The sequence below is a fragment of the Littorina saxatilis genome, linkage group LG1 (assembly GCF_037325665.1).
Source record: "Littorina saxatilis isolate snail1 linkage group LG1, US_GU_Lsax_2.0, whole genome shotgun sequence".
Taxonomy (NCBI): Eukaryota; Metazoa; Mollusca; class Gastropoda; order Littorinimorpha; family Littorinidae; genus Littorina; species Littorina saxatilis.
Window position 1 is genome coordinate 52,256,331 of NC_090245.1, and position 72,089 is coordinate 52,328,419.

The following is a 72,089-nucleotide window of genomic DNA, read 5'->3' on the forward strand; positions in this document are numbered from 1 at the left end:
CGAAATTCGGTCAGATTTAGGTGCGTTGTTTTTAACACACGGCAGATCAAGAGCCTTAACGATTTTGATTATTAATGATTTGCTGTGTCTTCGGAGTTATGTCGGACACACAGTGTTCCTCTCTTAAACATGTTGGTATTGTTTTGTGTTTATATCTGAATCATGGAATAACTCAGATACAGAACAATACACAAACTATCAACACAATAGACAAGATACTTTTTACCTCAAAAACGTTATTTTTCTACCAAATCGCCTCATTTTTGCGACCATATTTTTGTGATCATGCTTCGAAAAAGTCAATGTACTTTACGGGTTTTCACAGCTTATGTGTCCGAAACAATGTACTGCTGATTTCAAAGCTACATGGCACAGATTATAAACACGATAGGCAACTTTTTAGATCTAGTGGACCACTTGCGCCTTCTTGTTATATTTGATTGATAATTCAATCTTTTCTTAGTGGTCCTGTCAGAAACATTATTCTTCCTTTACCATGATCTAAGTGTCATGGGTGAGAAAAATCGCTCAATGTCTAACTTTAAGAAGTTGGGGAGGGTAAATGCTGTAAGCTAGTGAAATCCGATGCTAAATTTGCCTGCTTGGTTCGCCCAGTCAAGTCTTCCGGATACATAAGCTTAGTATCACCAGGCAGTTTGAAGGGACTGCTCCTTTTTTTACTTAATGCCCACTAACAAGGAAATCAGCTTCACAGACACAGGATTTCTTTCTCTCTATTTCGCAACAGCATTTAATCTGATTTTCTTCGATATATCGTTTTCCGAGAAAAAAACACCTAGTCGATCAAGTGTGTTCAAATTTTGATGAAAACTCAACGGTTTTTTTACCTTAACTATTACAACTGGAACAGGACTAGACTACAAAGAATAGCCTAAGACTTGACAAAGAGACACCGAGCACGTATATCACAAAATAAAACATTAAAATGTCGAACTTTAAAAAAAATATTAACTTTAAGAGCGAAGAGTCGCGAAAGGTTGCCTACGTAACATTCGTCCCTCGTTGGTAACGACTCATAAAACGCTACACGCCTGCTCCGTTCAAAAAGTTAATGGGATTTTTTTTATGGAAAAACCTTTCAGCGATGTTGAAGAACATTGCATGCAAAAGAAACACCAAGTTTGATGCGTTGCTAAGTGACAAATATCATTTTTAACGATCCAGCGTAACCAGAAAAAATATAAACGAAGCTTAGTGGCGACACGCGAAAGGCAAAATCACATTCAAATCAGATCAAATTGACAAGGCGCACATTCTAACACGTTCACTACACATCAGTAATGCCTGATAATACACACAGTCGCATATTCGTACGTACAGAAGTTATAGACACGTTCACGTAGTTCGCGGTTGGTTTTATAAACCAAATGTTGCGTAGGCAACCGTTATTTTTGAACGATCCAAATGCACACTGTAAACATGCGTAAGGGCAAACAGCTAAGTGCATAATGTAACACTAGCACAAAACACAATGAAGATGTATGTTGGGGGTTTCATGGTCGCATTTCATTGGCAGCCACACGGATACTTAAAAACAAGATGTAAGCAATGTCACAATAAAAACGCCATTTTGACGTCATTTTCTGTGTTTGCTTTCATACAAAACATTAACCAACCTAACGATCTTCTTGATTTTATTATCGTTATCTCTTTGGTAAATTTACAGTCTGCTGATATTCTTATATCATTCGAGAAGCAAGAAAAACATTCCGAAATCTCACTCTGAAGTCATGATCCTCTAGTGGTACACAACTTTGTAGAACGACCCACATACACACACACGCACAAACATACACACACATAAACACATCCTTTTCATCTCAACGATTGCAGCTTTGTTCCGTTTAGTGGGCAGGTTCCTTGGAAACATCTGTGCTAAGAAGTAATGTTGCCCTAGAAGAAAAACAGTCTAAGTTTAACTGCACATACTGTACCATGTCTCACAATTGCCAAGCCCAGGGCACTAGATTCAAGTGTCTCCATGTACAGTGGCTCATAGGGACATTTTTAGCAGGTACCAAGGGTGTCCTGTGTAATTTAGATCATAATACATGTACTGTGATAACAGAGATGTTTCCTTCTCAGGTCTTCTATGTAGTTTTTCTCTCATAAGTTTTTCTAACCTACTACTACTACTTTGTTTTTCAGCTGATCCTTGAAACAGAGAAGGAAGAAGCCAAGGAAAAAGAAAAAGAGGAGAAGCATCAAAAAGAACAAGAGACGAAACAGATGGAAATGGAAGAGGAAAAGCAGTCTCTGTTTGGACCTTCAGGTAACTTGCTGTATTTATTAACTTCATTCCTTCAAATCTGTGTTTATCAGCTATTGCTGTTCTTTATTTTCTTGTGGTATTTGTGTTACACAGCTGAATTTCCGAAAGGGAAAGGATTAGTGGAATAGAGAAAAGAGTATATGAAGAAGACTTCGCAAAAATGACAGAAATGGGCAGCAGACAAGGCTCTTTGACATGCATATAATGTTGTCCAGATTCTGTTTCAAGGGGAAAAGTGGTGACACAAGTGCGTTCTATTCTTCCCAATTAGTCATCCAATTTAAACATTCCTTTTGCATTGTAAAGTTAAAATTCAGACTACAAAAAAATCCACATCATTCTTGTTTTGGCTCCTCTGTAAGACTTTTACGTTCATTTTCTTCATCAAAGATGACTGCCTAGGTTGGGTATATTTTGAGAGGGTACAATAAGCTTTCTCTGTTACAGTTGCTCTTTATCCAGGACACCCAATGCAACCATTTGTCAACTATTATGAACAAGCCCGGTACAGTCTTCAGTCCTTGCAAAGCATCAGGTATTGGATCTTGTTTACACCAACATCACAGACTGTTTTTGTGAACAGCACAAGTAACTTACACTTACCCTTTATCAAACAAACTGGGTGGCCGAGTGGTAACGCACTTGCGCTCGGAAGCGAGAGGTTGCGAGTTCGACCCTGGGTCAGGGCGTTAGCAATTTTCTCCCCCCCTTTCCTAACCTAGGTGGTGGGGTTCAAGTGCTAGTCTTTCGGATGAGACGAAAAACCGAGGTCCCTTCGTGTACACTACATTGGGGTGTGCACGTTAAAGATCCCACGATTGACAAAAGGGTCTTTCCTGGCAAAATTGTATAGGCATAGATAAAAATGTCCACCAAAATACCCGTGTGACTTGGAATAATAGGCCGTGAAAAGTAGGATATGCGCTGAAATGGCTGCGATCTGCTGGCCGATGTGAATGCGTGATGTATTGTGTAAAAAAAATTCCATCTCACACGGCATAAATAAATCCCTGTGCCTTGAATATGTGCGCGATATAAATTGCATAAAAAAATTTAATAAAAATTAAAAATAAATATCCCTGCGCTTAGAACTGTACCCACGTAGTGTCTTTACACTGGAGGAAGAAAAAAAGAAAGAGAACGTTTTATCAATCAATCAATCAATATGAGGCTTATATCGCGCGTATTCCGTGGGTACAGTTATAAGCGCATTTTTTTAAAATTTAAAAAAATTTTTTATGCAATTTATATCGCACACATATTCAAGGCGCAGGGATTTATTTATGCCGTGTAAGATGGAATTTTTGTACACAATACATCACGCATTCACATCAGCCAGCAGATCGCAGCCATTTCGGCGTATATCCTACTTTTCACGGCCTATTATTCCAAGTCACACGGGTATTTTGGTAGACATTTTTTATCTATGCCTATGCAATTTTGCCAGGAAAGACCCTTTTGTCAATCGTGGGATCTTTAACGTGCACACCCCAATGTACTGTACAGTTTTAGAGAAAGGGCAGGTTGTTTTCAACAGAATTATTACACCCCCGGTATAGGGGTGTGTATAGGTTTCGGTCGATGTGTTTGTTTGTTTGTTTGTGTGTTTGTGTTCGCATATAGATCTCAAGAATGAACGGACCGATCGTCACCAAACTTGGTGAACAGGTTCTATACATTCCTGAGACGGTCCTTACAAAAATTGGGACCGGTTAGGGAGTTATTGGTGGATTAAGATTCTACAAGGACTTAGAGAGAAACATATTCATGGTCAAAGGGAAATAACCATTCTCACTGCACCCATTCTCACTGCCACCAACTGAGGGGGTGTTTTTCCTACCTCGAAGGAATTTCTTGTTAATGTTCCTTTTGCGGTGTATTTGCAGACAAGACTGGGACCAGTTCTTGGTACCAGAGAACACCCCCATGGCAAGTCGCATCCCTGACAGCTGGGTCATTCCGGAATCTCCCTCTTCTGCTGTTTGGGCTACTGTTCTACGCCAGCAGTCCACTTCACCACAACCATAACAACTAGACATGGCATTTTGCTCGACAATGATTGGAATTTCAAGACAGAACTTTTGGCAGAGGCTGTTTCTGCTGTTGAAAAGATCAAATTCAGTTCTACTTTAGCGCACTTCCCTCTCTCACCCCTACTTTTCACACTGCACTCCATTATTGAAATTTGCCTGAGTAACTGTGTGACTGATTTGTGCTGTTGTAGGAACATTGTAAAACTGATACTGTTCATCTTGCTATGAAGTTATACATACAGTGTCAAGTCTGTTCTTGAGAGGACAACTCAAAGGACATGTTAAGTTTTCTCTGTGTGTACAATGATGACTGCTTTAAGACCTCCTAAAAACTGAGGAATGTAATTATTAATAGAAGTTTAATTAAATTACATATCTTACCCAACTCACATATCGCAATTAACCCTAGTTCAGTGCTGGTAATGCTGTATGCGTCTCCTTGGTAACAAGGGAGACAACTCTAAAAAAAAGAGTGACCAATACCCATACTGGTATCAAGGCCAGACCAATACTGAGTCTGTCTTCCGTATGCGTGCGCATATGCCGCCATGTTTTCATTCCTACCTCAGCGCTCAGTCAAGTTGGTCGCTATTTTGTACGCTCTGGCTGTTTTGCAGCCGTTGTCACTTAGTCTTTTGACTTTGTTTCATTCCTCTTGGTTTTCTACTCTTCGTTTTGACTTCGCTACTATGAGGGCCCCAAAGGGGGGGTATCATCACGATCACGGGAAGGGACATTTTAGCTTTCACGATCACAGTTACCTTGATTTTTTTTTCACGATCACGAACACCAGTGGCAAATCACGGTCACGGTAAAAGTTGCAGGTACAGAAAGCACGTGTCAAAGTAAACACAACCACACAGTTAATCGCTCCTCTGGATCTATTGTTTATTTAACACAAAGTGACAACTGTTGCACTTTTTAATTATTTTTTTTAATTCTCTTTCATTCACACATAGGAATACATATCATGATTTGTAATCAGTTACAGTCGAGACCGGATGTAAGAAAGTCGTCGGGACCCACTTTTTGTCTTTCATACATCCGGTCTTTACTAAATCCGGTTAACCGGATGTATGAAAATATTGTGGATTGACTTTCATACATCCGGCCACGCGTCTGTTACTTGATAAAAGTAGGGTTTTTTCATATCATTTTTGTATTTATTTGTTTTTTTTATGTTTAAATATTTTGATACATATCCTTGTTAGAAGAAAAGGGTTGTGAATAACAAGTGGAAAAGTACATGTACTTACATACACTGACACAGTCAGGACAACCGATAGAAAGAGCAACTGTTTGTGTACGGAACTGTTCTGCTTTGCATCAGGCCGTGCAAAGCAGAACAGTTCCTTACACAAACAGTTGCAAGAACAACAACATAAAAAAAACACTGAGTCACACCCACGACCAATGCCCCTGGTTCTAATTGTACAAAACAATGCCTTCCTGGGCTATTATGGCTCTTCAGTCATGACAAATTAAAACAGGCTAAAATGACTGAATAGACAAACAAAACAGATTATTAATGGAGTTAAACATAAAATCAGTTTAATGGATAAAATCAACAACAACAACAACAAGAACATAAAAACAACAAGAACATAAAAACAACAACATAAAATACAACAAAATAAAATACAACAACATAAAAAAAACAAGTCGCGTAAGGCGAAAATACAACATTTAGTCAAGTAGCTGTCGAACTCACAGAATGAAACTGAACGCAATGCAACGCAGCAAGACCGTATACTCGTAACATCGTCAGTCCACCGCTCACGGCAAAGGCAGTGAAATTGACAAGAAGAGCGGGGGAGTAGTTGCGCTGAGAAGGATAGCACGCTCTTCTGTACCTCTCTTCGTTTTAACTTTCTGAGCGTGTTTTTAATCCAAACATATTATATCTATATGTTTTTGGAATCAGGAGCCGACAAGGAATAAGATGAAAGTGTTTTTAAATTGATTTCAAAAATTTAATTTTGATAATAATTTTTATATATTTAATTTTCAGAGCTTGTTTTTAATCCAAATATAACATATTTATATGTTTTTGGAATCAGCAAATGATGGAGAATAAGATGAACGTAAATTTGGATCGTTTTATAAAATAAAATATTTTTTTTACAATTTTCAGATTTTTATTGACCAAAGTCATTAATTAATTTTTAAGCCACCAAGCTGAAATGCAATACCGAAGTCCGGGCTTCGTCGAAGATTACTTGACCAAAATTTCAACCAATTTGGTTGAAAAATGAGGGCGTGACAGTGCCGCCTCAACTTTCACGAAAAGCCGGATATGACGTCATCAAAGACATTTATCAAAAAAATGAAAAAAATGGGGATTTCATACCCAGGAACTCTCATGTCAAATTTCATAAAGATCGGTCCAGTAGTTTAGTCTGAATCGCTCTACACACACACACAGACAGACAGACACACACACACACACACACACGCACGCACATACACCACGACCCTCGTCTCGATTCCCCCCTCTACGTTAAAACATTTAGTCAAAACTTGACTAAATGTAAAAACATAAAAAGATAACAACTGATTCACATCCATGACCAATGTCTCTGGTTATAAATGTAACAAAAATGCCTTCTGGGCTTTTATGGGTCTTCGTGACGAATTTGTAACAGGTTAAAAACAAGTCGCGTAAAGGCGAAAATACAACATTTAGTCAAGTAGCTGTCGAACTCACAGAATGAAACTGAACGCAATGCAATTTTTCAGCAAGACCGTATGTACTCGTAGCATCGTCAGTCCACCGCTCATGCTCATGGCAAAGGCAGTGAAATTGACAAGAAGAGCGGTTTAGTAGTTGCGCTAAGAAGGATAGCACGCTTTTCTGTACCTCTCTTCGTTTTAACTTTCTGAGCGTGTTTTTAATCCAAACATATCATATCTATATGTTTTTGGAATCAGGAACCGACAAGGAATAAGATGAAAGTGTTTTTAAATTGATTTCGAAAATCTAATTTTGATAATAATGTTTATATTTTTAATTTTCAGAGCTTGTTTTTAATCCAAATATAACATATTTATATGTTTTTGGAATCAGAAAATGATGGAGAATAAGATAAACGTAAATTTGGATCGTTTTATAATTTTTTTATTTTTTTTTTTACAATTTTCAGATTTTTAATGACCAAGGTCATTAATTAATTTTTAAGCCACCACGCTGAAATTCAATACCGAAGTCCGGGCTTTGTCGAAGACTACTTGACCAAAATTTCAACCAATTTGGTTGAAAAATGAGAGCGTGACAGTGCCGCCTCAACTTTCACGAAAAGCCGGATATGACGTCATCAAAGACATTTATCGAAAAAAAGAAAAAAACGTTCGGGGATATCAATCCCAGGAACTCTCATGTAAAATTTCATAAAGATCGGTCCAGTAGTTTGGTCTGAATCGCTCTACACGCACGCACGAACGCACACACACACATACACACACACACACATACACCACGACCCTCGTTTCGATTCCCCCTCTATGTTAAAACATTTAGTCAAAACTTGACTAAATGTAAAAATGATTGAATGGAGAAACAAATTAAACAAAACAACTCGTTGACAGCTATAGAATCTGGATAAAAAATCAGTTGGTGGGGAAGTTTTCAGGGCATCCTCATTTACTGATTTAGACTACCTTTGTGGACACCACCCGCTCAAAATGGCCACAGAGATTTCGGAGGTAAATGTTCTCCTCGGACCTGTCTACCCCATTTATCGGGAAAAGGGGTGAAGGGAAATTACTCTTACCACACTTTGGTGACTTGGGTCTACTTTCGTTTTCTTACAACCGGTCTTGCAACAACGCATTTGTGCTGCTCGGGACCAGAGATTTGCTTTCATACAACCGGACTTTTATACATCCGATTTTCATACAACCGGAAAATTCTAAGTAATAACAAAGAGTAGCTTCTGCCGGGACCCTGCCTACCCCTTTCATACATCCAGACTTTCATACATCCGGTGTTTTATACATCCGGTCTATACTGTACAAGAATGTTGTTTTCATTGTTTTTTCTCTCGCTCTCTCTCTCATACAAACACTCACAGGAATATACACTCCAGGGCAGTTAAGCCAGAGGCGGGGGGGGGGGGGGGGGGGGGGGGGCTACAACCTGGGGTCCAGGGGTAGACCTTGTGGGGTACATGGGCAAGGCCCCCCAGAAGCTGAAGAGTTTTAGCTATTTTACGAACAATTTATGGCTTATCCTTGATTTTAAACATGAACAACTGGTGTCAGCAGCCACTCATTATTTCTTTTAAAGTTAGCATTATTTTTTGACTCACATGCGAAGCAAAAGTGAGTCTATGTACTCACCCGAGTCGTCCGTCCGTCCGTCCGGCCGGCCGGCCGGCCGGAAAACTTTAACGTTGGATATTTCTTGGACACTATTCAGTCTATCAGTACCAAATTTGGCAAGATGGTGTATGATGACAAGGCCCCAAAAAACATACATAGCATCTTGACCTTGCTTCAAGGTCAAGGTCGCAGGGGCCATAAATGTTGTCTAAAAAACAGCTATTTTTCCCATTTTTCCCATTTTCTCTGAAGTTTTTGAGATTGAATACCTCACCTATATATGATATATAGGGCAAAGTAAGCCCCACCTTTTGATACCAGTTTGGTTTACCTTGCTTCAAGGTCAAGGTCACAGGAGCTCTTCAAAGTTGGATTGTATACATATTTTGAAGTGACCTTGACCCTGAACTATGGAAGATAACTGTTTCACACTTAAAAATTATGTGGGGCACATGTTATGCTTTCATCATGAGACACTTGTGGTCACATATGATCAAGGTCAAGGTCACTTTGATCCTTATGAAATGTGACCAAAATAAGGTAGTGAACCACTAAAAGTGACCATATCTCATGGTAGAAAGAGCCAATAAGCACCATTGTCCTTCCTGTCTTGAATTAACAGCTTTGTGTTGCATGACCTTCGATGACCTTGACCTTGGGTCAAGGTCACATGTATTTTGGTAGGAAAAATGTGTAAAGCAGTTCTTAGTGTGTCATTGCTAGGTTTAGTTATGTAGCATGTGAGTCGTATGGGCTTTGCCCTTCTTGTTTTTTTTGACAGCCGGGGGGGGGGGGGGTTCCGGAACCCCTGTAACTCCCCCCCCTAATCCGCCCCTGCACTCATACACATTCAACTCCCACACCCTCACTCACACACATGAATATATATACTTGCACAATTTCACATTTCCAGAGCTAAATCTTTTAAACCCATTTTCTCAAAAACTATTGGGTGGATTGAAATTAAAGTACATGTATGTGTGATGGTAGAGTCTATAATCCTGACTAAAGGTCAGTCTAGGAATCATGAAGGTGGGTGAAGGAATATACACTCATACACATTCAACTCCCACACCCTCACTCACACACATGAATATATATACTTGCACAATTTCACATTTTCAGAGCTAAATCTTTTAAACCCATTTTCTCAAAAACTATTGGGTGGATTGAAATTAAAGTACATGTATGTGTGATGGTAGAGTCTATAATAACAAAATCCCCAACGAACATGACTTTGATCGACTTTGACATGAGGATCAAGTGACCCAAACTGGCACGTCTTTCCGCCATAGTTCCTGAATTTAACCCATTGTTGATAAGTTTACAGGCGCTAAAATAAATCCAAGCTTAATGCAAAGAAGCGACAATTAGAATCTATGCCAAGCGTGTCTACGTTGCTGGGATGAAAAACACATTTCTAGTTTCGGTTTTGGCTACACGCAGACTCGATCAGACTCGAGCCAGTCGAGGTCACACTGAGCGAGTGACAGCCGGACGTGGCAATGTCGACAATGTCAATGATCTCAATCAAACTCAAAGATCTTGAACAAATTTCAAGATCTTTAATTGCCTACATTCAGAACAGTTATAGAGCAACATAGACAGGGCCGGACTAGGGGGGGGGGGGGGTTACAGGGGTTGCGCAACCCCCCCCCCCTCCTCCCTGGCTTTAACATGTACCTCCCAAACGCTTTTTTTTTGGGGGGGGAGGGAGGGGGTGGGGGGTTGCATCTGGATCATCATAAAATCCGAGGAGAAATCGCACCTCTCACCCCCTTTCGAAAGACATTTTTCTTCAACGATTTTTGTGATGAAAAGTATGAGTCCTTACATTACAATCTCAATTCTTCTTCATTGCCTATACAGCTTGCTGTCGAATTTACCTTTTTCGTTCAAGGAGAGGCTTCCTTTCCCTCCAGAAACATCCAAAAACGTTCAGCTTGAAGGGGGCTTCCGCCCCCTTGCAACCCCCACCAAGGGGCTTTGCCCCCTGGACCCCCATCTGTAACCCCCCCCCCCCCCCCCCCCCTAGTACAAACCTAGTCCGGCCCTGAATAGATCAACATACCTTGACATTTCGTCTTCGGATCGGAAAGACGGACCCGTAGCCTGACCTTTCCATCAAGGAAGGCATTCTCGCCGCCTGCTTTGGTCTGGTTTGAATCCACAAAATATAACAGAAGTTCGATGACAGTACCGCTGCACGCCATTTTTGATCTTCGAATTCGAATTTGACTGAATGCACTCAAAAGGCTTTAGCACGAAGCCCTTCCATTGGATGAAGTTTGGCAGACTTTTGCAATTCGCCTTCTGATTGGATCTCCTTTTTTGTGTGATTGGTTCTCTTAAAGAGAAGCAATCGCTGTCAAAATCATATTTCTGAATGTGTTGTTGCTTCCCTTCAATCAGGATTGGCTCCTTGACGAATAGAGGATCATAGAGTGATACAGCTGTGAAAAATGTACGTTGAAAATAAAATGCTTTGCAATAATGCCCATCACGATCACGAAAACAAATGACGATCACGATCACGAGACTTGATTTTTTGGTCATCACGGATCACGGGCAAAGTCCCATCACGATCACAGAAATTGAAATTTCGGCAATCACGGTCACAGAAAGGTCAAAAAACGCCAATCACGATCACGATTTTAAACCCTTTGGGGCCCTCTACTATGTTGAGGTGAGATCTTTCCTTGTATTTTCTTGATTTTGCCGGCATTTCGGCCACATTTTGGACTTGTAAAAATTGTTCAAAAAATTTTCCTTGAGTCTTTTTGTCATGGCTGATAGTGCCAGGAAGAGGCATACTCCCAAACAGGTGGCTGCTGAGTCCTCTCCGTCTAAGAAAACGCCTTAATCAAAAATTTTAGTAATAAATTTTCATTTGATTAATATACTTACCCAACTCACATCGTTTATTCCCTCCCGCCTCCCCGCTGTTGGGGGTATATTTTTCTAAAAAAAGAAGTGAGTTGGGCTTCGGTTAGAATGAAAACATGGCGGTATATGCGCACGCATACGGAAGACAGACTCTGTATTGGTCTGGCCTTGATACCAGTATGGGTATTGGTCACTCTTTTTTAGAGTTGTCTCCCTTGTTACCAAGGGGACGCGTACATTGTTACCAGCACTGAACTACGGTTAATTGCTATATAGAGAGTTGGGTAAGTATATTAACCAAATGAAAATTTATTACTAAAATTTTTCATTTAATGACAATATGAAGAAAATGAGCCATTTTAGCAGAGGGAGTTTTATAATGGAGGGTTTGTTTGTTTGTTTGTTTGTTTGCTTAACGCCCAGCCAACCACAAAGGGCCATATCAGGGCGGTGCTGCTTTGACATATAACGTGCGCCACACACAAGACAGAAGTCGCAGCACAGGCTTCATGTCTCACCCAGTCACATTATTCTGACACCGGACCAACCAGTCTTAGCACTAACCCCATAATGCCAGACGCCAGGCGGAGCAGCCACTAGATTGCCTATTTTAAAGTCTTAGGTATGACCCGGCCGGGGTTCGAACCCACGACCTCCCGATCACGGGGCGGACGCCTTACCACTAGGCCAACCGTGCCGGTTATAATGGAGGGTCTCAACAGAGAGGTTCCACTGTACTCAAGCATACCTGTCATGAAAGGATACCTATAGTGCAGAGGCACTTTGGCCTAGCTGATCTCAGTGGTGTAAATTCTCTCATCCACGAAGGTACCATTGGATTTGTTAGTCATTCACTTCCAACTTATGTGGAGGGTACCTACTGCTGTTTTTTTTGTTGCATGCACTGTCAAAATCTGATAACAACCAAAATTAGCACAGCAAAGAAAAGAACAGAACTAGTTGCTTTTCCCCACTACGAGTCTGTCTCGCCAACTTCTAACATGACACTTCCATTTCTTCAGTTTTTGTTTTTGTTTTTTACCATTCTATTTTTGAAATAAAATTCAGAGTGGTTCTTGCAACTGATCCCAGTTAATTGCAATTCAGATACTATGTAACTGTGTCTGTGACTGTGTAAGATTATTTGTGACGCGCACATACAAACAAAATACACACCTGCCGTTTCTGAATAGAGATGTTCACATTTTATTATCACTGTAGATTTTGCATGTGAAGCAACACGTTCACCATATCATACAAAAAATAACATTCTACATTTATTGTACTCTGAAAAAATAACAAAAATGATAGAATAATTTGGACATGTATGTATATGCACTTGCCACAACATAAAGATAAGGTGTGCACCAGATGTATAGCAGAGTAACAGGTTCAAACAGAGAAATAAAAGCAAAAAGAGCAGCACAAAAAGCATATAATTTTAGCAACTGTCATAGATAGGAATTTATTTACATGTACTTACTTTTTTGATTACAGGGGGGGGAACCGAATCCATTAAGATTAAGGCATATTCTGCAAACTCTGAATGAATTATTCCTATGCCGTTTTCTCGACAAGGAAATTCTTTGAGCATGTATATCATGCCAAAATGAATTCTCTTTGTGGAGTTAAATTACTCATATTGCAGCTTTCCGTGCTATAACATAGTACATGTGATCAAGGCTAGTTACTGTGCATAAAAAAAAGTAAAGAGACCGCAGCACTCAGATTTTTAGTACTAGTACAATTTAATTTAGCTGATGCTTGAGACAAATTCTGGGATTGTAGTTCATACTTAAAGGACTCCATGATCTCTGAAGAAGTGCTTTTTCCCCTGATACTGAAGAGCTGAGATGACTAGAATCAAGGAAAACAGAGAATTTGAATAGTGGCACATGCATAATGACAGTCATACTCTACTTTTGATTGAAAGGTGTGTGTGTGTGTATCAGCTAGCAGTTTCTTCCTAGGAATAAATGTGAAAATGTACACATTCTGACTTCCACTACCAGTTTTTCTTCCACTTTGCATGCTTACCAAAGACAGTTTGAGTTATACTTCAGACGCATCATATTGTACTACTTTTACAAACATCTGCTTATCAAAGACCTTCTTAGAAAGAAACAAAAAACAAAACTACTGGAAGAATGTACACTTTTTCTGCCGTCAAAAGGCCCAGAAATATGCAGAATTCACAGGTCGAGAAATTACTGCAACAATTGACACATGATAATTTAACCTGCATCTTTTCATAAAGGTTCATACATGCTGAACTGCTGTCTGCTTTTTTTTCTCTCAACACACATATTAAACTCCTATTCTTTGTAAGTAATACAGAACAAATAAATGAAATCAACTTTGAAAAAGTACAGAAAATGGAGCATTATCAGAGCCACTAAAATATGAGTTATAGTACCATCAACGTTGACTTCTGAATTCAATAAGTTGTGTTATACACACTTTAAGGAATGTTCACTAACAGAGAAAATTTGCACACAACTGCGGTTTACATTAAAAAAACAAAAAAAATAATCCTGAAAATGTAACGCAGTACATGTATCAAAACACACACAAACAACCTATTTACATGGTAGAAAAACACAAAGGAAACCAAAGACGCATTTGTAAGTGAAAATAGTGTTATAGTGTTTACTGTCACACACTAAAAGAAAGAACACAACAGAAACAGAAGATGGAGTACTTCTTACAACAATTTTTGTCTTATTCCATTTTGTCAGAAGAGAGTAATTTCAACTTACAGCAAATTAGAAGAAAAAAAAGGACTAACAAAAAAATGTACACATGACAAGCACCATTTCATTCCCCATTAGGTTATCTTTCTTAGTATTATTTCTACTACCAACTATATTCATCTTACAAGATTTGGTCAAGGTCACACATATCGCATACATACTTAAAATGTCCACATCACTTTGAATACAAGAGGAAAATACTCCCTTGCAATTCATATAAGACAAATCATAGTGTGTCTACACTGCGGACTTCCTGGCAGCCACTGGTCTGAGGAATTAGCACGGCCATCAACATCGAACGCAGAAGAAGAAGAAGAATAGTGCGTCTACAATCTCACACCTTGGTATTGTAGATTTACAATGCTTTCCTAAAAATAAAAACAAAAAAAGCAAATGAAACCTCACAAGACTGCATGTAACAGCTCCATAACAAATACTCTTTGTTCTTCAGTCAACATTCACACATAAACAAAACAAAATGGCAGACACATGCAGCCTTGAGTCTGACGGTCATAGACACATGTTGGCAGACCAGCCACAACAGCACGGTACTTCCACACGATTCAAAGGCTCTGAACATGTGTGATTTCCAGTCATGGCACACGGTCGCTGTGCCTGGTTGGGCTGACCTAAAAACCCTGTTCCCAGTACAGCAATACTGACTTGTCCGATGAAGTTAATGGTGTGAGTACACTGGTGGAACAGGGTATGGGGTTGGGAGGGTGTTGTGCTGGGGGGGGAGAAAGGCTGTCACTCTGTTTCACTCGCGTTGGCTTTTGCAAACCGGGCCCTGACATCAATCAGGCGATGGCCTTGGCTTCTGGTAAAAAGGCTTCCCAGTACTTGATGAGCTGCAAGGGAGAAAAGACAACGGTTCAGACAAAAGCTTACAGTAATTTTCTGAGACTTGCCGACAATGATACTATAATATTATTATACGCTATTTTTGACATTTTACACAGAACGAGACAGTCAGTGTTCCTCCGAGACCGCGCTAGCGGTCGAGGTGAACAATGACTGTCGAGATCTGTGTAAAATTTCATATTTTGGTCAAAAATACAAATAACATTTATGGATCGATCGATTCTGGTTAGAATTCCTTTTAGGTTTTACGACTGAACGGACACAAACATGCACTATTTTGTAGTCTCGGCTGGCCACCTAAACATGAAATTTTGTCGGCATCTGATGTCACAAGGCTCAAAGAAGGGAAATCCAATGTTCAATCGATACATTAGCTGATGGTTAACGTAAAGGCATGATAAGGCACTCTCTAAGCTCCTCCAGGTCATGTACTTTCATGATGATTATATATTCTTGGGAAAAGAAAAGGGGTAGCGTCATAACACTCCATTATTGATGATCATATGATTTACATCAGCCCCTATCAGCTATACACACTGTCAGCTTCCTGCACTCCTCTAAGCTGTGTGATAACACTGACAGTTATCATAAAATCCACTCTCTTCCATGTGTAAATACACTACACACAGAAAGAGGCAACATCCCCCCCCCCCCCCCCCCCCCCCAATATCGAATGGCGCTATAGATGCAAACTTGGGCAAGGTCACACACACAAAAACACCTGTCCCCAACATCCCCCTCTCCAGAAGAGCATCACACTATCTACACATAGACATGAAAAAAAAATGCAGGCTAAACTAAACGTTTTACGACAGATCAACAAAGTGTTTGTTCTTCTAGCAAAAAAATTAATTTACAGTGCAAGATACAAGATTTTAGCAAGATAATAACTTGAGATAGAAAACTGTCGTACCTTCTGTTGGTTCTCCATCAAGTTCTGCAGGTACTTGACGATGCTGTTCTTGAAGTCCTCCACACGGTAGGCCTCGAAGCGTGACACCTCGCGACGGATCACCTTGGACAACTTCTCAAACTCCTCCTGCCCCTTCTCCACACGACCCTCCCACTGTGGGCACACACAACCAGCAAGACATTTTAACAGTGCCTCTCTTTCTTTCTCTTTTTTCAACCATCGTCAGAAAGTAGTCTATTCAACACACTTTTGCCACACAGTCTTACGGCAAACAGAAACAAACATTTTCAATCAAAAACAACCATACATATTGTTAAGTACATGTACAAGCACTTGGACAAATGTCAGACTTAATTTTCAGAACTGTGCCTTGAAACTAGTGGAATTAGAAGTTCAGAGTTAGCGCTTGTCCAATCAAGAACACTCTAAACATTAAGTCTCTTATTTGCGCCACTTGCAAAAGAAAAGGCACATAATTCCAAAACCCTACAACAACAACAAACAAGAAGGGCAAAGCCCATACGACTCACATGCTTGACCTTGACCTTTACATGACCTTGACCTTCAGGGTCAAGGTCAAATAACTAAACCTAGTAATGACATCATACACTAAGAACTGCTTTACACATTTTTCCTACCAAAATACATGTGATCTTGACCCAAGGTCAAGGTCATCCAAGGTCATGCAACACAAAGCTGTTAATTCAAGACATAGGAAGTACAATGGTGCTTATTGGCTCTTTCTACCATGAGATATGGTCACTTTTAGTGGTTCACTACCTTATTTTGGTCACATTTCATAAGGGTCAAAGTGACCTTGACCTTGATCATATGTGACCAAATGTGTCTCATGATGAAAGCATAACATGTGCCCCACATAATTTTTAAGTTTGAAACAGTTATCTTCCATAGTTCAGGGTCAAGGTCACTTCAAAATATGTATACAATCCAACTTTGAAGAGCTCCTGTGACCTTGACCTTGAAGCAAGGTAAACCAAACTGGTATCAAAAGATGGGGCTTACTTTGCCCTATATATCATATATAGGTGAGGTATTCAATCTCAAAAACTTCAGAGAAAATGGGAAAAATAGCTGTTTTTTAGACAACATTTATGGCCCCTGCGACCTTGACCTTGAAGCAAGGTCAAGATGCTATGTATGTTTTTTGGGGCCTTGTCATCATACACCATCTTGCCAAATTTGGTACTGATAGACTGAATAGTGTCCAAGAAATATCCAACGTTAAAGTTTTCCAGACGGCCGGACGGACGGACGACTCGGGTGAGTACATAGATTCACTTTTGCTTCGCATGTGAGTCAAAAAACCAACTGGCAACATTATATGATTGTCCCTTTGATGTATTCAGCACGATTTTAGGAGTGTTTTGACAATGAAAGCTTTTCTACAGTTGGACAATATTCCTTTAAAGTATGGCCAGAAAGTAATGCAGTTGTACTAATTATGGTAACACACCCTTGGAACCAGCTAAAACTTGCTTGCTATTGCATGTCTTCTCCCACAACAAGGCTTTGAACAACAAACAACAAAATGTATGAGCTTCAACTCGGTTGCTTTGCGTCAAGTTTTCTTTATAACTGCAGCAAATTGCTCTACTCCAAAGCCACACATGCTGATCAAAGCATCAATATCTTTTAGTCTCTATCTCATGACAGTTTCTCAACAGTTTAAGCATACAAAGCATTTTGAGAATAGGATATATTTTTTTAATATTGCACGTAAATGAACATGGTAAGAGACAGTCAGAGAAACATACTTTAACTCTAATGTGACATGAATGAATGAATGATATAACTTTATGTAACATGAACAAATGATTACCTCTGTAATTTCCTGTTTGACCTGTGCTGCTTTGTCGGCCTTGTTTAGAACTTCGTACTTTGCCTTGGCCTCTCGTTTCTTGCCCAGCATTGTCTCAGCCTCCTTCCAGTTCCTGTACGACTTGACGCGCTCATGGAACACTTCCTGTAAGCATCAACAAGAAAGTGCTCAGCCAACAGAAGGTCTCTACACAGTTACAATCTCCAAGTCACAGAGTAGACAGTGATTAACTTTGTTCCCCAACAAACAAAAAAGGGAATCAGCTAGAAAGTCTCTAATGTCTAACAATCATTGAATTGGTTAGGAATCCTGTGTTATTTTTCTGAATGTGCTGGAACTACAGACATCCTACAAGTGTAAGCAGACAATCACAGAGTGTACAAGGATTATAATTATATTCAAAACTCAAATGGAGTTCAGGTAAAAGTTATCAATACATAGTGTGATGAGTTCATCAAACATTGATATTATTAGAGAATACAAGGAAAAGTAACATAGCTCCTAATAGATGAAGAGTTTTTGAACGCTCAAATGAAGGCATAATTATACCCACACAAAATATAGAACTCAACTCATTACATAGCAGAAGCAATAAACAACTGACACTCAAGACTCAAAGGTTTAACTGTCCACTAAGAATCGAATAAAAAGTGTTCGGAAGTGTCAAATCTGCATTGAAAACCAGACTTGCATCCAAACAAAACAAATCAAGTTATTGAAAAAGAAAACACAGCTACAACAACATAGCAAAGTGCAGGCAAGAAGTGCATCCCATAAAAGAACATGAAAACACATCTACAGCAATTTCATAACAAAAAAAGCAAATGCTTACACGACTCACCCTAATTATACTGTTCAAAAAAAGAAACGCATAGTTGCTACTTGCCAAATTTGTTTTATTTTTCGAAAAAATTAACAGAAAATCCAATATTTAGATTATTTGTTTGAAATTTGGTATGGACACAGTTGAATGCACACACAGTTCATTTGCATCTTCAAATCAATCAGTCAATCAATACGATTGGGTGCCGAGGCTGTCAAGTCAGTAGGGGGTGTGACTGCCTTGAGCAGCAACAACTGCCCGGCACCTTCTGGGCATAGACTGGATCAGATGCCGGATATCTTGCTGTGGGATGGTGTCCCACTCCTCCTGAAGTGCCTGCAATAGATCGCGGTGATTTGCCGGCGCTTCTTCTCGCCTGCGCACACGTCTGTCCAATTCATCCCAGAGGTGTTCTATCGGGTTCATGTCTGGCGACATGGATGGCCAGGGAAGCACCTGGACATGGTGGTCGGTGAGGAACTGGGTGGTGAGTCGTGCTGTGTGCGGGCGAGCGTTGTCCTGCTGGAATATGGCATCCTGGTCAGCCAGAAGAGGAAGGGCGTGTGGGCGCAGAATTTCCTCCACGTATCGCTGGGCAGTTATGCGCCCTTGGACTGCACCAGGGTGCTCCTTCCAGCGGTATTGATCGCCCCCCACACCATGACGCCTCCACCACCATGAACGGGTGCCTCATCCACACAGTTGGGCGCGTAACGTTCGTTTACTCTCCGGTAGACCCTCCTCCGACCATCATGTCGCTGGAGCAGGAAGTAGGACTCGTCGCTGAACCACACGTGTCTCCCGTGATTCCGGACGGTCCAGCGAAGGTGCTGGTTGCCCCACTGCACTCGGTTGTGGCGATGGCGGCGGGTGAGGACAGCTCCTCTGTGAGGTCTGCGAGCTCTCAAACCAGCTTCATGCAGGCGGTTCCGCACGGTCTGGTCCGATAATCGGTGTGGCCCGGGGAGAGCCTGGACAGAAGATGAGGCCGACAGGAAACGATTCCGGAGGTGGCGGAGCCGTATGAAGCGGTCGTGAGCAGCAGTTGTCGCCCTTGGTCTTCCCGCTCGTGGCAAGTCAGCAACGGAGCCAGTGGCTTGAAACCTGACCCACAGTCTACTGATGGTGCTCTGGGACACGTGGAAGTGCCTGGCGATTGCACTTTGACTTTGGCCTGCTTGTAAACGACCCAATGCAATTTGGCGGTCTTCTCTGCTCAATCGGGCCATCTTTCGTCGCTGAATTGTCGTCTGATTTCTTTGTGGCGAACAATCCGCTTTTATGGGTTTTGGAAGACATGGTGAGAGCTCAATATTCCCCGAGTTTCACGAGATTACACTGAAGCATGACGAGTGGTCGTGCCAAATGAGCAATTTTGACATTGTAGCCACTGATAACGCATGCGTCACGTGCAGAGCTCACTTGTGGCAATGGACGAAAGGTCGACGACCAGATAAACATTTTCTGCAGTTTGGTGGATATCCTTGTAGCCATATAACTAAATTAACCAAATATTACAAGCTATGCGTTTCTTTTTTTGAACAGTATATATGTGTAACATAAATGAGAAACAAATCCTCCGCTGCTCTAGCTCTATGAACAGTCAAGAAAATGATAATTTACTTTTCATGGGGCGAAACTAGACCCCACTGTGACCAGGATCAAGCAGGATCGATACTGCCATGTCTAGCTGTCATCAAACCCTCAAAGTCTATGACATATGACAAAGTGCAGTAATGCCCATGAAAGTGTATGACACTACACAGTTTATTCATTCACACCTTGACAGAGCTGATGAGCTGAATGTAGTCCTTGAGGAGCTCAGCCAAGACGTAGAAGTCGGTGTCTGCCTGCTGTTTCTGCACTGCTTCTATCTTCTCCTCAGTCTCAGCCAGCTGGGACAGGGCTCGCGACAGAGTGGTGTGCTCTTCAACGTTGCCCAGCATGGCCGCGCTCTTGGCAAACACTGCTGTGGCCTGGCTCAGTTCTGACATGAAAAAGAGCACAATTTTAACACAATGGTAAAGAGAAACATTCCCCATAGAGCCACTTGTTAATTGTTTCTTGTTTCTGAAAAGCACTAATCAAAAAATTGCTCCAGGGGCTTGCAACGTAGTACAATATATGACCTTACTGGGAGAATGCAAGTTTCCAGTACAAAGGACTTTACATTTCTTACATACTGCTTGACTAAAATCTTTACAAACATTGACTATATTCTATACAAGAAACACTTAACAAGGGTAAAAGGAGAAACAGAATCCGTTAGTCGCCTCTTACGACATGCTGGGGAGCATCGGGTAAATTCTTCCCCCTAACCCGCGGGGGGTAAGTTCAGCCTTTATGGCTACCCAAATGGGGATATATAAAGACAAACGTCTCAGCTCACAAAGTGCATGAGAGCCAAACACTGTTCAAGAACCTTGAACACACAAAAACACAAACCATATGTGTACTGATCTCAATCACCTGCACCAAAGCAATCCTTCAACCTTGAGATGCTTCTGAATGTACAACCTCTACAGAGGCAGCAGTGTAAAGCATTGCCTCAAGCAGAAGAATGTTAAAAGTCTGAGATCATTAAAGGACTCTAGTCTTCTTTTGCGTTCGTGGGCTGAAACTCCCACGTACACTTGTGTTTTTTGCACGAGTGGAATTTTACGTGTATGACCGTTTTTACCCCGCCATTAAGGCAGCCATATGCCGCTTTCGGAGGAAGCATGCTGGATATTTTCGTGTTTCTATAACCCACCGAACTCTGACATGGATTACAGGATCTTTTCCGTGCGCACTTGGTCTTGTGCTTGCGTGTACACACGAAGGGGGATAAGCCACTAGCAGGTCTGCACATAAGTTGACCTGGGAGATCGGAAAAATCTCCACACTTAACCCACCAGGCGGCCGCGACCGGGATTCGAACCCTCGACCTTCCGATTAAGAGGCCGACGTCTTACCACCCCGCCACAGCGCCCGTCAGGACTCTAGTAAATTAGTAAGTAACCCAAAGGCAGATTCACAAACAAGAACAAGTCGCGTAAGGCGAAATTACTACATTTAGTCAAGCTGTCGAACTCACAGAATAAAACTGAACACACTGCATTTTTTCACCAAGACCGCATACTTGTAGTTTCGTCAGTCCACCGCTCGTGGCAAAGGCAGTGAAATCGACAAGCCAGAATAGTGCAGTAATAGTCGCGCTGAGCGGGATAGTACGCTTTTCTGTACCTATCTTCGTTTTAACTTTCTGAGCGTGTTTTTAATCCAAACATATCATATCTATATGTTTTTGGAATGAGAAACCGACAAGGAATAAGATGAAATTGTTTTGAAATCGATTTCGGACATTTTATTTTAATCATAATTTTTATATTTTTAATTTTCGGAGCTTCTTTTAAATCCGAATATAACATATTTATATGTTTTTTGAATCAGAAAATGATGAAGAATAAGATGAACGTAATTTTGGATCGTTTTGAAAACAAAAAAATTTAATTACAATTTTCAGATTTTTAATGACCAAAGTCATTAATTAATTTTTAAGCCTCCAGGCTGAAATACAATACCAAAGTCCGGCCTTTGTCGAAAATTGCTTGGCCAAAATTTCAATCAATTTGATTGAAAAATGAGGGTGTGACAGTGCCGCCTCAACTTTTACAAAAAGCCGGATATGACGTCACCAAAGACATATATAAAACAAGTCGCGGAAGGCGAATATACAATATTTAGTCAAGTAGCTGTCGAACTCACAGAATGAAACTGAACGCAATGCCATTTTTCAGCAAGACCGTATACTCGAAGCATCGTCAGTCCACCGCTCATGGCAAAGGCAGTGAAATTGACAAGAAGAGCGGGGTAGTAGTTGCGCTAAGAAGGATAGCACGCTTTTCTGTACCTCTCTTTGTTTTAACTTTCTGAGCGTGTTTTTAATCCAAACATATCATATCTATATGTTTTTGGAATCAGGAACCGACAAGGAATAAGATGAAAGTGTTTTTAAATTGATTTGGACACTTTAATTTTGATAATAATTTTTATATATTTAATTTTCAGAGCTTGTTTTTAATCCGAATATAACATATTTATGTTTTTGGAATCAGCAAATGATGGAGAATAAGATGAACGTAAATTTGGATCGTTTTATAAATGTTTATTTTTTTTTACAATTTTCCGATTTTTAATGACCAAAGTCATTAATTAATTTTTAAGCCACCAAGCTGAAATGCAATACCGAAGTCCGGGCTTCGTCGAAGATTACTTGACCAAAATTTCAACCAATTTGGTTGAAAAATGAGGGCGTGACAGTGCCGCCTCAACTTTCACGAAAAGACGGATATGACGTCATCAAAGACATTTATCAAAAAAATGAAAAAAACGTTCGGGGATATCAATCCCAGGAACTCTCATGTAAAATTTCATAAAGATCGGTCCAGTAGTTTGGTCTGAATCGCTCTACACACACACACAGACAGACAGACACACACACACACACACACACACACACACATACACCACGACCCTCGTCTCGATTCCCCCCTCTACGTTAAAATATTTAGTCAAAACTTGACTAAATATAAAAAAAAGAAAAAAACATCTGGGGATATCATACCCAGGAACTCTCATGTACAATTTCATAAAGATCGGTCCAGTAGTTTACTCTGAATCACTCTACACACACACACACACACACACACACACACACACACACACACACACACACACACACACACACACACACACACACACACACACACACACACACACACACACACACACACACACACACACACACACACACACACACACACACACACACACACACACACACACACACACACACACACACACACACACACACACACACACACACACACACACACACACACACACACACACACACACACACACACACACACACACACACACACACACACACACACACACACACACACACACACACACACACACACACACACACACACACACACACACACACACACACACACACACACACACACACACACACACACACACACACACACACACACACACACACACACACACACACACACACACACACACACACACACACACACACACACACACACACACACACACACACACACACACACACACACACACACACACACACACACACACACACACACACACACACACACACACACACACACACACACACACACACACACACACACACACACACACACACACACACACACACACACACACACACACACACACACACACACACACACACACACACACACACACACACACACACACACACACACACACACACACACACACACACACACACACACACACACATACACCACGACCCTCGTCTCGATTCCCCCCTCTACGTTAAAACATTTAGTCAAAACTTGACTAAATGTAATAAAAAGAGGGTCGTAACAGGGGCCAAGTTTTAACTGGGGTTGTTGGTGTTTAACGTCCCTTCAACCTATTTGGCTACGCGGCACATTAAACTGGGCAAGAGTTTTAAAAAGGGGAGGGGGGAGAGAGAGAGTAGCAGTGTACTGACCTCTGCGATGGGCAACAAGGGCCTCCATGCTGCCATGTAGTTTATGCAGCTGCTGGTCCAAAGCCTCAATCTGCTGCTGCTTCTCTTCAAACCACTGAAACACACACAGCATCACCACACTCTTTACTTCAGCCTGCAACAACACCAGCACACGTCATCTTTCTTTATTTCTTTATTTGGTGTTTAACGTCGTTTTCAACCATTCAAGGTTATATCGCGACGGGGAAAGGGGGGGGGGGGGGGGGGGGGATGGAATAGAGCCACTTGTTAATTGTTTCTTGTTCACAAAAGCACTAACCAGCACACGTCATCATCACTTCTGCAATTTTAACCCTCTCATGTCCACACCTAAACGGTCAGGTGCTAGAGGACTGGTGTTTTCATCTCCAGAGTAAATCTGTCTCACCTGACCTCCTCCTGGGAAAAAACAACAACCCACCTTTGTGTGTAGAGATTAAACAAACCAATATTTGAAAATAAAAAAGACACACCACCAACAAAATAAAAGAAAGAAACAACCCAACCCAAACCAAATTGCAGCTATTAGAACAATAGTATGGGAATAACTTCTACATCTGTAATGCTGTGCAATTGTAAGGATGAGGGTCACATAGTAGCATGTGTTTAATGATTCCACTTCTAATTGAAAACTGTTTCATCCCATTCTGCACTTTGACTTAATTAACACACATACATATCCATATATATATACGACTTGTGTCTGTCTGTCTGTGTGTGTGTGTGTGTGTGTTCGTGATGCACGGCCAAAGTTCTCGATGGATCTGCTTCAAATTTGGTGGGCATATTCAGGTAGACCCCGGACACAACCTGGTCGATGAGGATTTCCAACACATGCTCTCAGCGCGCAGCGCTGAACCGATTTTGGTTTTTCTGTAGATCCACTACATCCATTCCCAGTAACTCTTCCTTATCTTCTCCAGTGTTTTACGCGTTTATCTCCCTTCCTTTGCGTGGCGTCAATCCATATTCCCGTTACTATTTTTAGAAGGTCACTGTCCACAACGCTCAATCCATATTCCCGTTACTATTTTTAGAAGGTCACTGTTCACAACGCTTTCATCCCGGCGAAGCCGGGTATTACTCTTCCTTATCTTCTCCAGTGTTTTGCGCGTTTATCTCCCTTCCTTCGTGTGGCGCCAATCGCGTACGGTGCACCACTCACCCGGCGAAGCCGGCGTACGGTGCACCACTCACCCGGCAAAGCCGGGTATTCGGCTCTACTTCTTCCCGGCGAAGCCGGCTACCCGGCGAAGCGGGTATTCATCTAGTATATATATATATATATATAATAGTGTCTGTCTGTTCACGATACACGGCCAAAGTTCTCTGAAGATCTTTTTCAAATTTGGACACCGTATTCAGCTACACCCCGGACACAACCTCATCGATGAGACATTTCAACACGTGCTCTCAGCGCGCAGAACCGATTTTTTTGTTGTTGTTTTTTTGTTGTTGTCGGGATCCACTACCAGTAACTCTTCCTTATCTTCTCCAGTGTTTTCAGCCGCGATTATCTCCCTTCCTCCGTGTGGCGTCAATCCATATTCCCGTTACTACGTTACTATTTTTAGAAGGTCACTGCACGTTACTATTTTTAGAAGGTCTCCAGTGTTTTGCGCGTTTATCTCCTTTCCTTCGTGCGCCTGGTATTCGGCTCTACTTCTTCCCGGCGAAGCCGGTACCCGGCGAAGCGGGCAATCATCTAGTATATATATCTATATATATATGACTCAGGCATGAAAAACCTCCTCTTTTTGGCGGAATTCCACCTATTTTCGCCGCCAAATCCGACAAAAAAAAATCTTCCGCCGAAAAATATTTAGTTGACACTAAAATTGTTTTTAGTGAAACCGATTTCTTTCCTCTTTTTGTGATCGGCCTTTATTCCCATTTGGAAAGAATCTTCAAACGGATCCCCAAATGGAGTTTTAAGGCTCAGAAATGCTAAAACCCCTTCAGCTTCCTGACCCCCCACAAGGGGTTTTGCCCCTTGACCCCACTGGGGGCCTACTGGGGGCCCACTTTTTTTTACCTCCGGCTGTTTTCATGCCTGATGACTGATCATACCACCCATCCACCCTTCACTTTGCCCAGCTGTATAGACATCAAAAGAAGAAGAAGAAACACTCTTGTGCTAAAAATCCATGGCCTTTACATTCCACGTTGGGCCAGGCTTTTAGCAGGAGGATTCAATATGGAGGCTGGCAGCGAGGGTAATAATACAATAATAATAATATTGTCAAACACATACAAAAATGTCATTAGAGCACATTAAATTTAAGCGTTTGTACTTCTGTCACTTTTCACCTTTAATTTCACCCAGTACTAATTATCACATCAAACAACCGATGTGATGTCATAGCCTATTTGTGTTTGATCAGTTTCAGAAAACTGCAATTAAAACATGTCAAATAAGAAAGATTCATCCAACTTAAAAGTTGACATGAAGTAATTTATATACATTTAGTCACAAAATTGGATACAACTAAACAAAAACACCACTGACGTAGATGCAGATGTGAAAGAAAAGTCGCAAAAAGCTACATATCACATGGTAGTAATAAACACACCCTATAAAACAAATCAAAATAACAACATTCAAGCAGGGCCTTCAGAGAGAAAGAAAACAGAAACAAATATTACAGTAATTATGCCTAAAGATTCTGCCTTTGGCGTTTTCTGTGATCCCCCCCCCCCCCTTCCTCACTTATGCCCCTCTCCCTGCCCCCTTCACCATCTGCCTCCTGTTGCTGATCACAGCCATTCTTAAACAACCAACAAGACGTCACAGAAACTTATTTTTGCTTTTTTTGACAAACCAGCAAAGAGTGTTTTGTTCTTGTAGAAGAATTTTCAGTAGCTAAAGCAACCAGCAGACAGATAGTGTGCATATTCTGAGCTGCCAGCAATCAGAGGCATGGTCTTTTGTTATGCTGTATTATGCACACAAACATGCACAGTACAAAGAAAAAGAAACTATGTGTACAATGACTATAGCCTTCAACCAGCCAGAGCAATACTGCGTGCAGCATTGACACTATAAGATGTTTGGTGGCTTGTTGACAGACCAGCTTTTTTGTTGGTCCAAGGGGGCCATATTGTCTTTTGTTTCATCTTTATCGACCAAGGCCGAAGGCCGCGGTTGATAAATATAAGACAAAAGGCGATATGCTCCCCGAGGACCAACAACAAAGTGCTGGTCTGACAACAAGCTACCAAACATCGTTTTTGTCATCATTTTGGTTGTTCAACAAAATGCACAATAACCCACAGGGAGTCGAATTTTTTGAATCCAACTCCGGGCCACAAAGCATCGTCACAGTAGCACGAGATAACACGTCAAACTTGTATGTGACGTCAAACGTAGCTTGTTGACGCTTTTCTTCCAGTCTGAAAATGTACAGAGCTGCGATCATACCTGTGAATTCAGTAAGTGTTGAGCATATTTCTTTTCTTTTAAGTGTTTATGACTTTTCGTTGTGGATTTTGCGATTACAGAGATAAGTTGCAAATTGACCATGAGTCGCCGCGGTAATTATCAACATTGATTGGGTCTTTGAGAGTGAATGCTTACAATCGTTGTCCTCGGAAACACAAATCCAAAGCCACGATGGTTCCACACATCAAACAATCAGCCTGATTGGCTTTTACTTTGACAATCCACGTTTCACCTGAAAGCTCAAACCCATTCACCACCTCGAGTTATTGCATGGGGAACATGAGATTTATTTACCAGGTGTTTGTGAATGAAAACTCGTGAAAATGATGACAAAGTCCTTTGTTTGATGTGCAGTGGAGGGCAGCATACATAAACTATAAACAAAGCAAAATAATAACATCATTCAAAAAGTAAAAACACTCAAGATACACACACAATAGAGAAACACAAATAAATAAATGAAAAAACATAAATAAAGATAAATATCATAGATACCAGAAAAAAAACAAAGTTTCATTCTAAAAAAACAACAACAAAACACATACATCTAAAAACTACTTCCAAACTAGACAAACCTACATTCACTACTCCATCATGCACATGTATGCATGCTTATCTGAAGGGACGGAACACAGTCTTCAAATGCTTCCCGCCACCCCAATGTTTTAACTTCAGTTTCAGTGCAATGGCCTCTGAGTGGTTGATTAGACAAGACAAGCCATGACTCATTCCGGTGACACGATAACACAACACTGTCGGCTTACGGCAAATCTACAGCTTTTTCACTTCTCTAACATCAAAAATGCTTGTGATAAAATTCAGAGAATAAGTAGAAAGAGAAAGTGAGAAGAGAGAGTGGGGGTGGATAGACTTGAGACAAAGTGGGGGGGGGGGGGGAGGGGGGGGGGGGGGGGGGGGGGGGAGACAAAGAAAACATGCATCACTAACAGTGATTACAGAATAACTAACATGAAAGGCCAGTTGACTCAACGCCAGTATCAGCAACTTCTACAACCACAACCCTACACACACACAGAAACTGCTGGGATACTTTCTGTCAGATCAGCAGAAGAGAAGTCAACTCTTCCCTCTGATCTTTCCATTCTTTGTGATTAGAACCTACAGCACACGATAAGTATCAAATCCACTGATCCTTCAGCTGGATGCTGTTAACTAAGGACAAGCACAATTATCTGACGAAGCCAAACAGAAAGGAGCCAACAACTAATTGCACGCACATCTAATGTCAACTATTTCCTGCCAGCTGTCTTATTAACCCTTGGGCTTTAGCATAGGTGACAATGCAATCTTGAGCACGGTACTTGTTAAAAATTTGTTCTGTTAAATATAGGCATCAAAGTTTCCAAAATGCCAATTTATTTTCAAACTTCCTAAACAATAAATAAAATATAGAGCTGGCAGAAAATAGTCACTTCACAAGGGAAAAGAAATAAAAACTGTGGGTAACTTTCACGACACTGGAGGCAAGCAGAAAAAGAGTTACGATACCTCCATGTGAAAATTCCGCTGGTCAGAAGGAGAGCGAGGTAGGATTGAGCAAAAATAAGTATGAAGATAAAGCCCCCACGACTGTTTGTACACAGAGACAGCAGTTGGCAAGAAATGTGACAGGACCAAAAAATATTTCACAACAGACATCAGGCCACTCACACTTTCAACAACCATTCAAACAAGCAAGTCATTATCAAAAATTAAAGAAATTGAAAAAGTTGAATTATCACTTTTGGTACACACAATAACTTCAGAAAATAAGGACAGGGTATTATTTCTCTCTGATCAAATAAAAACCAACATTCCCATGGCAAAATAAACACAGCTCAATTCTTTAACATGATTAACCTTTCATATGAAAACAAACATACACCAAAATAGATAAATAACCAAACAAAACAACAAACAACCAAATAAATAAGGCTTGTATTAAAAGAGTAACCACTATGTGTACATAATACTACGGAATAGACACAGAAAAAGAAATAGAGAAAACAAATAACAGCAGAAGGAACCAGTTGCACGAATATATAATACATTTTGCAAATCAAAATTGTTGCCTTAAACTTTTGAAGACTTTTATGGTAAAAATACTACCAAAACTTATAATCAAATGTTCGGGGTGGGGGAGGCCCGGAAGCAAAACAATTGCACTCAAAACAAAAACAAATATAAGAACAACATTAAACACGAAGACAAAGCATGTCACAGTGTCATGTACAGAAAGTCGAACTGCCTAAACTCACAAGAAAAAAAAATAACAAAAAGAGAGAACTCAACTCTCTAACAATTAACAGAACTGCAACTATAACAGCTTCGGGAGAGCGAGAGAGGGGGTGTGTGTGGTGTGGGTGGGTCTTTCTTCATTTGGTGTTTAACGTCGTTTTCAACCACGAAGGTTATATCGCAACGGGAAAAGGGGGGGAGATGGGATAGAGCCACTTGTTAATTGTTTCTTGTTCACAAAAGCACTAATAAAAAAATTGCTCCAGGGGCTTGCAACGTAGTACAATATATGACCTTACTGGGAGAATGCAAGTTTCCAGTACAAAGGACTTAACATTTCTTACATACTGCTTGACTAAAATCTTTACAAACATTGACTATATTCTATACAAGAAACACTTAACAGGGGTAAAAGGAGAAACAGAATCCGTTAGTCGCCTCTTACGACATGCTGGGCCATGGGGAGCATCAGGTAAATTCTTCCCCCTAACCCGCGGGGGGTGTGTGGGTGGGTGTAGGGGGAGAGAAAGAAAAGGATGATAGACAGACAGAGAGAGAAAGAGAGGAAAAGGATATTAACCAGAGAGGAACAGGATACATGTAGTAATAATAGACCAGTTAGACAGTCTGTAAGAGAGGAACAGGGAAGACAGTGAAGGGAGAATCTTAAAAAGTGTAGCTCACCATGCCGAACGATTAACTGCATCAAATGTTTCCATACATTTGTTCTCAAGCATTAACATATTTTGTTAATGTCATTCCAAAGAATACCAAAGGAAGGGGTAAAAAGGGTGGATAATTGTAACTGAAATGATTCTATGAGCATTTTGGACATGGACTAATCTATGAATGAAAAGGGAAATGTATGTCAACCTTGAGGAAAGTTAAGATACCCACTGTCAACTTATCCTCTGTGACATTAGTCTTGCAAAGAAGACCTTTGGCAAGAAATGAAAAAAAAACCACCAAGTGTTGACTTACCAAAAAGCTGACTAAAGCAGCAATCAAGTCAAGCATAGCTGACTGAATACTTTCAACCCCAAGCGCAAATGTACAACCAATTCTTATGTTTGCTTTCTTTGCTTTGTGTGTTAGATCCTACAGCCAAAATTTTCTCTGCCAGCAGGACTGGGTGGCCGAGTGGTAACGCACTGGCGCTCAGAAGCGAGAGGTTGCGAGTTCGACCCTGGGTCAAGGCGTTAGCAATTTTCTCCCCCCCTTTCCTAACCTAGGTGGTGGGTTCAAGTGCTAGTCTTTCGGATGAGACAAAAAACCAAAGTCCCTTCGTGTACACTACATTGGGGTGTGCACGTTAAAGATCCCACGATTGACAAAAGGGTCTTTCCTGGCAAAATTGTATAGGCATAGATAAAAAATGTCCACCAAAATACCCGTGTGACTTGGAATAATAGGCCGTGAAAAGTAGGATATGCGCCGAAATGGCTGCGATCTGCTGGTCGATGTGAATGCGTGATGTATTGTGTAAAAAATTCCATCTCACACGGCATAAATAGATCTCTGCGCCTTGAGTCGATATAAGACTTCATAATAATAATAATAATAAAGAAAGTCACCATAGATTTACTTCAAGCAGGAAGGAACAAGCTGACGGGTGAACCAAAACTAGCCACATTAAGAGTTCTGTGATAAAAGCACAGAAAAAGAAAATAAAGCAACATCTTGACGTAAAGACAAGAAATAAAAGAGGAAATACAGCACCGACAAAAGACCACTCTATACACCACACTATAGAAAGGAAAAGGGCAAGTTTCAACCATGTTACTGCAAAAGGTTATGAAAGGTATAATGTATGATTTCTGCACGATGAATACTCAGTGACAGATTAGCAGAGCCTCAAGCAACCATCGGAGTATGATTCAACAGTCCAACGCTCCAACCTGAAACATCTTCATGCTTGGCCAAGACTAAAGACAAGACAGCTCAGCTATTAAATGATTGCCATTATGCACCATTCTTTTCATTTCATTTAAACAAACTGTCAAAGCAGATGAAATCTGAATGTATTACTGTACGCATTAATTTGCGAGTGGTGTGACAAAAGAAAACACAAATTAGATACAACATAAACAACACTTGTTTGATTTAAATGCACTCTCATTAAATTGCTTTGATCTGGTCCATTCTTGTGAGATGATGCAACTGACCTAACATAGAACTTCATTATCATGAAGAAACTAAAGCCTGTCAACAAAGACATGGGACCCAAAGAAGAAACATTCGAGCCAGGACAACTCAGTAGGACTTCAGTAAACCTGATGTGCTTTGAATGTACAGTGCATGAAAAATGTCCACCCTCCTTATTCAAACCCCTTCAACCTGAAGTTTTATCCCCTCCCCTATAGCATTATTCCCCGGCCTCTAACGCTTGTCAATTTGCCTCTAACACGCTCTCCCCTTTCAAGAAATGTGTGTTTGTCCATGAGCGCATGTGTTTAAAAGCAAATCAGAGGGCAGTAACACAAATTGTATTTCCAGAACATTACTTTTGTTTCCACAAGGGATCCCCCCCCCCCCTCCCTATTCCATAAAAGTTCCACAGCTTACTTGGATCAGAATGTTAGACACAGAACCCCCCCCCCCCCCCTGAAAAATAACATGACAAAGAGAAGGCAGTCAAAACCAAAACGTGAGAAGTTATAACTATAACCAGGAACCCTCACAAATTTAGACACTGCAAAAATTATAAGACGCATAGATGTAAAATGTGATTACCCTTGAAATAAACGAGCAATAACAAAACAACTGTCTTTCGTAGTGGTGGTAAATGTTCTGTTTGTTTGTTTGTTCGTTCATGGGCTGAAACTCCCACGGCTTTTACGTGTATGACCGTTTTTACCCCGCCATTTAGGCAGCCATACGCCGTTTTCGGAGGAAGCATGCTGGGTATTTTCGTGTTTCTATAACCCACCGAACTCTGACATGGATTACAGGATCTTTTTTTTCGTGCGCACTTGGTCTTGTGCTTGCGTGTACACACGGGGGTGTTCGGACACCGAGGAGAGTCTGCACACAAAGTTGACTCTGAGAAATAAATCTCTCGCCGAACGTGGGGACGAACTCACGCTGACAGCGGCCAACTGGATACAAATCCAGCGCGCTACCGACTGAGCTACATCCCCGCCCATAAATGTTCTGTAAGCCTTGGAGAAAGTAGAGAAGAAAAAGACATGCCTTGCCGTCCCCAAGTTACAGTAACTCATAATGATAAACATACCCTTGCGATGCCAAATGCACAAACCCACAGACGAGGAGAAAACAAATCTTAACACCGCAGTTAATAATAATAGTGCTTGCAACAGGACAGTGCAATCTCAACATGGACGTTACGTCTGATTTGCACGGAAATGCACAACCAATGAGTGGACGAGTACTCAAGAAGCCAGACAACCTAACAGCACTGTTATCACACAGTACATCAAAAACAGGAAGCTGCTGCACATTAAGGATGTTCTAAAACAAACAGGGAACACAATTTCAAGCAAGTAAAACAAAATCATACAGTGAAATGAACCACAAATTGGTAATGACCAGTTATTTCCGAACACTGGGTAAGTCTAGCTATGTTGTTCCCATTCGTGCCTATTATACAATATAATTAGGTATCAGTTAAGAAAAGAATGTGCTGGGCATTCTCTCAGAAATTTTCAACAGGAATTCAAGATAATCATCCATAAGCAATAAAAACCAAAGTCATGATCTACTTACTGGGTTGTACCTACAAAACACTGACAAATACAACAAAAAAACACTGCACGAAATACCCACCTCATCGTTTTCGTCCATTTTAAAGGCTATCTTCTCGAAGGTGTCTCCAACTTTATGAAAGAGACGCATAACTCCAGCACCACTCAAAGCAGATGTGCTGGTTGCCCGTGGCAAGTCGCTGTCTTTTTCCAGGAACTCCTTGAAGTCTTGGTCAGCTAGAAGAACAGGGTGGGTCGCCGTCCTGTTGAGGAATCTGCAGAACAAAGAATATTCTTCAAAATTTGAGTCAGTCAGGATCATGTCAACCTCCAATTTCTCATATATATCTAACCCACTTTATTCCAAAAATGTCACATACAAAATTGGCAACAGCTTAGACCTACCATTTGGTATCACTATAAATATATCTTTTTCACAAATTTGATGATAATTTAAAGGCTACAAAACTATGCCGTAAGACATTCTACATTTGAAAACAGCCAGTGCTAATACTGGTTAATATGCAGAAATGCAAAAAATCCAAAGATTGTCTCGCTTGTGTCTTCTGAACAAGATTTTGGACTATTTGACAGAGAAGTTTATTTTTCTATATTATAAGTGTTTGTCTGTTCTGTCATAAATTAAATGCTCCAATAATATACCCTTCTTGTTTTTGACTGATGGTTGATATGGAAAAAATCTCACAAAACACTGGTACTTTATTAACCTTTTCACAAAAGCATGTAAACTAGGTTTGAAATATTATTTAGATTTGACATGAGCAAAGAGTTCAAGCTTATCTGTTGTGGGATACTGGCAGAAAAGTGACAGCAATGAAATACTACAGCGTACCTTTCTAAGGTTGCTCTCCTTCTTTCCACGAAGTCCGCAGAACCCGACTCCTCTTTAGACATCTTGATTTTGGTCATCCCTGCAATCATAACAAAGTAGTTAGTTTCTTCTGCGCAAGAAAACACCGACTCTAATACAGTACAAATCTGCACCCAAAATGACACTGCAAAGTGTGGCATGGAGAAACATACATAAAATGAAAGGAACATGACCCGAAGTCATAATCAAACGACGCAAAGTGTTGAAAACCATCATGCTATTCAAGTTAAAAAAGAAGAAGCTTTGGCGAATCAAACTTTTTTGCACAACTGCATTTATGTGCCTCACCAACCAATAAAGAAGGGATAAACAAGCATAAAAAACATGAACAGTTAGAGTGGTAACATTAACATTTAAATCACCTACAAATCGTCTATGTGTCTGTATCAAAACATCTTGTGTAAAACATACCTAGGACACTTTTCTCAGGGGCAGGTGGCACAATAATACCCTGTGAAGGGTGGCGTTCTGCCAGTTTGGAGTGCAGTCCCAGAAAATCGCTGAACCGTCTAGGCACACTCATCTCTGACTTGCGGAAAACAGGGTTGGTGGTCTGCAAATAGAATGACATAGTGCTTCAGGGACCATGTTCATTTCTTGCCGTAGTTCCTAACATACAAGGTTTAACTAAGCTTTAGAGACGGGGGCCCGGGGTAGCTCAGGTGGTAGAGCACTGGACTTGTGATCATAAGGTTGCAGGTTCGAATCCGGGCCGGGACGGACACGGGTCAACTTCAAGTGCATACCCAGAGACGGTATCCATCTCCCACCCCTGTGTCACCACAGTGGCACGTAAAACACCTCAGTAATTCTGCCATAAGTGCAGATGGCTGATACCACCTAAACACGCATACACTTGTGTATCTCATCTAAAGTCGGGTTAAAAACTGGGAACATGCCCCTAATGGCTTTGCCGTGAGGGCGTAAAACTTGAATTTCTCTCTTCTCTAACTAGTTCAAAGCTAATTTCCTCACTTGTTAACAACTACATCTTTACATTACTGCTGAGAGGAAAGCTGAGAGTTTTCAAGATCAGACAAAATTGGCAGTGGCTTTGGATCCAGATGCCCCTTATAACTCAAAATGTTTGAAGCACATTCCTTTCACGCTTGTTTTCAGAATTCAGAAAATATATCAAGAAATAGTCTTTTAAATCAGTATTTCCTTACAGGAACTTTCATCCCTGTTATTGCAGAGATATCATTCCAATACTACTTGACAACGCCTGCGCTGCTGCATCAATAACCCAAACATCCTACTCATGAATCTTCTTTGCACCTCGTTTCAGCTTTCAGTTACAATTCTATGCAAATATTCTGCAGTATCCAAATAAACACACATACAGCTGACGAAATCCATTACCTTGGTGACAACCCGATACACCATATATGCACCCATGCCGTCTCCCATCTTCTGTGGCTCGGTCACTGTGATTTTGATTTCATACTGGTTCTCATCTTCTCCGTTCTCCAGCTGAAAAAACAAGACAGCATTAAAACAAGAACAATATCTGCATATCATTCACTCAATCCTTGATTATGATAATCCAGGACCAGAAGAAAAAATACATGTGCGAGTAAAAGTATAGTGGTAACCCCTCTTTAAACCACTTGATTTGGGTGGCCGAGTGGTAACGCACTTGCGCTAGGAAGCGAGAGGTTGCGAGTTCGACCCTGGGTCAGGGCGTTAGCAATTTTCTCCCCCCTTTCCTAACCTTGGTGGTGGGTTCAAGTGCTAGTCTTTCGGATGAGACGAAAAATCAAGGTCCCTTCGTGTACACTACATTGGGGTGTGCACGTTAAAGATCCCACGATTGACAAAAGGGTAAAAAATGTCTACCAAAATACCCGTGTGACTTGGAACAATAGGCCGTGAAAAGTAGGATATGCGCCGACATGGCTGCAATCTGCTGGCCGATGTGAATGCGTGATGTATTGTGTAAAAAAAATCCATCTCACACGGCATAAATAAATCCCTGCGCCTTGAATATGTGCGCGATATAAATTGCATAAAAAAAATAAAAAAATCCCTGCGCTTAGAACTGTACCCACGGAATATGCGCGATATAAGCCTCATATTGATTGATTGATTGATTTAACACACACACACACACACAAACACACCTCTTGATCTTTTTTCTCAGATGTTCAGTACCTAACATCCACAAGCTCAACTCCACTTCAAGACTCTTGACTCAAGACTCTTTTAAGACCTGATTGCTTCAGATTTCTGACGATTTTAAAAGGAGGGGTTCCCCTGATTAAGCCAATCACCAATCGGTCCCTTCCTCTAACCCACATCAGAAGCGTACCTCTTCCCTGGAATCCTTGCTAGTGCCGGAGACTTTGGATGCAGACGATGTGGATGTTTGGGACACAGAGATCTGCGGTGTCACATCCTCTTTGGAAGCACTAGCAGCTGCTGTTGCTGCTGGGGCTACTGCTGCTGTAGTGGAGGCGGAATCAAAGGGGTTGGCATAGTCTCCAGATCCGCTGCGCCGGTGTGCGTCATCTGACGTAGGGCTCTCCTCTTCCTCGTCAGAATCCAGCTTGATTTCCGAACCTCCACCTGAGAAAGGATTTGATAAATATATGGTAAATGCAAAAAGACAAAGAATCCTGGCTCAACTGAATAAGCACATCTACATAGAAAGAGTATTTCCACCTACATCTATTTGAATTGCTTTGTTCTGATTTATGTTGGCTAGAGTTTGGTTAGCACCTTCCACACTGTGTTAATCATACCCATGTGTTAGCCAGACAAACGTTAAACTGTGGACTGCATGGTAGCCACGGTTTATTTAGCACTTAAAATGTCATTATATTCTATGTATATTTCAACCAAAAACCTTGTTTGCAACTTTCAGGATGGTTATTACCAACAGCTTCAGGCTTTTGCATCTACAGCAGTCCCTCTCATGAACGGACACCCTTGGGCCATAGCAAAACTGTCCGTACATTGCAGGTGTCCGGTCACGGGAGGGGTGACCACACCACCCCCTCCCACATACACTCACACAGAGACACACAAACAACAGGATTGAGTCTATGCTAATCACTTCTTGTGGCTACTAAACAATAACAATAAACTCCTAATACTTCTTTAAACGTTCTGTAAAAATGATTTGTATGAAAAGTGTTGAAAAGAAGAGATAAAATAAATCCTCAAGGCAGTGAACACACTCACCATGCACTGACATACGAAAGCAGCCACACAAACACAGCACAGAGGAGCGTGTGCAGATGCTTTGCAAGAATAAGCTTGAAAACCAGTTTGAAGAAATAGCAGCAGATAGAGCTGCATGTCATAATCATGTAATTTATTTTCTTCTTGTCTGGCTTTATTGACTGCATGCCGATCATGTGGCATGGCAGTGACTTTTCACTCTTCAGTCGGAAATACACTGTACATAACACAGCTCCCACTCTCCCTCACTAATGCCTACCCCAAGCCGTGACAACTGATGCTTGGAAATTGTGTGGAAGAGTACACCTCTCTATTTCTCTCCAATGCTCTTCCTGCTGACATGTAGTGACACCGGACACCCCACAGAGTTTAGCCAGCTACCCCCCCTCCCTCTCTCTCCCTCCAGCCATGTACTGTTTGGGGCTGTGGCCAGAGAGGACAGCTGCACTGTTCACTCAGAGCAAAACCAGTTGACTGTGTCGCAACTTTTGACAGAGCAAGACAACTGAAGGGTTCACAGATTAGGCAACCGACTCACTGGTCAAGGCTGAGGGGAAACAAGAGTATCTTGTCAATGAAAGAGGTTACACACAGACACACGATGCTGAGAACTGTGGCCGGTTTTTCACTCTCTTTCGCTCAGGACCTTCATCGACTGTACATGTGGTTTCTGTTGTTTACGTCCAACAGACAAGAATAAAGAGCACAGTGCAGTTTCATGTTGGCATCTTCGCATGTACTCCACTCCTGACCAAAACTACCCCCCCTCCTGATGGGTACACGTGCACTCAAGTTATCAGTAACTGTCATCACGCCATTGCGGCTGTGATCTTGTACCAAGAGCCGGACTGCTCTGTTATCGATTTTGTTGGGGTGAAAATTTGACGATGGTCTGTCCATACATTGGAGGTATGACCTGCTGTTGGGACCGAAAATGAGTGTCCGCATCCACGTTTTGCAGGTGTCCGTTTAAGGGGGGGCAAATATAGAAGGAAAACACTCCGTGCCGAGCAAATGTGTCCGTACATGTCAGGTGTCCGCTCACGCCGGGGGCCGTACATTACAGGGACTGCTGTATCAGAATGTCTTATTTAGAAGAAAAAAAGCTTTGGATGAACCTGCAAGACTGTCTAATCTTAGTCATACCAAAAGTTTCACAGGTATGTAATTTTACACAATAACACTTTTAAACAAACCTTCACATTAGAAAAATCTCAACTATTCCCTAAAGAGTGTATACAATCAATGTGGAGGTAGCACTCATCACACATTCAGAGAAAAGAGTTAAAAACCACAGTGTTCTTACCATCATCAAAGAGGTCTTTCTTCTCTTCTTCTTCATCGTCATCTTTCTTCTCTACCTCACCACCATCTGCATTGCTTTCTGGGTTGCTTGCTGTGCTGGCATCTGTATCAGGTGATGACGGCTTCTGTCCACACAGAGACCAGATACAATGTACAACTGCGTTTTCCTTTGCAACAACAAGGAATGTCTTTGGGTGTATACAGAGCTCAAATGCTTTTCATTTAATGGGGTACGTGTCTCTTTGAAATTATTTGAAAAAATGTGTCAAACAGGTAACAGTGAGAGTTCTTTATTTTCAACACAATTTTTATTTAAACAGGCAACAAGGCAGAACATTTTGTTTCTCTTGTTTAGATTCCTGTTCTCAGAAATAAATATGATACAGTACAACACGTAATTTGCACAGGGTTTATTTTCTTTTCTTCATTTAAAAGCTTTCTATGAAAGATCGAAGATTTCTACAACAAAGCTCTAATTCCATTCCGAGTCATTCATCACTGAATGAATGAGAGATCTGCAAGCAGCATGGAATCACTACTACTAGTCCATGGCTCATGGAACCTTTATTTCGAGAGCTACTAATAAATGCAAGTACTCAAGCCTGGGGACTCTATAACTGACTCGATCACGGTTAGTGTTACCAACGAAGAGTATAACACAGCAGTATTTTTTCAAGGGGCTGGTCATGCAGATAACATTAACAATGGTGCATTTTGTTAGTGTTACAACAGTATATGAATATATCTGACCCAAAACTACAAAAACATGACAGAATGCATGTACACCAAGTGTAAATAGCTTCCCTCTTTCTTCCTCAATATGACCACCTGTAGTGTTTATATGATTATCTGACATTTCTGTCGCATGGAATTGGAAAGATACATCACTGTAGAACTACTATCATGACCAGGAAAACGTGTGTAACCATCTCACAATCAAAGGTTATTTTCTTTCAATAACAGGTTATCAATTAATATAGAATCAAACTCTTTAAGTCAAATGCCTATCAGTGTCAGTGAGTTCGGAACATCTGCGGAGAGACTGTGGCAGTTCTTAGTGACAGGGACACACCTACCTGAAGTTGTCAAATCTTGATGCAATAAGACAGCACCTCGCTATTGATTCCAGAATAACAATATCAACTATTTAACACCAAAGACTACACACAGGACACAAATTAGCTGGAATGAAAATTTAAAATACATACTTTTCTTTATCAAAACCCGGTGTTCCACAGATAAGATAATTCAACTTTCCTAGTTATGGGGACCTGCGTTGATACTAAGTTCTAGAACATGCGGTTGCTAAACGTGGTGTTTGCTGCAAATGCCTACAAAAAAGCGTTCACAAGCAACACACCTGTCTAAAAACGTACCTCTTTAGCATCGGAAAACAGGTCATCTTCTTCTTTTTGTTCCTGTTCTTCCTCAAAAGGGGGAGGCTCCAATCCATCTGCCATTTTGCTGATCACGTGACTAACGGGGTTCGATTATCTCCCTTGATTAAAACAGGTTAGTTAACTCCTGCAGTGTCACGCTAAGCCACACCCCCCAGTGATTCTGTGTTGTTGTTGTTGTTGTTGTTGTTGTTGTTGTTGTTGGTGTTGGTGTGTGTGTGTGTGTGTATGTGTATGTGTATGTGTGTGTGTGTGTGTGTGTTGTTGGTGTGTTTTAGTCTGGTGTGTGGCTCACTCGGTGGTCTCAGTGACTACGGCCGTGACTGCTGTTGTCAGGCATCAGACATAAGATTCAAATTTATTGTCCATACGATATGTTTTTACATTTAGTCAAGTTATGACTAAATGTTTTAACATCGAGGGGGGAATCGAGACGAGGGTGTGGTGTATGTGTGTGTGTCTGTGCGTGTGTGTGTGTGTGTGTGTGTGTGTGTGTGTGTGTGTGTAGAGCGATTCAGACCAAACTACTGGACCGATCTTTATGAAATTTGACATGAGAGTTCCTGGGTATGATATCCCCGAACGTTTTTTTCATTTTTTTGATAAATGTCTTTGATGACGTCATATCCGGCTTTTCGTGAAAGTTGAGGCGGCACTGTCACGCCCTCATTTTTCAACCAAATTGGTTGAAATTTTGGTCAAGTAATCTTCGACGAAGCCCGGACTTCGGTATTGCATTTCAGCTTGGTGGCTTAAAAATTAATTAATGACTATGGTCATTAAAAATCGGAAAATTGTAAAAAAAACAAAAAATGTATAAAACGATTCAAATTTACGTTCATCTTATTCTCCATCATTTTCTGATTCCAAAAACATATAAATATGTTATATTTGGATTAACAAGAAGCTCTGAAAATTAAATATATAAAAATTATTATCAAAATTAAATTGTCGAAATCAATTTAAAAACACTTTCATCTTATTCCTTGTCGGTTCCTGATTCCAAAAACATATAGATATGATATGTTTGGATTAAAAACACGCTCAGAAAGTTAAAACGAAGAGAGGTACAGAAAAGCGTGCTATCCTTCTAAGCGGAACTACTACCCCGCTCTTCTTGTCTGATTTCACTGCCTTTGCCGTGAGCGGTGGACTGACGATGCTACGAGTACGAGTATACGGTCTTGCTGCGTTGCATTGCGTTCAGTTTCATTCTGTGAGTTCGACAGCTACTTGACTAAATGTTGTATTTTCGCCTTACGCGACTTGTTATTTTGTTTTTTGTTTTAATCATATCAACACCAACGTTTGGTTTTATCAAAAGGAGGAACTGAACTTCTAAAGTGACTCTGTTTTGTTCATACATCTCTGAACCTTGATAATCTATGCAGATATTATTTGACATGCACTCAAGTTGATTAATATGAGTTGCTGTGTGTGTTAGTGTATGTGTGTGTGTGTGTGTGTGTGTGTGTGTGTGTGTGTGTGTGTGTGTGTGTGTGTTCATTCAAAGCTTTCAAATACCCGAGTAATAAAGCGCATTGCCGTACAAAAGAGAGAGAAAAACTTGATGCCCCACTGAAGTGACTTTTTTGACGGTCAGTACGTGACAGCATGATTGAGTCATTGACACTGATATACAGGCGCCCGACTGAGCTGCGCGACGTAATTATTCATAACAGTGGTGTGGTGGTAAGACGTCGGCCTCCTAATCGGGAGGTCGTGAGTTCGAATGCCGGTCGCTGCCGCCTGGTGGAAGTTAAGAGTGGAGATTTTTCCGATCTCCCAGGTCAACTTATGTGCAGACCTGCTAGTGACTTAACCCCCTTCGTGTGTACACGCAAGCACAAGACCAAGTGCGCACGGAAAAGATCCTGTAATCCATGTCAGAGTTCGGTGGGTTATGGAAACAAAAAAATACCCAGCATGCCTACTCAACGAAAGCGGAGGGAAGCTGACTATGCTCTCAGAGTATAGTTTGGGTAACCCAAATGGGCAAACGAGCTCCCACGTAACCAGAAAATTCTGGAACGCTGAAGAAGAAGAAGAATAACTGCTATGCCAGATTTTTCTCCAAACATACGGACAACAACAACGTTTTCTAAAACATTGTCTGAATTCAAATAATAATAATAATTAAGTAGATGTGCAACGCCAAGGCACTGCATACCCCAGCGAAAGACAAACCTCTCTCTCTCTCTCTCTCAGTCTCTCTCTCTCTCTCTCAAACACACACACACACACACTGACACACACACACACACACACCCAAGTTACACACGTACACACATACACACTCACTCACACGCACTCACTCACTCTCTCACACACACTTCACTGTACACACAAAACACACCCCCATACGCACATATAGACAGACGGACATACACACCTTTACAAACAAACACACATACACACACACATACACTTACGCACAAACACAAACCAACCCTCCCACTCTCTCTCTCTCTCTCTCGTTCTCTCTCTCTTTATCTCTTATACAAACAGACACACACCCACACAAACACACACACACACACACACATGTACATACGTACGCATGTACGCACGCACACACCCACAGATCTCATACACACAATACACACACTCATACGCACATACACGGTTGGCCTAGTGGTAAGGCGTCCGCCCCGTGATCGGGAGGTCGTGGGTTAGAACCCAGGCCGGGTCATACCTAAGACTTTAAAATTGGCAATCTAGTGGGTGCTCCGCCTGGTGGCTGGCATTATGGGGTTAGTGCATGCTAGGACTGGTTGGTCCGGTGTCAGAATAATGTGACTGGGTGAGACATGAAGCCTGTGCTGCGACTTCTGCCTTTTGTGTGGCGCACGTTATATCTCAAAGCAGCACCGCCCTGATAATTATGGAAACAAACAAACAAATACGCACATAGACAGACGGACACACACACATTTACAAACAAACACATATACACACTCATACACACACAAACATACACACAAACTCATGCACACACACATTCACACACACACACACTCCGGTTTGTCCGGTGTCAGAATAATGTGACTGGGTGAGACATGAAGCCTGTGCTGCGACTTCTGTCTTGTGTGTGGCGCAAGTCATATGTCAAAGCAGCACCGCCCTGATATGGCCCTTCGTGGTCGGCTGGGCGTTAAGCAAACAAACAAACACCCACACACACCCACACACACACTGTACATACGCACGCACACACACACACACACACACACACACACACACATTGACTGACACAAATCTCATACACACATAACACACACTTATACGCACATAGACCGGCACGGTTGGCCTAGTGGTAAGGCGTCCGCCCCGTGATCGGGAGGTCGTGGGTTCGAACCCCGGCCGGGTCATGCCTAAGACTTTAAAATTGGCAATCTAGTGGCTGCTCTGCCTAGCGTCTGGCATTATGGGGTTAGTGCTAGGACTGGTTTGTCCGGTGGCAGAATAATGTGACTGGGTGAGACATGAAGCCTGTGCTGCGACTTCTGTCTTGTGTGTGGCGCACGTTATATGTCAAAGCAGCACTGCCCTGATATGGCCCATCGTGGTCGGCTGGGCGTTGAACAAACAAAGAAACAAATACGCACATAGACAGTCGGACACACACACCTTTACAAACAAACACATATACACACACAAACATACACACAAACTCATGCACACACACATTCACACATACACACCCACACACACACTCTCTCTCTCTCTCTCAAACACACACACACACACACCAAGTCACACACACACACACACACACTCACACACACGCACTCACTCACTCTCTAACAAAAAACTTCATACACACAAAACACACACCCATACGCACATATGGACAGACGGACATGCACACCTTTACAAACAAACACACATACACGCACACACATACACTTATGCCCACACACACACTTACACACACACGAGTACAGACTGATGCACGCGTGTGCACGCACACACACACACACACACACAAATACACCACACACATACGAATACAGACTCGTGCACGCGTGCGCACACACACACACACACACACACACACACACACACACAGTAACACTAACACATGTGCACAAAATGAACACAAACACACACACTGCGCGAGAGAGAAAGACTACAGGGAGGCATGACGTCATGATGCATTAATTGACGTCAAAGACTTTCGACCGTCACGTATTCTTCTTACGCGAGCTTTATCCATAGACTTGGAAACTACGGAATTTCTACCCGTCCAAAGCGGCCTGGGGTGGCGTTTGCTGAAAAAATGGGGGCGCCTATTTTACCCACCGTATTTTTGTTAGTATGGTCCCCATTTTTGGTGAACTTCCATCTCCAACTGTAGCACGTAGCCGGGCACAACGAATCCTTCTTTATCATGTATTATTCGGTGTGCACATTTCTCAAATCGATAGCTTCGCTGGGATAATAATATGGGAGATTTATATAGCGCTTTACGTTCTCTAAGCGCTTTACAATGAAAAAACAAATATGAAAAAACAAACAAACATACATATACATACAAAGCAAATCTAAAAATGTTACAACTTTCTCTCTCAGACATAATACTGCAGTAGTTGATATGCTTCCTTTTGTTTAAAGCGTAGGTCTTTGTTACTTTTTTTAATTTAATTATTTGTTCTCTCTTTTTCTTCCATTCTGCTTTGTTCACTTACGCACACGAACTCGTGCTCTCTCTTTCTCTTGCAAAAACACGCCTGTACTAAGTATTCACAGCTGATGTCATTTATTTTGTTCTCTACGTCATTGATTTTCTAGTTCTGCTTCATCCATTTTCGAAGAGAGAACATTCAAAAATGGGTTTTTACACCGGGTTCTCCGGTTTTCCCATCAACCTTGTTTTGTAATTTTCAATCCCAGGGTTACACACAATACTGCAGAAGGTAATATGCTTCCGTTGTTTAACCCTTAGCTCTTCTTTTATTAATTTTTATCTTTCTTCTTTTCTACTTTGTTCATAAAAACATTGTATTTGTTACAATTTTGTTGTTATTCTGCCTAATAATCTCATGGAAGGATAAGTTCATAACATGTGGAGAAAAAGAAACAAGAAATAAAACGCACAGGATCCCTGCCTTTTTTATCTCCATGCTGTGTGTGTGTGTGTGTGTGTGTGTGTGCAAATGTGTGAGTGTTTATTTAATGTGCAAGGAGTGTTAACAGCCTAAGAAAAAGATATTCTCAAATTTGACACAATCACTCAATCAAGTTTGGTCGCTGGTAGGAATAACAGCCCAAGATTAATGCCTGTCCAATCTCAATGTCTCTTTCTTGGTCTCGCACACACACACACACAAACACTTATACATATGTAACTAAAGCACTCCAAAATAGACTTCCATCACAGCATGAATGTTTGACTTTGCCCTGAATATTAAAGTAGTGTGACCAAAATTTGTGTCCACAGTTTTACTTACTTACTTACTGCCTTTCACGCCTGGTGGCGTGTAGGGCAGCGACAGTTTTAGTAACTGTAAATAGGGGGCTGGGCCGCTATTGCGCGGGGCCGCTATTGCGCGGGGCCGCTATTGCGCGAATCTAACCCTAACCCTAACCCTAACCCTAAAGATTCGCGCAATAGCGGCCCCGCGCAATAGCGGGCCGACCCCGTAAATAGGACATGAGTGATAATACGCTCAGAAAGCCTTATGAGTAGACTGCTTTGAAGGCTCTACGAAGTAAAATGCCAAAACTGGCCACAGCAGCCTCCTCTCGGAGCAGGGAAATAGCTTGGTTGTTATTGGCATTCACTTTGAAACCAGTTTGTCACTATGATTGTTTGTTTTGACTTATTTTCCGAAGTCAACTATGTGCTTACTTTCCTCGGTGTCCGAACACCCCTGTGTGCATGCATGCATGCACGCGATAAAGATCCCAAGTTCACAGGAAAAGTCTCAGGGCTTGGAAACATGAATACACACACACACACACACACATAGAGGCATACGCAAGCATAAATGTACACATAAACACTAAAGCATAGCACAGGAAGAGTTCTAACTGAGCTGACTATATCACCGACTACAGGAGAAAGTGTTAAAAAAAAAAGGGTAGCTCCATACTATATGGAAGCTCATTTTCCCTAGGGAGAAAGCAGCCCAAATTTTCATGAGGGTAACCGCACAGGACTATCTGATACCTTACCTTACTTTACCTTACTTTATATTCAGGTTTCGTCAAACAATACTCCCCATTTTAAATGGCAAACATATTCTTGGTAAGCACCAGCCTTTTGTTTTTAAATTTTCATAGTTAATATAACAAATATACATATTTTGGGATTCAGAAAATGATAAAGACTACAATGCAATTATTTTTTTAATCCAAACTGAAATGCAATACCATAGTGCGGACCGAGTCAAAGATTATTTTACCCAAATGTCAAGCAATTTGATTGAAAAAGAAGAATTTACTTGCAAAGTATTATAAAAATTCTGTGAGGGGTTTTTCTGAGAATCGCTCAATGATGCACACTCACACACACACATACCCTGACCTCATCTCGATTCCCAGTCTGCCAGAAAAAAATAAAATACTGACTAAATATGAAATAATCAAAATATCAGTTTCTTTCTTTTCATTCCTCTTTTAATGTATATCATTTCACAGAAATGAAGGGACAGCAATGACATACGTTTTCCATCAGTTCATTCAATACACACAAAAAAGTCCTGTAAAAGTAAAACTGTGGACAGCACATGGATAATCAAGTCTTTGCACTATATTGATCTTTTCATTGTTTGTGTAATGCCAAACAATATACGTTAATTGGATCTGTGATCCAAACATGGCTTTTGGTCAATTGAGATGGAAGTTTATTCCACGAGCCCTATGGGCTCGTGGAATAAACTGCCATCGAGATTGACCAAAAGGCATGTTTGGATCACAGATCCAATTAACATAATTATATATCTCGACATTCACTGGTCTTAGGGTTTTTGTTTTCAAAGAAGAAAGAAACTTGCTTGAACACGGACCACTTCTCCGAGCAAAATCAACAAACCTAATCACTCGCATTCCACCTCAAGGTCTCGGCCAACCAAGACTATGGCATACTTGTAGCAAAGCCGCCGAATGGTACCGTAAACCAAGAATAGTGACGTAAGAGAATAGAATGTCGTCTTTTGATTTGGAGCGTTGCCTTTTTTCAGAACTTCTTCTGGACAACTCGGATGGTCTTCTGCGTAGTGGTTGGCACGAGATTTTTTTTCTTCTTCGACAGTTCATCCTCCGATACTGTAGCAAAACGTTTCATCTTTTTTTTCACTTTCGAGTATGTGGATGACTGAACTTGACCGCTAAAAAGTAGTCCTTTCGGAATCATTACGCCGAGTCTGAACATGAGGTCTGAACATTGTTTTTAGGCAGGATCTAGGTGAAAGCGAGGCTGTTCTTATCTCTGTATACAGTCGACAGAGAGAGAAATACATGTTGAGACATTATGGGAATAATAGACTTACTTTCAAGTATTAACAAGCATACAATTGACGCTTGCTGCAGATAAACAGTAGTCAAAAAGACTATTCACACGTGAATTTAAGCTAGTGACAAAAGTATCAATTTACGTATCATTTCATTCATACTTTTAGATTAATATCATTTAACATGTTATATTTTATTCATAGTTAATCAAAAGGCATCATTAATCATTTAACATTTCATTCACAGTTTTAGAGTAGCTTTTAACAAAATGTAATTTCATTTGTAGTTTCAGAATTTCCCCACTTTTAAGAGTAATTTAACATTTAAAAAAACAAAACCTTCCTACATAGAAATTTACCAAAAGTACTTTTGTGAAGATCTTGAATTGGAAGGACTATCACTTTATGACTGATTGATTGCTTTCAAGATATTGGTATTATCACAAAGAAAACAGAAGGTTGTTGTTATTCCACACTAACTGATGCAACTTGGGAAGGGAGCACCAGTCAACAAATCACTGACAAGAAAAGATACAGTCAAACCTGTCCTAGCGACCACCTCTTGATAACGACCACCGCAAAGAATCCCAAACGACTTTATTTTTCTGTAAAATTCACATTTCCATAGCGACCAAATTAGGTCTGTGACTGTCCCTTTGGTGGTCATTAAAGACAAGTTCAACTGTACATTGTAGATCACACTGTGACACATAGTTATAAACTGACAATTTGATTTCTTATTTAACGATGCTTTACATGAAAGAAAACCAACTGACAGTTAAGCATCTTTAAAATGTGTAACAATTCACATATATGGCTAATTCTAACGGACAACAAGATTTTTATGTGGTCCATGTAAACAACAACTTTTCATTACATCAATTTTACTGTCACACTAAACACATACAAACTCTCCCCCATATGCTCATCCGCCTGTACATTTGTCCACACACATGCATACACACAGACGCACACACAAACACAGGGGCACACACACAGAGGCACACGCAAGCATAAATGTACACACAAACACTAAAGCGGGGCATAAGCAAAATCCATACTCAGCTGACAACGATAGCACCGTTCTCATTTTTGGCCCACCACTCGCACCGCTGTATGATGTGATCTCACAGCAACTTTGTAAGAGTCTTTCTCACACTTGGAGTTCGAAATGTGACTTCACTAGGTAACTGTGTGTCTGAGGTGAAAGTTCACCATGTAGGCCTGATTGGTTCGCTGAATGCTGATAGCAAATGGTTCGAAAGGGTGGAAGACGAAGGCTACAAGGCGTTTGGAGGAGGATGGTTGGACACGGTGATGACTGGTGAAAATCTTGAAGTGGAGCAGTCCTGAATCTCTGCAGTAAAATCTGAAAAGAGAAAAGGAACAAAAGTGTCACAACGGACGGCAGAAGTCACAGCTTTTTCTGGCCAAAATCAAAGTGCAGGCAGTCCTCCTGCGTGTTAGCATTATTTGTAACGCAGAATCTTATGGTAAAACTTGGGAAGCAATCTGAGGGCATTTTTTTTAAATTAGGTATTATCCCTTCAAAAACACAGCTTTCAAAGAACACTTGTACTGAGACTGCATGAGTCTTTCACTTTTCTATTCAGCCCTGTTTCTATGCATACAACTTTTCAATTATGCACACATGATTCATGCAACAAGTATGCATTTTTTTTATTTTTTAGATTGATTAAACTGGAAACTGTACAAACAGTTTGTTTTGTAAGCAAGTTCATTAAATATCTCCCTCACCACTTTGTGGCAATAATTCAATTGTTGATTTTTAAAAACATGATGGAATTTCCTCTCATTCTAAGAGAAAAGTGGAAATTTTTATTCGAAGTATGAACATCAGTGCCAGTATAGAAAAAAATGGTGTTCTTAGAGCTTGGTATATATATTTTTTTTATGCACAAACACATTTTGTGTAAATCGCTTCAAGCTCTGAAGAGAATGGGGAATGGGGTAATAAATAAGTGAGCGATATGACTATTACAGTCAAACCTGCAATGGCAACCACCTTCTGATAACGACCACCTGTCCCTTACAACCACCTTTCACCTGTTAATAGCAACCACATGTCTATATGGCAAGTCCCTTCGGTGGTTGTTAAAGACAGGTTCGGCTGTATCATTACAAAGAAAAGTAAGAAGATTGATCTGTGATCTGGAAGTTCATATTGACATTGTGCAAAAGCTGATTTTTGTATTATGACTGTCAAGAATGTTTATCTTCTAATTGTTCTCATTTTTACAGTGTACGCTCAGATTTACAAAAAAATGACAAAAAGTAACGTTTGTCCGAACTGCAAAAAAACCCACAAAAAACCAATTGCCCTCACCTGATTGGGTGATCACCGCAGTTCTTTGGCCTCTCCAATACGGACACCCACTTGTCGTCATAGCTGTAGAGAGACAGGTCGACATAGGGGGAGCTGGTGTAGGACTGCGCGGAGATGGGCAGCTGTGATAGGACACGACGCGTGGCCTCAAGATGACCTCCGAACTTGGCATTGACGATGGTCTGTCTGAAGCGTTGCTGAATCTGTCTGGCATGGCTGTTGCTTGAGGAGGAGCAGCCAAAGTCCACCTGCATTTAACACCTGAATGCTCAGTTTTTAACACAAACTCATCCATTAAAGAACTATTTCTTTATTCCCCACTATTGCTTATTATATTTTTTCTCCAAAGTTTCATTATTCTGAAATTCCTTTCATTCAAGATGAAAAGTTGAATGGAATTTTCTAAACATTCCAAATGGTGTTTTGCATAACAGAACTAAAGCCGTTGGGACCGCTACCAAAGCTGGCAACGCAGAACTACCATCCTGTCGAGTTCCAGCAACATCTCTCAGATAGAAGTTGATGAACACATCTTCAGAGCGCCAGTAAGCCGACTCAAGGACCTCTGAGAGGCGCCCAGAACGGAGAACCGCTAACGACGAAGCCCAGGCTCTAGCCTCATGACCCCTGGCCGCAGTAAGAGGCAAGATTGCCCGGTTATCGCCTGACTCGCTTTGCCACCAGATGTAGGCCTGCCTAATCGTTGTGGAAACCCACTTGGCCAAAGTGACTCTCGAAATGTCCTTCCCCCGAACCGTGTTGAGGGAGATAAAAAGCAGTTTCTGTGTTTCAGAGCGAATAGGCAAAGTCCGAGACAGGTAGCTGCTGAGAGCTCTAACGGGGCAGTTAAATACATCAGGGTCTCCAGGAGCAAGAACATTGCTCAAGGGGGGAATGCGAATAAGAGGGGATGTTTGACCAGGCTTCTGGTTCTTAGGAAGAAAGTCAGGTCTAAATTTAAGAGAAATAGAGCCATCCTTTTCTAATGAAATATCCCTCGAAAGTCCTGATAACGCATGAACTTCGCTACCCAGCCTAGAGGTAGCAAATAAAACCAGGAAAAGAGTCTTTCGCGTCACATTAGCCAAACTGGCTGCATGGAGAGGCTCAAACTCATCAGAAGCAAGAAACCGCAAAACCAAAAACAGGTCCCAAGCAGGGAGCTGTGCCTTGGAACGAGCTGCGTCAAGAGAGGCGCCCTTGATGACACTAGCAATAACCCCACTCAGGTTAATCTTGTGACCTAACTGCTTAAGAGTAGAAGAGATCGAAGATCTCCTAACCCGCAGAGAAGAGGGAGAACCTCCTTGATCTGCTAGCCAGGACAAGTGGTTGGCCACCTGCATAGACCTAGGATCAACGCCGTTTACCAAACACCATTTCGACCAAGTCGCCCAGTGTGAAGAATACACTGAGTCGGTTGAATCCCTGTGAGCATGCTGCACCAAATTCAGAGTTGAAGCTGAGGCCCCTGCACGGAGCAGAGAGACTCTGACAGAATCCACTCGTGAAGCTGTAGCGCTTGTGGATTTTCGTGCGGTATGCCTGACCGAGGCTGTAACAGATCGCCCTTTCTTATGCCGAGTGGAATTGGAGGACGAACCTGAGACTTGCTCTGCGCTTTCTGGAAACCCTGATGCGCAATACGAGCAATGGCCAAATCTCTTGCATCTTGAGTCTCTTTTTGCAGAGCATCGAGAGATGTACGACCCGAGAGAGAGCCCTCCGTGAAAGGTGAGACCTTCAGATTATTAATCGTGCCTTTGTCTCTGATACTAGACCCAGCTAGAAAAGCCGATCTGCGGGAATGTACTGCGTGAGTATACAGTCTGGCCGAAAGATTCATCTGTTCCTGCGAAACCCTGGCTAAAGTAGCCAAAAGGGTAGTCACATCCTCCGAGGAGGCATCAAACCAAAATTCAAATGGATCAAGCGAAGTTGCAATCGACCTTGACAATGATCTCTGGAGAGACTCCGACACGGAAGCCAACTCCAACAGAGACCTTCCAGTTTCCTCCAATGCCAAAAGGGAGGCTTCAGTATAGGGGACAGGCCTGTCCCTACTATACCCATCCTCCGTCAGAGTGGCTAGTTCCGGTTACACCGGAAGAGCTGACTTAGGTAGAGCAAACGCCTCAATCAGATTGATAGGCTGAGTACCCAATTTGAAATTCCGAAAGCCAGCCGAACAAGATGGAGCTTGTTGATCAGCTTGAGCAAGCCAAGGCTTAGCCGACTCAGGTGCCTCACTGTGTTGTGACAACAAAGGCACAGTAGAGATCTGAATACTCGACTGAGGGCGAAATTTCATCAGAACTTTCGACATCTCGAAGGCCACAGACGGTGATTCCCGAAACCGGAAAGGACATTTAGCCTCCTTGGAACCCCGGAAATCACTGAGAGCAGAAGGTGGTGGAACAAACTGAGCCTTAGACTCAACCACCCCTTCCTAAAAATACTTGAAAGCCGTTTCAGCTGCCAACGCAACAGCGTTTGACAGCTTCTGCGGCAACCTGAATTCAGTGCATTCCCCCATAGCGGAAGCACCATCATAGTACACCCTTCATGCACATCCGTGCAATCCGGAAGCTGACCCCCACATTGACTACCATAGTTCAACGGGGAGTCAGCTTTACTGCCCTCTTCCTGCCCCCAGGGCGGAAGCGGAAGCTGCACACCCTGGCCCAAATCTTCCGATAAGGCGGGGTGCACCAAGACTTCCGTTCGCTTCTCAGGGTCCTTACCCTGAACTGACCGACCGCCTGAGCGGAATTGGCCAGGCCAGAGATCAGAACTTTCGCCCCGACGGAGTACGAGGGGGGTTACATTCTCCTGAGAACGCGCTACGCTTTGGCCGGAGAACCTGGTTACTTGCGTAGCTGACATACCTTTAGACTGAACTGGAACGCCGGAAGGCGGACCACTCAAAGAAAGGAAGTGACGGTCATCAGCATCCTGTGCGTGACCGTGGCGGAAGGGGAAGGGCGAACCTTGGCCAACGAAGTGACGTCCCTCACCCCGGAAGGAAGAGCCCGAAGTTCCACTCTCGTGGAAGAAATCTCTGCAGCCAAAGATGTAACCTGCGAACTGAGCGAAAGTAGCAAAGCAGCTACGTCCGCAGAAGCCAAACCAAAACCCACAGAAGAGGAAGTCCCTTCAACAGACTTATCTTCATGAACGACCTTGTCCGAGGACCTAACAGGCAAAATGGAGGTAGCCGGTAAATCCACCAAAACATCAATACATTTCTTGGAGGTCGGTTCTAAAACAGAAACAATAGCCTGGCCGGTTTGTTTAGATTTCCTAGGCGTTTTCTTAGACAGAGAGGACTCAGCAGCCACCTGTTTGGGAGTATGCCTCTTCCTGGCACTATCAGCCATGACAAAAAGACCCAAGAAAAAATTTTCAGAAACATTTTACAAGTCCAAATTGTGGCCAAAATGCCTCCAAAATCATGAAAAAAACAAGGAAAGATCTCACCTCGACATAGTAGCGAAGTCAAAACGAAGAGTAGAAAACCAAGAGGAATGTAACAAAGTCAAAAGACTCAGTGACAACGGCTGTAAAACAGCCAGAGCATACAAAATAGCGACCAACTTAGGGCGGGGATGTAGCTCAGTCGGTAGCGCGCTGGATTTGTATCCAGTTGGCCGCTGTCAGCGTGAGTTCGTCCCCACATTCGGCGAGAGATTTATTTCTCAGAGTCAACTTTGTGTGCAGACTCTCCTCGGTGTCCGAACACCCCCGTGTGTACACGCAAGCACAAGACCAAGTGCGCACAAAAAAGATCCTGTAATCCATGTCAGAGTTCGGTGGGTTATAGAAACACGAAAATACCCAGCATGCTTCCTCCGAAAACGGCGTATGGCTGCCTAAATGGCGGGGTAAAAAACGGTCATACACTCGTGCAAAAAAACACGAGTATACGTGGGAGTTTCAGCCCACGAACGCAGAAGAAGAAGAAGCGACCAACTTGACTGAGCGCTGAGGTAGGAATGAAAACATGGAGGCATATGCGCACGCATACGGAAGACAGACTCAGTATTGGTCTGGACTTGATACCAGTATGGGTATTGGTCACTCTTTTTTAGAGTTGTCTCCCTTGTTACCAAGGGGACGCGTACAGCGTTACCAGCACTGAACTAGGGTTAATTGCTATGTGAGTTGGGTAAGATATGTAATTTAATCAACTTGCCACATAGGTGGAAAAAATGTAAAGCTGCGCCAGGGCATCAACTAACCTCATAGTACAGCGATGCATTTCGGAACATATCACAGAAGTTTTCAAACAGCTGGGCCAGCTCGTCAGACGTGTTCTCAAAGACGCCAAGCACCTGGGTGGTTTGCATGTTGTAGACCATGAAGAAGGAGGGCTGGGAGTTGGGGTCTTGGATTTGAAGCGTGACCACGTCCTCCGAGGCGTACTTGATTAGCAGGTGATGTTCGTCCAGCAGTTGCATCTTCCACATGCGCAGACCCAGAAAGTGGTCAAAGTACTGGTAAAAACGACGCAGTGTATACGCCTGAAACAGAAAAAAATGAGCAAATCAACATTTTCAAACAGCTGGTAAACACGTCATTTAATGTAAATAATTTATGATTAGGAAGAGCTTGGGTTGTGATAGAGTTCAAAAAGTGAGTCGCCTTCTTGACTTTCTTTCTTCTTACCACTTGTTTTCTCTGATTTTGTGTTGAAGATCTGTATATATATATATATATATATATATATATATACTAGTAGAGCCAGCCGGGTACCCGGCTTTGCCGGGTGAGTGGCGCACCGTACGCCGGCTTTGCCGGGTACCCGGCTTGCCAGGTGACGATGCAAGGGAGATAAACGCGCAAAACACTGGAGAAGATAAGGAAGAGTTACTGGGAATGGATGTACAGAAAAACCATAAAAACCAAAATCGGTTCAGCGCTGAGAGCACGTGTAGAAAATTTTCATCGACCAGATTGTGTCCGGGGTCTACCTGAATATGCCCACCAAATTTGAAGCAGATCCATCGAGAACTTTGGCCGTGCATGGCGAACAGACAGACAGACAGACAGACAGACAGACAGACACACACAAGCCGTATATATAGATATCACTAGAGGAATACCCGGCTTTGCCGGGTGAATCGCGAGACAGAGTATGCAGCGTGGCGGTTTGCTGGCTTAGAGCACGTGTTGAAAATTTTTATCCACCAGTTTGTGCCCGGGGTCCACCTGAATATGCCCACCAAATTTGATGCAGAATATTTACGATGGGAGGGGTAGTATATATTAGTGGCAATATTTTGAAGATGGGAGGGATTTTGTACACGAATTGCAATACTTAGATGTACTACCTGTGCAGAAAAGCGCTGTGCAGAAAAGCGCTGCTTTTGTGTGGCGGAAGTGAAAGAAGTGAAGAAGTAGAGCCGAACAAAAAAGTGTTTATTTTCGTAATTCGTATCGCGAAACAGAGTATTTGTTCACCGCGGTTCACCGCAACGCAAACACACACACACCACACCACACCACACACACCACACCACACCACACACACACACACAGAAGCCGTATATATATAGATATATAGAGATAGATGACAGTGGATTTTTCGCGTGGCTATAAATAGATTCGACCTTTGCACTTTTACAGTGAGGACACCGGGTGCAAGGAAAGCGTTCTGGACAGTGACCTTCTAAAAATAGTAACGGGAATATCTGAAGCTGCTTGTCATAGCGTAGCATTCTGATCAGTCATCGCTCAACGGCTATCGCCAGTTATCTCAGAGAATGAGCCGTACTCATTTTGACCTGAGTTCAGGATGATACCGTAGTTGTGATCGGAAGATGAAACTTTCTCATTCAGTATTCTTGCAAATACCGTACGTGATTGACGCCACACGAAGGAAGGGAGATAAACGCGCAAAACACCGGAGAAGATAAGGAAGAGTTACTGGGAATGGATCTGAATGAATGAACAGAAAAACCAAAATCGGTTCACCGCGCCGCGCTTAGAGCACGTGTTCAAAATTTTCATCGACCAGATTGTGTCCGGGGTCTACCTGAATACAGTGGTACTCCCCATGTAAGACCTCCCAAAATCTGACAAATTTAGGTCTTAAAAGGGGGGGGGTCTTACATGGGGGGTGAGGTCAGGTCAGAAAAAGACAGTGAGAGAGAAAAAGTCAGTGACAGAGAGAAAGAGAGAAATACCTTCAGGGTCCGTCGAAATTGTGGCATAATTACAGTTGTGGTTTGGTGAATTAATTTGATAATCTAATTCAATAAAAAGCAAGAGGTATGTATTTTTTCTATATTTTTTTAACTTTAATTGTATCCTCTACATGTATTTAAAAATGTTGTGGCGCTTCATCCACTTGTAAAGCCATCCGTTTGAAGCGGTAAAATCGTCATGTCCAAGAATCACTGACTCCATCACGGCTTTTTCTTGGATGAGTCTTCCTGTGATGGGTATGTTGCGTCGACGTGCATCACAAAACCAACTCCAAACGCGTTCGTTGAGATCACCATAAATACATTTCCTTGCCTTGGAGTATTTGCGGTCACAATTTTCGCCGGTCTCCCATCGATTGACCACGTTTTCTTGGTCGCTGACGATCGATTGAATCTGAGTTTTTCCTACCTCAAACGACCACGCGATCGAAATTGCCGTTTCGCCCTTACGGCTCCGTTTCACCACTTCCATCCTCTGTTCCAGAGTCAAAATTTTCCTCTTCTTTCCGCGCAATTGAGCGTTTGAAGTTGAAGGAGAGTTCGAAGCCATGGTCAAAGAAGAAGATCGTTGATGCTCGCGCGTGTGTTTGTTGATTTTTCGAAAGGAAGTGGACAAAGAAAAGGGCATGTTGGGATCGTAAAATTGTGAGCGCCGGACATGCGCAATCGAGACCTAAACGCGTTGTCTGTTATATTTCCGGCCGAGTGATTTTTGCGATCTTTTTTCAGAGATTCAAGCAAAACGTTACGATTTTTTGTTAGGTTTTGATTTGAAAATGTCGTTACAAGGTCGCAAATTGTAACAACTAGTCGGTCGCAAATTGGGTTCTGGAGGGAGTCTGCCATGGGGGGTGATTTATATAGCAAAACTAATCCGTCAGTAAGATTGAGGTCTGAGAAGGGAGAGGGTCTCTGATGGGGGGGGTCGTTCGTCGGGAGTACCACTGTATGCCCACCAAATTTGAAGCAGATCCATCAAGAACTTTGGCCGTGCATCGCGAATACACAGACAGACAGACAGACACACACAAGCCGTATATAAGATATAGATTATGTCATTCTATTTTAATACTGCTTCTCAGCTAAGACCTCTTGTTTCAGGTGGGTTTTTTTTTAATGAAAGACAATTGTAAGATAGAAACAAGAAGGGCAAAGCCCATACGACTCACATGCTTTACACATTTTTCCTACCAAAATACATGTGACCTTGACCCAAGGTCAAGGTCATCCAAGGTCATGCAACACAAAGCTGTTAATTCAAGACATAGGAAGTACAATGGTGCTTATTGGCTCTTTCTACCATGAGATATGGACGACTCGGGTGAGTACATAGACTCACTTTTGCTTCGCATGTGAGTCAAAAAGAAAAAACAAGAAATTCCTCCGAGGTAGGAAAAACACCCCCGTTGGTCAAAGGGAAATAACCATTCTCACTGCCACCAACTGAGAAGGTTATTTCCCTTTGACCATTAATATGTCCCTCTATAAGTCCTTGTAGAATCTTAATCCACCAATAACTCCCTAACCGTGTGTTTGACTGGTCCCAATTTTTGTAAGGACCGTCTCAGGAATGTATAGAACCTGTTCACCAAGTTTGGTGACGATCGGTCCGTTCATTCTTGAGATCTATATGCGAACACAAACACACACACAAACAAACAAACAAACAAACACATCGACCGAATCCTGTACACACCCCTATACCGGGGGTGTAAAGAGGCAGACACGATCTCTGGAATGCAATAGAGGAATTAAAAAAATAACCCTGCCAGGATTGTATATGTCGTGTGAGACACTGAGAGTGAATGCTCTAGGATTTATTGAGGCACGCTTTCAAACGTGACATTATAGGCCAGTCACTAGCTAGGGCTGTGTCCCCACGTGTGCTCCTTGTCCACCCCTCGCTAGAGACTGGACTAAAAATATAATGTCACGTGGGAAAGTGTGCATCAATAAATCCAAGAGTATTCCCTCTTTCACAACCCATACAAACCACGACAGAGGTATTTCCAAACATCGTCTATTCTGGAAAGCATAACAAACATGATCTAGAAGCCAGCAGGTGCGGTGGCGTAGTGGTAAGACATCATCCTCCTAATCAGAAGGTCGTGCGTATAAATACCGTCCGCGGCCGTCTGGTGAGTTAAGGGTGGAGATTTTTCCGATCTCCCAGGTCAACTTATGTGCAGACCTGCTAGTGCTTTATCCCCATTCGTGTGTACACGCAAGCAAAAGACGAAGTGCGCACAGAAAAGATCCTGTAATCCATGTCAGAGTTCGGTGGGTTATAGAAACACAAATATACCCAGCATGCTTCCCCCAAAATCAGCGTATGCTGCCTGAATGGCAGGGTAAAAACGGCCATACAAGTAAATATGCACTCGTGCAAAAACATGAGTGAATGTGGGAGTTTCAGCCCATGAACAAAGAAGAAGAAGCTTGCTACCTCTCCTGAAGAAACAGCCATCCTGTAGAGATGAACCAGGAGTCGATGTTTGAGAGAGTTGATGGTCTGTTCCTTGTATGCCTGCTGTGGTCCCCTCACCCCCAGCTGATGAACCAGGTAGTCGTCCTCGTGACAAAACCGACCAATTGTTCGTACCTCCAAGAACGTCCCTTCGTCTGTCATCTGCATGGGAAAAGACATAGTGTGGTGAGGTCTTTGCATGAAATCTTTGTGTAATTCAGACAAACTGTAATATTTCGGACACATGTAAGAAACCACTGTATACAATTCAAAATAGATTAAAAAAAAAGAGTCCTACAAAAGACAGAAATCAAGGATAGTACTAGTAGGTAGCTGGCTGTTGCAGAGAGAGAGAGAGAGAGAGAGAGAGAGAGAGAGAGAGAGAGAGAGAGAGAGAGAGAGAGAGAGAGAGAGAGAGAGAGAGAGAGAGAGAGATGGATGGATGGATGGATGGATTAATTGTATAACCAGTGAATTGGTTTTTACAATGGTTAAAAAAAAAAGAAAATGTACAAAAGCAGCATTTCACGTAATCAAATCAAAAGTATATATTACATGATATTACACTGACGTGATCGTTGATCGTAACAATTTTTGACAGATGCCTGCTAATAAAGTCAGCATAGAGGCACACTCACACACACCAAAAAGAGAGAGAGAGAGAGAGAGAGAGAGAGAGAGAGAGAGAGAGAGAGAGAGAGAGAGAGAGAGAGAGAGAGAGAGAGAGGGGGGGGGGGAGACGGGAGGGAGGGGAAGAGAGTGTTTGTGTCCATAATATTTATGCATACAGTGTTCCTTTCAAACCATATCTGTGGAAAGAATGTTTCTTTCTGACATACATTTGACTGGTGCAGCTAGCTCTTTCCAATGCTGATGACTGATCATATTCCTCCCCCCCCCCCCCCCCAAAAAAAAAAAAAAAAAAAATAGAGTAAAGTTGTTTATGAACACACAGAGGGTTGCCAAGTTTCAGAAGTCTGTTTTGCAATACATCAAAAATTTTCACCTTACCTGAAAAATGTGAATAGACTGCTGCTGCACACACAATACTGCCAGAGTACTCTTGTACAGGTAGATGCCTTGGTTGTGAGACAGAAAGATCTTGTCATGCAGGAACACTTTGCTGTCTGTCACACGGCCCGTTGCAAGTTCCACCACACTCAAAGTGTAAGTCTCAACATGATTGCGAAAGCCTGTGATGGCTTCATTGTTGCGGAAGAGGTTAGAGGTCAATGGATGGCGTGCCTCGTGAAGATCCTTTGCTGCCCCGACAATAACATACTTTCCGTCACATGTGAAAAGGCTGCACTCGCGATTCAGTTGCTCACCACTACGGGCAAGGATGGTACTGGACTTTTTGGTGAAAAAAGTGTTGAAAATATTAAGTCTGATGTCCTGCACAAAGCGTTCACTGCCTGTCAGCACATGTTGTTCACTGTTCGCATCTCGCAGGAGGTCCCCAGCCGTATCGGATCCTTTGAATTCATAGATTTCCAGTGATGTCTGGTCCAAGGAAAAGGCGATGAAGTATTTCCCTGATGGTGAAAACTTCCTGAGGTAGCATGGTGGCTTTTCAACATTGGTGACCGTGAAATTTGGAAATACATTTTTGTAGAACTGCCGAGCAACATGAAAATGGGTGCCTGGTCGTGCAGAAAAAGTCTCTCGTTCCCGCAACCTAAGAACAACACTCTGTGGTGGAATCTTTCGATGCGGTATGTCTTGCTCCAGTGGTGGGAGTGTCGGCACTGACATGATGGATGATCAGGCTGAGCACAGTGACCAGACACATCATCTAAGGGCATATTTCTTGACTCCTTTCATGTCAACTGAAGCCAGCAAAGGAACCTAACAAAAATAAAATAATAATAAACTTATAAAGGTTACATTCATGTATTCACCACAAATATTTCAAGCATGTGCAAGAATATACATTGTATATGTCTGTAAAAAAAAAAATTTCTGACAACATAGCCCCCAAACAGGTAAGACAAGGTCTTTTTGTTCTCCTCAAGATCTTTTTAATTTAAAGCACTGAACGATAATGACTATGCGATTGTGAATGTTAAGTTTCTAAAAAAACTGACACCTGCAATAGTATTACAATTTACATACAATAATAACAGAATATAAATGCAGTTTTACTTATGAAATGTGGGGAACGTATCAAAAAGGGTACTGGTACAGGTAGTATCACTATCAGTGCAAAAATAAATAACCTAATAAAATTAAGGAACTTGAAAATGTTTACTGAATTTGAGTCAACCACAACACTGGGTTTTTTTTCCTTCTGATTTCAACATCAAGATCCTACTTTGAATAAAGATGAAAAGATAAGACAATTTTAGATTCATGAATATGTGTAGATCTAGTTGTAGAATTGACAGTATTGTGCGTAATTAATGATTACTGTTAGTGTTAGTTGTTTGGATAAACAGAAGTACTTGAGCCTTCATGAGACTGCTCTCCAGTCATCTTTCCAAGTTCGTACCATGCGGATAAGTTAAAACTAGTTTGTGTTGTACCTTCAGCAGCTGCATCTTTGTCTGAATCCCGGCTGATTAAAGGAGTTTGTGCAATTAGCCAATTGCATATTTTGCACTTGCTAGCAGACCACATTGACAAATCCTGCAGAGGCTATTTCTTACAGCGTGAGTTACCTCCCTTGCAGATGACACTTTGAAATGGCTTTGAAGTTTCGTACAAAAAGCATTGACTGAAAGTATGCCAAAAATATATCTTATAATTGCTCTCTACAATGATTTTAATTCTGCAGACAAAAATGAAAGATAGAAATCTTTAAATGGAATTGTTTTGACAAATAGAGGGTTTTTCGTCCGCACTGTCGATAGAGACAGAGCTGGCCCTTTTTCTTCGCAAGCGTCAGCCATTTGCTTCCTCAACACAGACAACCGGCCAAAAGATTCCCTCATCTACTAAGAATCTTGCATTTAGGTAAGCAGTTACACCATTTCACACGAGTTTATTGCACCAGTAATTATAACATTTTGAAGAATTCTTTACGTTTTCTCCCGATTGCCAATGCGGAAGTAGTACGTCCAGAAACGTGGCGACTTTGCTCTGGTAACTCGTTAGGTGTTGGGTCATTCATTTGCAATCATTGGATGGCTGTGACCAACAAATACAGATCCCTTGTCATGATAACCGCTTGTTGCAGTCCCGTACTTTACTGATTACAGAACAGAATACAGAAATGCCAGCTACGCTGATTAAAAATGAGTAAATTGGGATAAAGTCTAGAAGCTGACCCATGCACATGGCAAGCGATTCCCAGAGCGCGGCGCGTTGTGCAGCGCGACGATTCCCAGAGCGCGGCGATTGCTTTCAGTTTCACTAGCGCAGCGATTGTTGACAAAAAATTGTCTGGGGATATCATACCCAGGAACTTTCATGTGAAGTTTCATAAAGATCGGTCCAGAAGTAACTGATCAATACGCACACACACACACACACACCACGACCCTCGTCTCGATTCCCCCTCTATGTTAAAACATTTTAGTCAAAACTTGACTAAATGTAAAAAGACGATTATCGATAATTTTTCTTGTGCGTTCCCATCTTCAGCAAATGTAAACCAGCACTCAAAGTCACGATTTTTTGTCCTTAAAGTTAAACCCTGAATTAATAAGAATATTTGTTTAGATCTTTCGGAAAAGTTACGTAATACGACACGCTTGTTATACACGTTCACAAAAATCCACACACATTCTGGTCAGCCTATTGGTCATAATTTCTGAAATTTTCAAAGCAATTCATTGAGAACTTAAGCAGATTTGCATGGCTCTCTTAGTGGAGGACCCCCTCAAAAATGGCCGCAAAACGTGCCTTTTTTGGCCTCTGAAACTGTTGACACCCACCGCCTTTGACAAAAGGCTACACAAATACTAAAGACGTAAGGTGCATGAAACAAAATGCTCTGAACAGGAAATTGAATGGCCTTTTCAATGGTAGTCAGAAATGTTAGGTAAGTGCACATTCTGTTTTTTTGCAGATTTTGAAATACGGGGCATTGGTTTTTGTCAGGTCGATTTTAGGGGTGACCTTGTTTGACAGGCTGCCACGGGATGCCTATACAAAGTACCACCGATCGAACAAATGATATGAACAGTAGACATAATTACCTTTTCCTGCATATAAAGTTCAATTAAAATGGATTGTGGTTTAATGCTTTTCTGAGCGTGCAAAAATGTTGCAATAACTGCTTGGCCAAGTTTAGAAGCCATTGCAATGACATGTAGTGATATGACTGCCAAGTATTCAAGGCCGGAACTTGGTCATGTTTAGACATCGGCGCAGCGATATATATGATGGTGAACGAGTGAGAGAGTCTCAGAGAGAGAATGGTGCTCTGTTTTTCGTTTTACTAACAGTTTTATTTCTGAAATAGATCAGATAGGTGTAGCTGTTGTAAACTTTGCGATTGTGAAGGAAATGTAACAGCAGAATACATCGCGTGTCGTGAATCGCAGCGCTCCTCGAAGTGCCGCGCGTCGTAAATCGCAACGCTGCACGCCGCGCGTCGTGAATCCACTTTGCATGCACATGCCTATTTGAGTATTTCTGAAGCTGGAAAGGGGTTGGGTCTACCGTCTAGTGTATAGCCACAGTTTACTCCCCCCCCCCCCCCCCCTCCCATAAAAAACCCTCACATTAGGGTTCCCAAGACCAGTGCAATCCATAACTCAATTGCAAAACTGCCATTAGGAGGCAATGTGTAGGTTGATTGATCAGTGTAATTTTAGTATTACTATTACTATTAGTGTATGACTGAGCAATGGAACTGGAAAAAAATGTTTTTGAGATTTGTGTTGTAACCCTTTGTTTGTACCTACTTCTTTGTTCTGTTGACTATGGCATAGCTATACATTTTGTCAGCAGCTGCTTTATACATTTGTAATACTATTAATAATAGTAAAATAAATATTACATAAGTCACTGGCTTATTTATTAGGCTTTTCAGCCTTTTACGTGCTGTGCTAGTATTACCGTATTAGAGTAAAGTGTTGTTAAAAAAACCTTTGTAATTGTATACATGATGTCCTTTTTACTGATGTTTATGCATGTAGCTGATTTTAGTGTTGGTAATCATTGATGAATCATTGAATGTTTGGTCCTATAATTATATACTAATATTACTATCGCTTCTTTTTATATTTAGTCAAGTTTTGACTAAATATTTTAACATCGAGGGGGAATCGAAACGAGGGTCGTGGTGTATGTGCGTGTGTGTCTGTGTGTGTGTGTGTGTAGAGCGATTCAGACTAAACTACTGGACCGATCTTTATGAAATTTGACATGAGAGTTCCTGGGTATGAAATCCCCGAACGTTTTTTTCATTTTTTTTATAAATGTCTTTGATGATGTCATATCCGGTTTTTCATGAAAGTTGAGGAGGCACTGTCACGCCCTCATTTTTCAACCAAATTGGTTGAAATTTTGGTCAAGTAATCTTCGACGAAGCCCGGACTTCGGTATTGCATTTCAGCGTGGTGGCTTAAAAATTAATTAATGACTTTGGTCATTAAAAATCTGAAAATTGTAAAAAAAAATATAAATTTATAAAACGATCCACGTTCATCTTATTCTCCATCATTTTCTAATTCCAAAAACATATAAATATGTTATATTTGGATTAAAAACAAGCTCTGAAAATTAAATATATAAAAATTATGATCAAAATGTCGAAATCAATTTAAAAACACTTTCATCTTATTCCTTGTCGGTTCCTGATTCCAAAAACATATAGATATGATATGTTTGGATTAAAAACACGCTCAGAAAGTTAAAACAAAGAGAGGTACAGAAACGCGTGCTATCCTTCTTAGCGCAACTACTACCCCGCTCTTCTTGTCAATTTCACTGCCTTTGCCATGAGCGGTGGACTGACGATGCTACGAGTATACGGTCTTGCTGAAAAATGGCATTGCGTTCAGTTTCATTCTGTGAGTTCGACAGCTACTTTACTAAATATTGTATTTTCGCCTTACGCGACTTGTTTTCTCTCTGCTTTCATATTCATGTCACTTTGTCAGTCTCACTCTCACAATGTATTACATGTACTTAATTTTAAGTTTGGTATGGCTCGGGAACCGGCGAGTTGGTTACGGAGCCCCTAGACCTGAGAACCAGCAGTCACCGGTATCTCACATAATAGACATTCCTAGTTTTCCCTATCCTGGCAGGTATCAGTTCTTAGATCAGTTGTTACAAAATTGTGCTATACTGCTAAGGTTCGTGAGGTCGTAGGTTCGAGCCCTGCCATCACATTTTTATTTATATTCCAACATTTTTTTCCCTTCTTAACTGTCCTCTCTGTCCTTTCTTTTATTTTGCTCTATTCTTCTTTATTCCAAAGCATTTCAATGATTGAACTGAGATTGCAACAACAAAGCTCACAAGTAACTGATTCGGCATTGGTCACTGATTCCGTCCGCAAACCAAGCAACGTGAATCACTGGTCCAGACGGTTAGACTGCAGCATTAGTTAACAAAATGCTGTACATACATCATTAAGTTGATTAACATGGAAACTAAACAAACAAGAAAACAAAACAAATTTGTTTCAGTTATGGCAAAACATCAGTCTGCTTCGCATCGAGTTACTTCGACCTATGTCTCTGCCTCGACAGAATCTCTGACACCTGCAAACCACACCTCTCGTTACGGCCAGTTGCTCCTCAGTGATCGTGCTGTTGCCAAAATGCAAGTCTTTCTGAGTCTAAATCGATCTACATTAATCTTTCTCCAAAAAGGAAAGACCACAGTTCTTTGAATTGAACTTTTGGAGAAAATCTTTATGAATGACCCATCGGATGTCAAAACGTGTCAGTAGCTGAGTAGCTTGTATAGATGCGCAAACTTTCACTTTATTTAAACTCTTCTGCTGTTTGAAAAGAAGTGGGTATTAAGACCATAGGCAACTTTCACTAGTTTCAGATGTTGTACTACTTGTAGTGTACAGTTTCAGGTGAATAACAAATCAGAGACAGAGAGAAGATTTGGCCCCAAAATAAAATATATTCATATTTTCTTTGTTTGGTTTAGTGCTTTTTCACGAGGTCAGAGTAACAGTATAAAACTAGTGCAAGACTCAATAACAGCTCCAATTGCAAGTGCTTTACAATTCCAGTATGAACCAAACAAAGACATGCACATAAAGAATCAATTTGAGAAAAAAAGTACAGAGGAACCTCCCGTAACAACTTCTCCCAAGAACGACCCCCTCCTTTTGCCGACCGAATTTCTCGGCACGGATGCCTTTCACACTGCAACTAACCTCCCAAGAATGACAACCTCCTTTTTCAGACGACCGACCTACCAACATACGGTCAATAACGACTTTGTCAGTGAGTGTCAAAGTTCGTAATTACCCAGCACACGCACGCCATTAGTCACGCATCAAGAGTCAGGGGTGGTAGTCTGTAGTCGATAGTGCGTGAAAGTCCAGTGGCCTATAGGGCCGTCCTCTTCGGCCTACCCAGTTTACAGACACTGACCTCCAATGACCAAGTTTTACCTATGAGGCCCTGTGTATGTGTGGTGTGTGTGGCAAGAGAGGTCTCCCTTGATGTCTGAGAGGAAACTCTTCCTGTCCAAGTTTACAATTACAGACACTGACTTTCTAACCAGGGGTCAATGACCAGTTTTACCTATTAGGCTGAAAACAGAATCTTTAATTGCCCAAGGTTGTGAATTTGTGATGCGATGACATTGCCGTTAAACATTTCAATCCAGCCATATACACCAGCACACGCATCATTTATACAAACTGATCAACAACATTAATTTAAAAACAACACTGGACAGCATAAATTTAAAAATACATTGTCAGTGTGTGTGTGTGTTATATCTGTGTGTGTGTGTGTGTGTCAGACCTGTTTACCCTTACGATTTTGGCGTAATTTATTACGATTTTCTGCAAAAAATACGCCATTCCGCTATCCGTGTCAAGACTACGATTTTCATAAATAAAAAAAAAGTAATAATTTTTTTTAATTTTTATTAATTCACATGTTTGGCATTGTTTTTTTCAATGGCAAAATGGGGTGAAAAAGCACAGGACTGACCAGAGATCATGTCTGTCTGATGAGACGCTGGAGAGCCTTCTAGTGGTGAAGTCTCGCCCTCACTCATTCGGCAAGCGCTAGTACAATAGAGAAGCGCTTGACACACTGAAAAAGGCCTACTACGAGCAAAAGAAAAAGAATCAGTGATGCATGTGCTTTTGATGTGATCTTCTTTGAAATTATGATGACTACAAAAACTGACTGATGTGTTTTGTTTGTGAATGATGGATATATGTGCATGATTGCGTTTCGCAGACACAGTTGTCATGTGCGTTGTAATTGGCGACGAATGCTGGATGATTACTATTTTTGGGGCTGAGCATTACTCCAAAACACTTATGGGGGTAAACAGGTCTGGTGTGTTATATCTGCCTGTCTGTGCGCAAGTGTATGCACATTCACCATGCTAACCCATTATGCACATCAAATGGGAACAAAAATGGAATAACGAACACAACTTTGTCTAAAGACTGAACTGCCTGCCCTGTGAAAAAAGTATACCTCCCAACTCCCAATAAAGACCCCTCCTTTTTACAACCGATTTGTCTGGACATTTTCAAGGTTGTTAGTGGGAGGTTTTACTGTATATAAATAAATAAAAAAACTCACAGGTACCTATTTCCAGCCTGAAGAGCGCATTGAAAAAGATTGCCCAAAAATATTGCTCTGAGCGGGAGTCGAACCCTGTACGCCAGCGTGAATGGCAAGGGCTCTAAGTTAGTAAGTACTGTACAGCAGACAAGGTGCTGTGCTTAGGTTGAAAGCAGCTAGGCTTGCTCGTGGTTACAGTGGTCATGTGTGCTTTATTCCCATTAGCTCCTAAGTTTAAAATGCAATTTGTCTTGAATTTGGAGCACAGATTTGCTATACATATGTCGGGCAAGAGAATCTTCCGCTGTTTGGCGGAAATCCGCCTTTTTGATGAGCCCCAGGGTCATTTCTGAGATCGGTGTAAATCCTTTGAGAAAATTGGGGGGGGGGGGGGGTTACTTTCATCCGCGTAACAGCTTCCATCGGCGATATTTTATTCTCAATTGGCGTATTCTTATTTGGACTGAATGTTGCTTGTACAAAATTTGTCGAGTAGAACCCGAGGATGATAAGAATGCTGTCGGAAACAGCCGAGGTTTTATGCTTGTTCCGGAATTTGCCGAAGATTTCCGAGCGCTTTCTTTGTTTTTACGGATCGCGCAGTTTCTAGACCACGCGCCATTTAGGTCACCATGCATCTACGAAAAGCGAAAAGGCCCTTGCGGCCGAAATCGACTCAAGTGTGAAAAACAAATGGAATTTTGGTTGGCTTGAGGAGAGTGAAGACTTCGATCTGGTTGACGAAAGGCAAAGTCTAAAAAGAACACACAGTGGAGCTCTCTGTTATCGATTTTGAACGCATTGGTGAGAAATTACTGCAGCTTCAAGTGCACTGTTTTGTAAAGTTATGGTGTCTCCTGGTGCACGTTTTATGTGTGGAAAATGCCCAAAAAAACTCAGCTTCAGGGAGCCTTGCCCCCTGACCTCCTTTTTGATGATTTCCTATTCCCATGCCCGATATGTCAAAAAAAAAATACCAATTTTAAGGTGAATTGGTCTTGAAAGGTCTCAGCTATAAGCAAAGTAGAGCGCAAGTAAGCTAAAGCATGTACATTCATCTCCAGTGTTAATGTCACGATAGGCTAGAATTTTCCCAACTGATAATCCATAGGGATAGCATATGAAAACTCACAACTGTCATGCCAAAATTCAGGCAAATCAGCCAAGAAACGCTGGAATTATCAGCGATTGAAAATTGTGATAGGCTGAGGCCTTCAGAAACTATCCATATACATAAATACTTAAGTAGTTTACATGAATTTGGGGAAATATTTCATTTGAAACTACAGCAAAAAGCAGCACAGAATCAACGCTTGTCTGATACACAACTCTCAAAACATTGAGTCTCTTTTTTTTCCCCATGTTAAAGATATATTGTCTAAGCCGCCATATTGGTGAGTTTTCTGGCGAGTTCGACCGATTTGAAGAATTTGGGGAATCTAGTGACCTTTAATTAAGACGCACCTAGCCTGGTTTGCTCAATGAAGCACCACAAGTATGCTAAATAATTAAATCAAGTTTAATCAACCAGCGGTTTGCATCGCCCAGCTCTCCTGTCAGGAGTCCGGTCTTCCGGTTGTCATTATTATTTATTTAGTTTTCATAGATACCCATTTGTCATCCCGCAGTGGGGCACTGCGGTTATGAAATTAAAGGCCCCTCCTGTTTTTGGAACCGCAGGAGCTTTCTAGTTTGCTGTTAGGTAGATTTTTGGTTCCTCTTTCCTGTCATGCTCTCTTTTTCTTCATGAATTCTTTTCTTTTTTCTGCCTTCTTGCTCATTCACCTGTATTTTTTCCAAAAATCTCTTCTCTTTCCGCTTGTCTCGCGATTCATGTATAGTTTAATCTGTTAGTGTTCTGATGTAAGTCCAGCAGTAGATAGGTTAAGCCTATTTTAACATACTGGAAACTGGTAATCTTCCAGTAGGTATTAATTTAGTTTTACTAAAGCCTGCTGGGACACAAGTAATGGGTTAGTGCATTTGTAAACAGGAATCGCTTGACAAGTGGCCCCCTTCATCCCCCCCTTCCTCGTCCTGATATGGCTCTGCGTAGTCGGCTGGACGTTAAGCAACAAATAAACAAACAAACCCATTTGTCAAAGCAAACCAAGACCGTTGGATTGAGGAAGTCAAACCTACAGTCTAGCTAATTTATGCAAATTCCGTGCCATACAGGGCTAAAACGCTTCGAATAACAGACACAACATAATGTACGTTGGAGAATATTACGGTCTGCTATGACTATCAAACACAGCATTCAGATTTCAAAAATAACACGCCCAAACACTAATTCTAAGACCGTCTCCGTGTGTTTTGTCATCTATTCAACCCCCAAAACAAACTCTGCTCTCTGCTCAATTCCAAATCTGTATCTCTAGGAATAGCAAATGGAATGCTCTGGGTCAAAAGGTAGGACGAAAACTAGGAGTCGCGCAAAGTACGTCACAATGAGAGTTACAGTCAAAACACAGCCGTTTTCAATTTGAGCACCTCAGCGCTTAAATGTTTATTTTAAGGTATTCCTGGTGTGTGGTCACAAAATAACAACCCCCAAGTTGAACTGTAAAGCTCTTGGGGCGATTTGAGACGGTTGTTTTGTTAGATATAGTCCCTTTAAGGAAAGAAATTGCATAGTATTGAAACCTCTGAAAGGTGAAATTAAAAAAAAACTCCTAACATTACAGCTTTATTTGTCTAATTCCCCAATATTTTGCTGATGCTTTGTCAAAAAGCAGGACATCTGCATGTGGGCAATATTATGTTTCTATTTTAGTTATGTTTTGTGCGCGTCAATTGTCACAAATACGAGCATAAACTACTAGTAATTGTATCAACTTTAGTAGGACTTTAGTCTACAGTAGTAGACAATATCAGTGTAATGGTAAGCACTAAATCAGTGTTTTAACTTCTAGCACACATACTTGTTTGTTGGAAAGAAAGTTTTGAAGTTAGTCATGATTTTGAACTGAGTGCATTAAAGACTGGTGGGTTGAACCATTAGAATTAGAACCCTTTGGCTAAGTGACCGCTCCCCACTTGTTTCGTCCGTGACACGTATGCCAGTGGGCATTGTCCTTCAATATTCATCAATACCCGACCCCTGTCCCTGTCTGATACATATCTCGATCAGAATCATCTGGTGAAACTCGGTCACCAAAAGGGTAGATGGCGTGTCCACGCTGCCTTGCTTGGAACAAGGGAGATAACCGTTGGTGGCTTGTGTGACAGGCAGGGGCACGTGCCGCTTGGGCGTGGCAGAGCGCGTTGACTCACTGCTCGGGTGGCGGCGGCCTGCCGCACTCCGCTCCACACATTGATTTCTGCCATTACCTGTGCTCTCTCCTGAAAACCGTCCCCGCTTCTTTGTCTCCTACCTCTCCCCTCACCTCTGTCTTTCTGACAAGGGGGGAGGGAGGGAGGGAGCGAGCTGTGAAACTGATTGACACACGACAAAGACCCCCGCCGTCTAAATGAAACAGGGTACTAACTGCCAGCTGCGTACGGCTTTTATCTCTTGGTTTTGATCTTCAAACCAATACAGCATAATCAGGTTTTATATCTGAGCTAGATTTATCCCACCTCTTATCAGCTTTTGGGTTCCTTTTGTTGGAAAAGTGGTTCGGGGAATTCTGTTGTTAGTTCTCAGTGCTTCTGGCTGTTTTCTGTCATGCTCGTGCATCTGTCAACATCGGGCAGTAAAAGTATACCATCTGTTCGGGCTATCTTTTTGAGTACACTTTTATGGAAGACTGCATTGTTTCCGTTGATGTTGTTTCCGAAAAGACCCATCGCTCATGTCCATACTTCCTTCTGAAGAAAGCTTGTCACATACTCGGAATTTAGTTAACAGTGCATTGGGTATCATTATATCATGAAAATGCATCATCGATTCAGGGCCACTCTTTGTGTGGTTCTCAGTGCATGACTTGCATTTTTTTTCCGCGAACAGTTTTTTGCATTGAGTCATCAAAATCTCTCTTTGGGGGGGGGGGGGGGGGGGCGCTGACAGTCTGATCTTTACAATGATGGAATTACTCGTCATGTTTATGAATGCAGGTTAATTTCTCTTTAGAAAATGGTGCCGGTGTTTCCCGTCGAATTATTCCGGTCCATCACAGGTAGAAACGAATTGCGTGTATGCATTGCAGCATGTCCACCCCTTTAATACCCGAGGGACGACATCGGTCCCACGCTGTAAAAACTGACTGGTTAGACTTTACCGTGAAGTTTCTGTCCCAATCAGTATCATATGACTTTATGTCCTTATCATTTGACTCCACTGGGTGGCGTCCTTGTGTAGTTGTATGTATACCTGGGCAGATTGCGTCGCTCCAGAGGGTCTCTCTCTCTCTCTCTCTCTCTCTCTCTCTCTCTCTCTCTCTCTCTCTCTCTCTCTCTCTCTCTCCGTGTACAGGTCTCCGTCTGTCCGCCATGCATAATTGATTATTGATCCCCGGC

General features: G+C 41.7%; 4 protein-coding genes across 9 annotated transcripts in view; 2 read left to right on the top strand and 2 right to left on the bottom strand.

Moving 5' to 3' along the window:
• Positions 1-5,186, top strand: part of LOC138973477 (programmed cell death protein 7-like) — a 17,056-nt gene extending 11,870 nt beyond the window's left edge. The window contains exons 8-10 of the mRNA XM_070346196.1: positions 2,170-2,293; positions 2,741-2,828; positions 4,180-5,186. Of these exons, the coding sequence (XP_070202297.1) occupies positions 2,170-2,293; positions 2,741-2,828; positions 4,180-4,321 (354 nt within the window). The 3' untranslated portion in view covers positions 4,322-5,186. The remainder of the gene's footprint in view (positions 1-2,169; positions 2,294-2,740; positions 2,829-4,179) is intronic.
• A 7,536-nt stretch (positions 5,187-12,722) lies between these two features.
• Positions 12,723-40,581, bottom strand: LOC138973582 (sorting nexin-2-like). Of its 2 annotated transcripts, XM_070346296.1 has the most exons (13): positions 40,450-40,581; positions 39,075-39,198; positions 36,894-37,150; positions 35,945-36,055; positions 34,994-35,135; positions 34,544-34,622; positions 33,773-33,965; positions 29,258-29,275; positions 24,289-24,382; positions 20,507-20,712; positions 17,903-18,046; positions 16,063-16,215; positions 12,723-15,136 (listed from the first exon to the last, which is right to left on the bottom strand). In XM_070346296.1, the coding sequence occupies exons 1-13, from the start codon at positions 40,531-40,533 to the stop codon at positions 15,086-15,088; spliced, it is 1,656 nt and encodes a 551-aa protein (XP_070202397.1). In that variant the 5' UTR covers positions 40,534-40,581; the 3' UTR covers positions 12,723-15,085. The 2 variants fall into 2 exon arrangements, with proteins under 2 accessions (XP_070202397.1, XP_070202405.1); XM_070346304.1 differs by lacking the exon at positions 29,258-29,275.
• Positions 40,582-47,007: 6,426 nt separating this feature from the next.
• Positions 47,008-61,612, bottom strand: LOC138973632 (DET1 homolog). The gene is made up of 6 exons (XM_070346366.1): positions 61,476-61,612; positions 59,962-60,798; positions 58,930-59,112; positions 54,516-54,797; positions 50,275-50,522; positions 47,008-49,296 (listed from the first exon to the last, which is right to left on the bottom strand). Exons 2-6 carry the CDS (start codon positions 60,703-60,705, stop codon positions 49,110-49,112), a joined length of 1,644 nt encoding a protein of 547 aa, XP_070202467.1. The 5' UTR covers positions 60,706-60,798; positions 61,476-61,612; the 3' UTR covers positions 47,008-49,109.
• A 160-nt stretch (positions 61,613-61,772) lies between these two features.
• Positions 61,773-72,089, top strand: part of LOC138973669 (heterogeneous nuclear ribonucleoprotein K-like) — a 71,555-nt gene continuing 61,238 nt past the window's right edge. For 4 of the 5 annotated variants that reach the window (XM_070346405.1, XM_070346413.1, XM_070346417.1 and 1 more), the window contains exon 1: positions 61,782-61,905. The gene's annotated coding sequence lies outside the window, so the exon portion shown is untranslated. Of the gene's footprint in view, positions 61,906-72,089 lie in introns of all 5 variants that reach the window. The other variant, XM_070346427.1, reaches the window with a different exon arrangement.

What these genes read in the sequence shown, in the direction of transcription:
- LOC138973582 (XM_070346296.1), bottom strand. Translation starts at nt 40,533, where the DNA reads ATGGCAGATGGATTGGAGCCTCCCCCTTTTGAGGAAGAACAGGAACAA. An exon ending in TGTTTTCCGATGCTAAAGAG is followed by an intron (nt 39,199 to 40,449) that starts GTACGTTTTTAG and finishes CTGTGTGGACAG; the next exon opens with AAGCCGTCATCACCTGATAC. An exon ending in AGCTCATCAGCTCTGTCAAG is followed by an intron (nt 18,047 to 20,506) that starts GTGTGAATGAAT and finishes TGATGCTTACAG; the next exon opens with GAAGTGTTCCATGAGCGCGT.
- LOC138973632 (XM_070346366.1), bottom strand. Translation starts at nt 60,705, where the DNA reads ATGTCAGTGCCGACACTCCCACCACTGGAGCAAGACATACCGCATCGA. An exon ending in AGTCTATTCACATTTTTCAG is followed by an intron (nt 59,113 to 59,961) that starts GTAAGGTGAAAA and finishes TTTCCCATGCAG; the next exon opens with ATGACAGACGAAGGGACGTT. An exon ending in TGCGGTGATCACCCAATCAG is followed by an intron (nt 49,297 to 50,274) that starts GTGAGGGCAATT and finishes TTCTCTTTTCAG; the next exon opens with ATTTTACTGCAGAGATTCAG.